Source organism: Vidua chalybeata, chromosome 2 (genome assembly GCF_026979565.1).
Source record: "Vidua chalybeata isolate OUT-0048 chromosome 2, bVidCha1 merged haplotype, whole genome shotgun sequence".
NCBI lineage: Eukaryota > Metazoa > Chordata > Aves > Passeriformes > Viduidae > Vidua > Vidua chalybeata.
The window spans coordinates 91,921,362-91,982,309 of NC_071531.1; the positions used below are offsets into that span (position 1 = coordinate 91,921,362).

At 45.3% G+C, this 60,948-nt stretch overlaps 2 protein-coding genes across 2 annotated transcripts; both read right to left on the bottom strand.

Annotated features, from left to right (window-relative positions):
- Window positions 1–16,429: 16,429 nt before the first annotated feature.
- CDX2 (caudal type homeobox 2) lies at window positions 16,430–19,760 on the bottom strand. Its single transcript, XM_053935926.1, has 3 exons — window positions 19,259–19,760; window positions 16,890–17,035; window positions 16,430–16,712 (listed from the first exon to the last, which is right to left on the bottom strand). The coding sequence occupies exons 1-3, from the start codon at window positions 19,758–19,760 to the stop codon at window positions 16,545–16,547; spliced, it is 816 nt and encodes a 271-aa protein (XP_053791901.1). The 3' UTR covers window positions 16,430–16,544.
- Window positions 19,761–29,882: 10,122 nt separating this feature from the next.
- On the bottom strand, window positions 29,883–60,640 carry FLT3 (fms related receptor tyrosine kinase 3). The gene is made up of 24 exons (XM_053934773.1): window positions 60,589–60,640; window positions 59,399–59,529; window positions 57,658–57,869; window positions 56,755–56,870; window positions 54,410–54,527; window positions 52,862–52,998; window positions 52,127–52,266; window positions 51,892–52,045; window positions 48,274–48,439; window positions 44,183–44,289; window positions 42,853–42,964; window positions 41,140–41,318; window positions 38,757–38,869; window positions 38,523–38,655; window positions 38,329–38,433; window positions 36,618–36,728; window positions 34,608–34,761; window positions 34,135–34,265; window positions 33,631–33,755; window positions 33,174–33,296; window positions 32,414–32,525; window positions 32,231–32,330; window positions 30,801–30,906; window positions 29,883–30,123 (listed from the first exon to the last, which is right to left on the bottom strand). The coding sequence occupies exons 1-24, from the start codon at window positions 60,638–60,640 to the stop codon at window positions 29,989–29,991; spliced, it is 3,072 nt and encodes a 1,023-aa protein (XP_053790748.1). The 3' UTR covers window positions 29,883–29,988.
- Between the last annotated feature and the right edge of the window lie 308 nt (window positions 60,641–60,948).

A 60,948-nucleotide genomic window follows, 5' to 3' on the forward strand; every position in this document is an offset into this window, starting at 1 on the left:
CATTGGGAACTATGGAGACATCAATTCTATCTATGGCTTCAGGGAAGATAGTGAGGCTGCTTGAAGAAAATCAAGAGAATCTTGATTGAGCTTTGCACAGGCAACACATTTGCTGCTCCTCCTTTGCTCAGATCCATCCCCCAATGCTGCAGGGAACGTGTTCTTGTCCTGCTTCTGCACTACTGAGACTGACTGCCATCCCATGAAAGACCACAAGGCAGGACCTCTCCTTCCCCCAGGCAGGGCTGAGCACCTGAGATGAATGGCACATGGCTGGGCAAACCCTGGCAGCAGCTCGGGGCTGCTGTCACGCCAGGCCAGAGTGTGCTGCCAACCCTGCCTTACCTCCCCCCCAGCAAGGCCATGTCCCACAGTCCTGCAGCAATGGCCATGTGAAAAGCAGGATTGCAAGACTATACTTGTCTCCTCTAGTACAAACCTATATTTTCATCTGAAAATCTCTCCATATATGGATAATTACACCCATAAACCAATACTGAAAGCAGCGATTTAACCTAAGGTGTGAAAGACTTTCCAGTCAGGCACTGAAGGTTGCTACCTCCTACTCTGAGATTGCTGCTGCTGACACAAACACAGCTGAAGAGAGATGTTGCAGGCTGAGAGATGAAATATTGCTCAGAAAGGCTTTGGTGCTTTGAAGTGCAACCAGGAATGTGATGCCAGCCCTGCAACCACCACCAAAGCAGGGCCTCGTGGCCTGGGCAGTGCACCTCATGGTCTGTCCTCCACACAGGGCAGAGGTGGCTGAGGGAAAAGTGTTTAGTTTCAATGCTTGTTTTGGGAGTAGAAAAAAATGCCATTGTGCTCCCTTCACTTGTTATAGTTTAGAGACACCTTTACACATTAGCATAGGCAAGCCATGCAAACACACATGGCTTCCAAAAAACTGTGACTCAGAAAGGCAATACCTTTTCTGCTTTCTTTTTCCCTGGATGGGGATAAGAATGGCCAGATCTTCAAGGATATTTTTTTATAGCAATCAGAAAGAAATCTAGGGAGGAAAATGAAATGAAATGAAATGAAATGAAATGAAATGAAATGAAATGAAATGGAGATGAAATGACAATGAAATGTGGAAACCCTGCAGTGTCTGTGTTAGTAATGAATGCTATCTACTTTCACCTACCCACTATTGACATTCATTTAACATTTATCATCACTGCTCCTGTCTCACTGGCTTCCAGCACCTTTTCCAGCACCTTTTCCATGCACTATGCCAGCACCAATGTGCCCCAGTAGTGCTTTTACTGCAAGTGCTAAAATCGGTGGAACAAAGGGGAAAGTGCTTGGAGGCAAGGTTTCTCCTAATCTTTGCCTTTCTACATCTCCTCTCCTCCCACCATTTAGTGTCCTGGTATGCAGCTCCTCTGTTCCCCAGCACTTTTGGGATCACAGTATATGCAGGAACAAATAAAATGCAGAGGAAATTAGCTGAGTGCCTCTCTCCCTAGCATGCCTCGGTGATGAATCAGGCCTGGCCAGCCTCATTCATGGAGTAGGAAACTCAAACACGTGGTTCCCCTACTATAAGGTCTGACGCACTTGCTGCCTCATATCAGGGCTTGTTCCAGAAATCATTTGCTTCCAGCAGCAGCACAACTCCTAGGGCTAGACTTGGTGGTGGATACTGGAAGAGTTGTCTTCAAGAGTGATTGGTAGCACTCTGGTGTTCTGGGCAGTGTGTGCCATTATATATTCAGCTGTGCCTGCTTTGGACATTCCCTGCAGACCTCAGAGCACTGAGCAGAGGCAGGCAGGGATTAGTGACTCCCTTGCTGTAAGAAGAAATCAGAAACAGGGCATGGAGCTCCCCTTGGAGAGAAGAGAGGGTACCCATAGCCTTTGCTGGCAGATCAAGCTATTTAGGACCAAGGTGGAGCCAGGGGAGGTATACCAGGTCCTGGACTGTGCAGAGACTTGTGTTTGAACACCACTTCCCTGGGCCCAAACCCTTCTCCAGAGAAAAGCAAACAGTTACCTATTGGGAGCCTCAGCTGGGTGCGGCATCGTAGGGCTCCAAGTCATGTTTTGAACCAAGCCCTCCAGGAGAGGAGTCTGAACCTCCCTGCAGCAAGCAGTAGCACAGCAGCCCCCTTGCATTCTGGCTTTTAACATTCCAGTGCAGCAGCTCAAGTCCCTCTGATTCAAACACAGGCCTCTCACTCCCTGCCAGGATCCCAGCCAGGAGAGCTGCTCTCTCATCTGGTATGCCCTCTCTCCTTTTCCGCTGCTAAGCCCTTGGTGGTGAGTCAGTATTTGGCTAAGGGTGAGACTGCATGAGGTGACATTGCTCAAGATAAGGTGGCAGAATAGCAAGTCCTGTTTTGGCATTATTTTATTTTTAATCCATTCTGTAAGCTGAATTTTTATCCAAAAAATGAAACCTGTCATAAAAGAGGGAGGAGGGGGAAATCCCTTTTACTTCAAAGGCATCAAATCCTTTACCCTGGAATGGATGTGATAGAACTTGCTGTTAAAGCCAGGCTGGTTCCTGGAGCTGTGATTGAAAACCTGCCCACAACTTCACCCTCTGCTGCCACATCACTGCTGGCTTTTTATATTTATCCCACATAGTTTAGTGAGACAGTTTCACTTCAAACAGAAAAATGTACATATAATGGCAGGTGTGCAAGAAAGCATTTCGAGCTGTGCATGAGATTAGGTAAAGGCAGAGGAAAGGGCCATAAAATGTAGAGCTGCATGACCTTTTCATGACAAAGAAGGGATTCCTTAGGAGCACCCCTGAAGGAGCAAAAATAGAACTGAAACTGGAACCACTGAGCATTCTACTCTGTTCTTCTGCCCAAAGTAAGATCACTTCAGACATGTTATTCTTTTCTGTTCACTAAGGGCTACAAAACTGCAGATTTCACAATCTTCTTTGTTCCAGTGCATCATTGCTCCCACCATGAGTGCATTTTCCTAGCATCCAGCCAATCTTACATACTGCAGTTAGAGCCTATGGTTTCTTGCCCTAATAGCAAGGAGAGGACAGTATACTTCTCTTTAAAACAGACTCCCAAGAAGCGAAAGGAAACATTTTGGTGAAGATAATTAATTTTCCAGGAAACTTCCACTTTATTAGAGACTTTTTAAAGAAATTACCAAGAGCTGATTCCCAGACCTCAAACGCAGAATCTGGGCAGGATGGGCCTACAAGGCAAGTAGAGGAATGGTACTCCAGAGAGTGATGGAAGGCAACACTGTCAGTGAGTGGACAGCCAGAAGGATGAGCTGGCATTGAAAACGGGAGAGGTCAGAAGAGAGGCAAATGAAGGCTGAAGCAGTTGGTTTGTTATGGGGAGAAGCCAGAGGGAGGCATTAATTAGAAGGGTGAAGAAAACAGTAACTGATGTAATGCCAAGACCTCAACAGCTACAGGATTATGACACCAATGAGGTCATTATCTGGGAATGCCATTTGGCTTCCAGGCATAAGTCATGATACAGAAACCAGGTGTTTTGTGTGTTTTACTTAGCTGTTAATTACAGCTTGCACCTTCCTTGTAGAAGCTTAATTCCCCCTTGTAATGTGATGGAGTTTTCTCACTTGTCTCCACATTCCTCCTGGTCCATACACTAAAGGAAGTTGTGATTCTGGCAGAGATTTCCATTTAATGCAGTTGCTCTGCAGAAGTGTTTATTCACTGTTACATGTAGGGTTTGTTCCAGCTGTCCCTGCTTATGACAAATCAGGTACTTAGAGTCCTGCTTATTCAGGGGTCTAAGTCAAGCTATGTCCTGGCAAAAAATCTTACAGACCTGCCTCACAGTTCCTGTGAAAAATAATCCAAATTCATTTAGATACAGGCACTGGAAATTGTCCGAAAATCTGCAGAGATGTGGGAGATAAAAATCCATTTAGGGTGGCAGATTTATGTCCTGCTCCAGCAAAGTTCCATTTATCCCTATGTTTCCTTTTATCCCATTCTCTCAGCTTGGCTCTGAAGAGTGAGGTCGGCCACACAGCAGCACTGCTCATGGAAGTTCTGGAATATCCCACCCTCACTGTGGTGTCCCAGCCTCTGGATTACAGAGGGCTGGGAGTAGTGATAGCTTGTTGGACAATCTCAGTGTCCATGCTTCTCCTCCACATGTGGTCCCTAGATAGGTCAGGCTTCATTCTTCACTGGTTATAGCTCTAGAAACACTTGGGAGAGTGTGGGGAGGGAGGCTCAGGGGAGACAGAGTTTTTACAGGTTGACATCAGGACCTTGGAAGAGACAAGCTGACACCTGCAGGCCGTGTCCACATGGAGCTGGGGGAGGCAGATCCAAGGAGATGCAGTGCTACTTCTGCACACCTCTGCAATGCCAGCCTGGCACCCTGTCTGCAGATGGGGCATGGAGTGGATGATGGAGATGCAGCAGGAACTAAAAAGCATCCAGGGAAGGGGTAACTAAAGAGACAGTGCTTCTCTCTATGCCATAGGGAAGGAATTGTAGCTGGGAGCCAGAAGAGTGCAGAGAGGAGGAGAATAGGAAGAATTTGCTTTCAAGCCTTCTCCCTCCTTCAGGTATACATGGAATAAAACATGGGGCAGAAAGCAATGATAGAGATGGAGGAACCATCAGGCAAGGGCAGAACTGGAGAGCAGCAATAGATGGGCAAGAGCCAGGAAGCTGTCACACCCCAGTCTGAGGGTGCACTGGCATTTAATTTCACATTAATCCGAAATCTTAGCACTCCCACTCTGCCTCCTGTTTCTGCAGCAAACAGAAGCTGGATGAGACAGCTCAACTCATCAATCCAACAAAATACTCATTATCCTGCAAAAATGGAAATGAAATATCTTTCATTTTGGAAACAGCTCGCTGCATACTTGCACCTGCGCTACCTGTGACACGAAGCAGGAGCACTTGCAGGATCTGGAGGCCAAAAAGAAGCAGGCAGGGAAGCAGAGGAGAGTTACCCATGGGGCCATGGATGCAGCATAGCTACTAGAAGAGTTTTCTTGCCTTGCTTGAGCTTCCTTTTGCAGCCTGACACATCTTGGCTGTTGGCCACCTTAATTTCCCTGCTGCCATTCCAGAAGATATCCCTCTTTGCCAGGAATCTCTCCATCTTCTGCCGTCTCTTAGATGGACTCTGCTTACATCCCAATGTGCTTTCTAAAGCCTTCACTTACTCAGTGTAGAGAGACATCCTGAAATAAGGGGGACTAAGGGAAATTTGATGAAAGGGAGCCTTCAAAGAGGCAGAGATTGCTCCAGCTGAGGGCTTGGAAGAGGCATAAAGCCAAGAGCCAGTAAAGGAGATGTAGGCCATGGTCCAAAGCTAACTGCAGTCAATGGGACTGATTTGAATGGGCTCTGGACTAGATTCTTGAACAGCAGCTGTAAAAGAGGATATCACGGGTATGATGAGTGTGGAGAACTGAGGATAGAAAAGTGAGGAGGAGGAGGGCCATTCAAACATAATTTATGTAGGACATGTAAAGGCTTTCTTTAGTGCCACCAGGGCTCTCCAGATGGTGCCACAGCCATTGGCAGGTTCTGCTCCGTGAGGTCGTGTTTTACATGGCAGCACTGGCTGATGTCTTGTATTGCAGTAGCAACAACTATCAGAAGAAAGGAAAAACATTGCAGAGGGAAGAAGACGAATGGAACTGTGCTCGATGCTGCTGTGATGCCTGCTGGGAAATGGATGCTGAGCCATTTCAAACCCTTTATATCGATCCCTCATGCCACAAGCCCAGGGAGGGGAGGAAGGACGTGCCAGACTCCTCTTGTGAGGTCAGATGAAGACAGTGACACGGCTTGGAAGCAGAAACGCATTTCACATCGCCGGAATCCCTGCGGAGCCCGGCGGGGCCGGAGGGCACGGAGCCGCCGCTACACCGCCACCTGCCGGCCACGCCGCGACACTGCAGCCTTCCTTCCTTCCTTCCTTCCTTCCTTCCTTCCTTCCTTCCTTCCTTCCTTCCTTCCTTCCTTCCTTCCTTCCTTCCTTCCTTCCTTCCTTCCTTCCTTCCTTCCTTCCCTTCCTTCCTTCCTTCCTTCCTTCCTTCCTTCCTTCCTTCCTTCCTTCCTTCCTTCCTTCCTTCCTTCCTTCCTTCCTTCCTTCCTTCCTTCCTTCCTTCCTTCCTTCCTTCCTTCCTTCCTTCCTTCCTTCCTTCCTTCCTTCCTTCCTTCCTTCCTTCCTTCCTTCCTTCCTTCCTTCCTTCCTTCCTTCCTTCCTTCCTTCCTTCCTTCCTTCCTTCCTTCCTTCCTTCCTTCCTTCCTTCCTTCCTTCCTTCCTTCCTTCCTTCCTTCCTTCCTTCCTTCCTTCCTTCCTTCCTTCCTTCCTTCCTTCCTTCCTTCCTTCCTTCCTTCCTTCCTTCCTTCCTTCCTTCCTTCCTTCCTTCCTTCCTTCCTTCCTTCCTTCCTTCCTTCCTTCCTTCCTTCCTTCCTTCCTTCCTTCCTTCCTTCCTTCCTTCCTTCCTTCCTTCCTTCCTTCCTTCCTTCCTTCCTTCCTTCCTTCCTTCCTTCCTTCCTTCCTTCCTTCCTTCCTTCCTTCCTTCCTTCCTTCCTTCCTTCCTTCCTTCCTTCCTTCCTTCCTTCCTTCCTTCCTTCCTTCCTTCCTTCCTTCCTTCCTTCCTTCCTTCCTTCCTTCCTTCCTTCCTTCCTTCCTTCCTTCCTTCCTTCCTTCCTTCCTTCCTTCCTTCCTTCCTTCCTTCCTTCCTTCCTTCCTTCCTTCCTTCCTTCCTTCCTTCCTTCCTTCCTTCCTTCCTTCCTTCCTTCCTTCCTTCCTTCCTTCCTTCCTTCCTTCCTTCCTTCCTTCCTTCCTTCCTTCCTTCCTTCCTTCCTTCCTTCCTTCCTTCCTTCCTTCCTTCCTTCCTTCCTTCCTTCCTTCCTTCCTTCCTTCCTTCCTTCCTTCCTTCCTTCCTTCCTTCCTTCCTTCCTTCCTTCCTTCCTTCCTTCCTTCCTTCCTTCCTTCCTTCCTTCCTTCCTTCCTTCCTTCCTTCCTTCCTTCCTTCCTTCCTTCCCTTCCTTCCTTCCTTCCTTCCTTCCTTCCTTCCTTCCTTCCTTCCTTCCTTCCTTCCTTCCTTCCTTCCTTCCTTCCTTCCTTCCTTCCTTCCTTCCTTCCTTCCTTCCTTCCTTCCTTCCTTCCTTCCTTCCTTCCTTCCTTCCTTCCCTCCCTCCCTCCCTCCCTCCCTCCCTCCCTCCTCCCTCCTCCCCTCCCCTCCCCTCCCCTCCCCTCCCCTCCCCTCCCCTCCCCTCCCCTCCCCTCCCCTCCCCTCCCCTCCCCTCCCCTCCCCTCCCCTCCCCTCCCCTCCCCTCCCCTCCCCTTCCCTCCCCTCCCCTTCCCTCCCCTTCCCTCCCCTTCCCTTCCCTTCCCTTCCCTTCCCTTCCCTTCCCTTCCCTTCCCTTCCCTTCCCTTCCCTTCCTTCCCTTCCCTTCCCTTCCCTTCCCTTCCCTTCCCTTCCCTTCCCTTCCCTTCCCTTCCCTTCCCTTCCCTTCCCTTCCCTTCCCTTCCCTTCCCTTCCCTTCCCTTCCCTTCCCTTCCCTTCCCTTCCCTTCCCTTCCCTTCCCTTCCCTTCCCTTCCCTTCCCTTCCCTTCCCTTCCCTTCCCTTCCCTTCCCCCCCCTTCCCCCCCCTTCCCCCCCCTTCCCCCCCCTTCCCCCTCCTTCCCCCCCCTTCCCCCTCCTTCCCCCCCCTTCCCCGAGCTGGTCTCTGCTCCTGATGCAATGAGCCCACTCCTGGGAGTGTGTCTCGACCCCATTCCAGCCCCACAACACAGAGATGCTGCAATGAGAACGATTTTGGCTGTGAGGAAGCTGGTGGCAGTTCCCTACTGAAAGCCAAAGGCTTGGGTTGCTTTGGGTCAGCGTGCCAGCAGGTTGGCAGATGCATGCTGGCAGCTGTCCTCATCCTGATGGTTCAGCTCTTCCAACTGCACAGGCACAATTCTTGGCAAGAGCATCAAGAATCAGTCCTGTGAGTCCAGCACAGGTGGAGCATCTACCCCAATCCTGGTGCTTTTGCCTTCCTGCTGAAGAAGCAAACAGAAAGGAGAGGATCTCCAGGGACATTTCACTAGGAGTCTTCAAGTGTCCAGGTATCCCTGTCTTCTTACAAAAAAACACAAGAAGCAATGCCTTTCTGGAACTGGCTCACATGGTTCAATGCCACTTAGGAATCTGAGTACACCCATAATTTGAGCATGCCTCAAGATCACTCCTCAGCGCTGAACCCAGCTGTCACCAAATGGTCACCACATGCAGATGACTTCTGTGTTACCCTCTAGAACAGATTGGCTGTACCTAAACCACATCCTGAAAACAGTCTATTGTTAGTCCTGACTCTAAATCTGCACCCAGAGAGAGCATCCTGCTTGCATCCTGAGCAAGCAAAAGCTGGCCCAAGCCAACTGCTGGCTGTGGACCACGCCAGCCATTTAGTAACCCATGACTGAGCTGCAGTGCCCAGGAATATTTTCTGGCACTTTTCAGTTTGTTAGGACAGATGTAGGAATTCATCAAATGGGCAGCTTGACTACAGCAAGGAAGATTTCTGTCACCCAAGCTGGTTCTGGATGACTTTAGTGAATTTCCAGGAGAGTTGATCTTGACTTTGTGAGACAAGTACTCTTCTCAAGGGGTTTGATACTGCAGGACGCCAGAGCAGTGAGGCTCTTGGAGCCAGGCTGAGAACCTCTGAGCCAGGGCTGAATGATTGAATTTGAAGAGCACTGATGAGGGCATCTGAGCACAAGCTGATTTGGGAGAAAGCAGCCTTGTGTCTTTCATAAAACAGCATATATAGAACAAGGGAAAAGCAGATTGAGTGAGGTTAAACATTTAAGTCAGATAAAAACACACTGCTGATTCCTTCAGCATGAATCATCGTTTTGTGCTGACTATGCTTCTAACACTTCATACTGGCCCTTGCTTTTTCCTGGACTGTCAGGGAGGGACCAGTGAGTTGAGCAGGTTGGGTGGACAGGGAAGGGAGTGGCACAGTGAGACATGGTGAGGAACCTGCCTGGAAAGCAGCAGTGGCTGCTGGGCTCTTACTCCTTCCTTACACATTTTTCATGGGCTCTGCCAGCTGCCGTGGTGCATTTACCTGTGTCCCTCTCAGCATGCTTTCCTTTTGCTCTGGACCTCAGAGCTCATCCCAGACCACAGGAACCTCACAGGGGCCTCACAGGCAGCTGCCAGGTCAGGGTGAGGGGCACTGCTGCCTGCAGTAGCTGTGCCTGGGCTCCCTCTCAGCAGGGCGGCAGCAGGTACCACTGAGGGCGTCCCCTGCCTCTAGGAGCACTTGGCACTGCAGCCCCAGCTCTTACCCTTACCACGGCAGAAGTAATCTCCTTATGTCTGAGACAGGAAAATTCCTTACTTTCTTTCTCGTGCTACACTTCAATTTTGCTGTCTCTTGCATAAGGTCTCAGCACCAGGGTATTTGTGTGACAGCAGCTCCCAGCCCACAGACCACACAGGAGCACTTTCCTACGAAGAGGGAAGGAGGCAAGTTTCCAGGTGTCCATGGCAGTATGCCTGGAAAGGGATGTGCATTGGAGGAGGCTGAATCCCCCCAGACTCTGGACCACCACAGACTCTGGTGGGCTGCTGGCCCCTCGCCATTCCAGCCCCATCTGCCCCTGCTTGAGCAGCTGCTTTCCTTGGGCCAGTGTCGATGTTTTCCTGCTCCAATTCAGGAACGCGTGCCCACAGGCAAAGAGATAACAAAGGGCACGTTTTACCGGCAGGAGCCGTCAGCAGAGACCAAGCCTCTGAGGATGGAAAACACCTTTGGAGCTACGATAGGAGATTGGTGAGGGAGTGACTGAGAATGAAAGAGGAGGTCCAAAGTGTTGCTCTGGCCTTGGAAGAGCAGGATGTCGTTACTGGGAACAGAAAAAGGATCATGTTTCTGGATTGAAGTCCTTGAGGAAGAAACACACTCCTGATAAGAGAAAGTCTCTTTTTCTTCTGAGTCACTACATTCCTAGAAACAGTTGCGCAAGATGTTTTCAGAGACCCCTTTTCAGATCTCCATGGTTAGCTCTATCTACACCTCTGTAGATACATATAAGCTTCTTGATGGGGAGGAAAGAAGATCTAAAAAATGAGCATAATTGCCAGAAAAACAGCGTAAACTTACACACTTAATATATATGAAAAATGAGTGGTTTGATTATTATTCAAATAGCACATTTGTATTTTAAACTGGAAAAAAAATTCTTTGGTATTATGGATAGGAAGGGATTCTCACTAATGTGAATTCCATCTCACCTGAAATTTTATAAGTAACAACAACAAAAAAAAAATCTCTAGATCAGATGAGGACTGGAATTTCCCTAAAACATAATCAAAAGCTTGAATTATCTTTAAAGATACCTCAGTAGTTAACTGTTGTACAGCTCTTTATATGACTTCCAACAATCTCCATGACAAAATTAGCTCATTTTCAAACTGTGGAAAAAGGAAGAAAAATCTTGGGTACTTATGCCTCTTGTTTTTTGCTTGATTTAGGAGTTTCAATGCCTTTGGAGGCTCAGAAGACCTCTTGGTGTCCATGTCTTGGCCATACTGCACTTGAGGTGCCGAAAAGCAGAATTGTGATCTTAAAAATCCTGAGACCCACCTGATTGTGGAGTGCCCTGAATCATGCACCTGGTTTCTTTTTGAGTTCTGTATCAAGATGTTCTCCAAGGACTTAATTACAAGCAAGCCTTTGTTGAAAGCCCTAACTGGTGACACTCAGGGAGGGAAGAGACCAAGCAAGCCTTGGTCTTGTAGCCCTAAGTGATCTTCCTGTTGGCATGGTCACACCATGGCATGGAAAAATTAGACCACAAGCAATCTCAGTTTCCAGGGCTGAAAGTTTTTCTTGAATGCCAGCAGAGGAAGGGACAGAGCAGTGAGGAGCATCCCTTTCCAAAGAATGCAGGAGATAAGGCAGCTTTTCTCTCACAGAGGTCTTTGGGTCTATGCAAGTTATCTGCAGGACAGGCTGTAACTCTGTGGAAGGCAGCAAGACGTGTCAGGGGAACAGGATCTGACTCAAAAGCAAAACTGCATGAGCTTGCGACAGCTGCCCAAAAAATACCTGGGTGACTAAGGGAAGAAGAATGCTGAAAGCAGGGAAGTTCCATGTGTTCTGTTTGGCTTGCTCTCTCCTTTTGGAATAGCACTAAAAGCAGTGTTTTTTCCCCCAGTCCTGCCTGTTGCAGCTGGGTGCAGGGGCGCTGAGGGGCAGATGTTGCATTTGGCATCTTTCCAATTTTCTTCTGTCCAGCTCAAGTGCTAGGAATCAGCAGGTTGAAATGAGCTGTCAGAAATTTAAACTAAAAGAGCCTGGATTTAGACTAGATATAAAGAAGAAATGTTTACAATGAGAGTGGTGAAACACTGGAACATGTTTCCCAGAGAGGGCATGAAGGACATGGATTGCCCAGGGAGGTGGGAGATGTCCCATCCCTGGAAACATTCAAGGTCAGGTTGGACGGGGCTCTGAGCAACCTGATCCATTTGAAGATGTTCACTGCAGGGCAGAAGGACCTAGGTGAGTTTAAAAGGTCCCTTCCAGCCCACACTATTACATGATTCTATGAAGCACACTTAAGAAAGGTAATGATGAACTTCCCTCACTTTGAAAAATTGAATCAAAACACCTGCCTGGACCAACAGGTTAGATATTACATGAAATAGATTATCTATAATACAGATTGCATTAGATATTAGCTCAGTTAGTGTTTTAATTGGAGGAAATTAGGAGCAATGAGAAAATTATTCATGTTATTTACCAGTGTTTAACTGGTCTGGAGTCTAACAAATGTCACAGATTTGTATCTAGACATCTGTGTGAATGTGTAATGAGAATCATCCATGAGTTTTCGTCCCCCCTTAGAAGCAGGGGGATCCAGTGGGTGTCATCCCAAAATAGGTGATACCTCAATTTAGAAATACAGGGCTTGAAAGGGATTCCTAAGTCCCTAATTCCAATCTCCTGGCAACAAACTGTTTGTTTTTGCGAATAGCTCGAATTTTTCCTGTTTCTTTGCAAGTGACTTTCTGTTGCCCTCTTTGGAGGGTAAGTTTGACTTCTGAAAGCATCAAAAACTGCAAATGGAACTGGGGGCATTGCAGGAGCTGTGACTTTAATTAGGAGAAACTGTCTGTGTTCACCTGAGTCACAGCGTGTCAGAACATGCAGGTGAGAAGGAAGCAGCCCTTCCTCATCAGCGAAGAGAACAGGAACATCCTGCTCCGTCAAAGAGCTATTCTGGAGCAAAGCCCAGAAGGCTGCTAAGGCTTCTGGGAGAGTTTGTTCCCATCTGTCCCCAGAGGTTTCTGACTCTTCCCTGCCATGGCTTTCTGACAGTAACCAGAGCTGTTTTGCTAGGGAGATTCCTAGCATGCACCTCCTTGGCACTGTACTCTGCTGCATCAGGCCACCCATCCCATGGCCTCTCACTCCAAGGTGGCCTTGTTCTCTTGCTGAGCTACTCCTACAGCCAGACTGCCCTCAACAGACTCGTGTCCTGCTGACTTTTGTTAACATTTACAAGCTGTTTGCTTCCTGGAAGGCCTCCAGTGCTGCTTCTCTGGCATCAATTCAAGGTTTGCTTTCAGCTCTAGCTGCTCTAAACTTCAGCACACAGTTCCATTACTTGTGTGGGACCGAGGGAAAGTATTTGGTCATGAATTTTGGCTATGACGCAGCAGAGCTGTGTCAAGAGAATTATAAGCTCCATGATTGCCTTTTCCACGCCAGCTACTAATGGAACTAATGGAATAGCAAGGAGAAACCTATGGCCCCACACAGTCCTCTGGAGCCATGATTTCTGTCAGCCATAGCACCCCCCTCAGTTTCTGAAGGATGGGCTCTGCCCTCTGTTAGGTGGCTGGGATATGTGCTTCTAACCCCTGCTTCATCCACAGATGGAAACAGCCTGGACAGAGGTCACTTGTGTGGGAAAAATGCTGGATGGACAATATGTCTCAAGTTGTTGCTTACTCCTAATGTAAGATCTTTATTTTTTTTTTCTTTTTATAAAAGCTTCCTGTCTTTATTCTGCATATCCAGAGTGCTCAGCCATCAGACTGAGGACACATAAAGTGCCCCTAAAAGATACTTCAGATCAGAGCAAGCAGACATTTGCTCTAGATACCATCCAAGGCCTCTAAGGACCTTACTCTTCTTCCTATGATGGGCTATGACACATGTTGTTGTCCCTTGCCCCAAACTCAAAGAGCTTTCTTGAGAAACTGGTATTTGCATAAGAGTTAATCCAAGAGAAGGAATATCTATTGCTTTGTTATTATACAGTGATGGGAGCAGGAAAATCTGACAAGAGAGGGGGAGCAGGGGACTTCCATCTTGTAACTTTGGGGCCAAACCTTCTGATTTCCTGGATTTTTCTTTTCATGGACTCCTGCTTCAGCCCCTGTCAGGCAAGCAAGGTGCAGCAGCTCTGACCTGTTGAGCCCCACCAGTCTGGGTTGGCTTGCTGCTTCAGGACTGCATGGAGCTCTGTGAGAATTTAAAACACTCATGGGTTGCTCAGGGGGGTCACCACAACCAGCTCACCTCTGACAAACAGAGCTTCTCGTTCAATGTCATAGTTCAGCTATGGACTGATCCAGGTGCCTGTAAAGAGCCACTCAAATAAACCAGATACCCAGTTTGTTCCTTTTTACACTCCTTTATGGTGCATAAGGAATATAAAGAATGGAAGCTTGATGGTTTGCTTTCTTGGGGATGGGAGAGGGAACGTATTTGAAATTGGAGTGGATATGATTTGCTTGGTTACTTGCTTCTTAGACACAGAAATCTGAGTTCTGTGTTGCCAGAGTAAAGAATTTGAAGAGAGCTCAGAAAATGAATGCTTGCTAATAGAGATCAAGAGATCTGGAATGGGGATGTTTAAAATGTGTCAAGTTTGTTGATGTATCTCTAATGAGCTTTTTGGAGAACAAAACTTCCGTGGACTTCCGTTCACCTCAATGAGGGCAACTGTCTTTCTCAAAAGTCCTACAGGCAAGAAAGAAATTTTCACACTTTCAGCATTAAAAAAACTCAACCCACAAAGCACATGACTGAGAGATTACAGGGCAACATTACAAATGTTGCCATGCCTGGGCTGGTCTAGAGGCAACTGTGTGCCACCACTGCAGTAAGGAGTCCTGGATTCTGCCAGTCCTGTGTTACCCCAGCCCCATGGGCATGGGTAAATGCCAGCAAAACCACAGCAAGCAACACCTCTTAAACTCTCACATCCTTTGTGATTAATTTACTTATTGATGGTCTTTCATAACTCTGTGGTCATCTTTTTTCTCACTGCCATTAATTATTCCTGGAAGCAAATAAAAGGGCCCACCGATATCTCTCCGTCCCACTCAGCACAGCCAGCTTTTCCTTAGGGAGAAAAAACTTGTGCTCATTTGCAGTGGGACAATGCCGACTTTTGAACCTCTAACCACTAAACAAACAAACCTTGCGCTCAGCTCCACAATCCAAACAGGGTTTATTGACAGGCGTATCGCAGCAACGCGCAGCAGCTCCGGCAGCAGCGGGCTGGGATCAATGCTGCGGGGGTGGCCCCGGGCGCCAGAGGACATCCTCGAAGGGGTGGCCTCGCCCAGGGCTGCTGCCGCCCGAGAGCCCGAGAGCCCTCGTGCCCGGGGACAGCACAGAGAGAGGAGTGGGACATGGTGCCTGCAAAACCCTTCTAGCTCGGAGAGCCCTGGTGCAACTGCTCTGCACTGGTTTAGGTCTGGTGCTGCAGAGCCAAGACCCTTTGTTTGGGTGCTGCTCAGCTTTGGTTGTCCCCAACAGCTCCTCCAGAATGATCCAAGGACCCTTTAGAGTCACAGAAGGATGAATCTGGCTCCTGCCTCCCTCTGATCAGGAGCAAACCATGGACATTGGACCCAGAAGGACGTGCTCTGTGTCAAGCCCGTGCGCAATGAACATTACTGCTTTGGGACTGCACCCATGTTTCCTGGCCAGGCCCACTTCAGAGACCACATATGCAGCAGGAAATCAAGCAGGTTCCCTGCACTGGAGCTGCTGCCTCCCACCACGGTCTTCTCCCAGGCACAGGAGCCCTGGATCATGTTTTCATGGCCACATGCCCGCTCTTGGACTGTCAGCCCCTGGCCCTGCAAGGCACGGAGCTACATGCAGACAAAATGCAGTGCAGAGGCTTTGGGGCTGGTGCTTTCCATTTCCCCAAGTTCCCTTAGGCAGAGAGAGCTGCCTTGTCAGTAGGGTCAGTCCCTGACCAGACCATTCTCCCCAGGCAGTTCTGTAGATGCTGCTAGCATTTGGCTTTGGCTTTTAGCAAAAAGATAAGAAAAGCTTCAACAAGGAAGAAACCAAAAGAAGGCAAATGAAATAACTTAAATAAATTTGATGACCAAAACTGAACAGCATGGAGCTAAATCCTGGGGAAGTCAATAATCCACATAACGTGTTTGGGGCTAGACAGTGCTCCCATCATCCCTGCTGGGCCCAGGCCCACATGAGCTGGCTCCACACCCAGCCAAGGGCACTAACTGCAGCGTGCCTGCTCCAGCCTGGCCTCACTTCTCAGCTGGACTTCTCCCATCCCTAAATAAGAAGTACATATGGCAAATGGCCAGGGTGATTTGGCCAAATCAGCTGGACTTCTCTAGTTTTCATGTCTGCCTGGGTCTTTTGGCATCTCTACCCTGATCCCCTCCATCTAGCCAGCATGTGGAAATGGGCCACAGCCTGTGCAAAGTAGGCTCTGACAGAGCACAGGGCTCTTCCAAGGATTTCTGCTTCTGATGGAGCTGTGATGAAGCCTACATAAAGGTGATAAAATCAAGGGAACTTTGGAAAATCAACTGAGACAGCCCCTCCCACCTCCCCCCCCCAGACAGAAATTGTAAAGATGTGAGAAACAGCACACAGTTTAACCAAAGGGACATTGCACATGCAAACAAGGCTCCTCACTTCAGCATGACAGGACACCTTTTTCAGAAAAGACTAAATTCTTTCAATTTCTCTGCACTGCAGCTAATAAATCTGGATGGATGATTATCTGCACTGGATTTATGGGCTCTTTTACAAGTGCCTAACATTAAGCAATTCACTTCTGAACGTTTAAACAGTGCCTTATCTTGTCTGCTCTGACCCTCAGGGCAGAATGAACATTTTGCATATTCATAGTTGCAAGAAGAAAATAAAATATAATATAAAATAAAAAAACATATGCTTTAATTTTTTTTTCCCTGCTAAAATTCATCATTAGCCCAACAACATTGCAAAGGTCTTTTGGACCGATCCCTGAGATATACTGGGGGCTGACTGGCAGGCAGCGCCCCCATTTTATCTAACAAATTCCAGGGTAAAAAAAAGCACCCAAACATAATAATAATATTAATAAAGTGATGGACACGCTTCCCCCGGACGACGAGACACATACACTGTACACCTGTACACACGGCCGGCCCCGCGGGGCGGTGTAGTGCATCGGGGGGGGCCACTGCCGCCGTGCCCCCGGCCCGGCCCGATCCGCTGCGTCCTCCAGCAGTCCCTGCGCCGCTGTCCCCGGCCGCTGTCACTGCGGGGCGGCGGGGCCCAGCCCGGCGGCGGCCGCCCCCGCCGCGGGACCCTGCAAGGAGGCGCTGGGGCTGAGGGGCTCCGCGCCGCCGGGCTGCGCCTGCTGCAGCTTCTTCTTGTTGATCTTCCTCTCCTTCGCCCGCCTATTCTGGAACCAGATTTTCACCTGCCAGGAGGTGGACAGTGGAGTGAGGGGGGACAGTCCGCCGGGGATCTATCCCCCTCTCAGGGGCTCTCACCGAGAGCGCTTCCCAACCCCACGCATTCCGCCCCCGCGCGTCCCTGCCCCCGCGCAGCCCGGCCACACGTGGCGTGCATAGGGAGAGCTACTTTTGGGACAGACCTGCCTCTCCGACAGCCCCAGGTTGGAGGCCAGCTCCGCTTTTCTCCTGATGGTGATATAGCGGCTGTAGTGAAACTCCTTCTCCAGCTCCAGCCGCTGGTGGTCGGTGTACACGACGCGGTACTTGTCTTTCGTCCTGGTTTTAACTGCGGAACACAAAGCCAGGGTTGAGTCAAAGCCAAAGGGCAGAGCTGAGCGCAGCCATTCTCTCTGCGGTGCAGAGCGATCAGGAGCAGTCCTATCCCCCCCTCCCAGGCTTGCTGCTCGCCTCCCCCCTGCCCTAAGCGCAGCAGAGGAGAAGAAACGTTCCACAGTTCCTTGGGGACATGAGACATCAATGCCGGGCATGCCGGCGGGCGCAGAGGCTTCCAGCCCCGGTTGCCAGCCCTGGCCCTACCGCACACCCCTGCCTTGCCCGGGGACACCTTCACTGTGCACTTGCTGGCTTTTGGTTTTGTTTTGCCTTCCCTAGCGACAACAAACTTTTTATAGAGAAAGAGGGAAAGGGAAAGAATGAAAAGGCCCGTTCAGGGCACGGTGATTTCGTTTCTAAACGAGAAATAGCCATCTAAGGGCGGAGAATAGGAAGTGGCAGCGGGGAACCACTCGTGAAGTGGCCAGCTCCCCCTTTTCTGATACGGCGTAGGGGCTAAAGGGATTTCTTGGGAAGCCTGGAAGTGTGACGTGCAACTTCAGAGCTAAAACAATCCCAACAACAACAACCCAAGCCAACAAACAAACAAACAAAAAAGCCCAAATGAAGCACCGAAAACCCAACAGAATCCGAAGGCGAAAGCCAGCTAGCAGCCGGTGAGTGTGCATCGCCGCAGCCGCTGACCTCCTTTTTCCCGAGGGTTTCTTGTTTAACTGGTTGTGTCCCCGGCCCTCCCGTTCCCCAGGGAGCCGAGGCGGGGAGTCTCTGCCCCCAAGGTGCTTAATGGCTAGCAGGCTGACTTTGTTCAGGTAAACTCTCTGCAAACCACAACAAAAGCACCCTGTAAAGATACAAGCCTGATCAGAGAAAACTCCCCAGAGTCAGTGAATAGGGAACACAATCCCAAACAATGCAGGACAAGGAGATCTTATCAAAGAAAAACCCTTCTCAAAGCCTTAATGACAGCCACATTCTGTTTGAATTACCACTACTGAACAAATGGCGGCAGGCGCTTTCATCCCCCCAGCTCTGCACATTAACATAAACACTGGCTCCAAAGGCAGAATTTGAATGGAGACAAGGGACCGGCCACCACCGCACAAGCCCAAACTGTGGGAACACCACGGGCTGCTGTGGGAAGCGCAGTGGGCCTGTAAGAGTTCCACCGCCACCGGCGCCCGGGACGTGGCTGTGCCAGCGCTCGGCACCGGGGCTCGTAGATTTTTTCCCCCGGGGCGCGGCGGCCACAGGCGTAGCCGGGACTCCCGCTCCGCTCCAACCGGGGTACCCCCGCCGGCCCTGCCGTCGGTCACGCAAGGCAGGGGATGAGAGGGGAATGCCATAAGTCATTATTCACTGCGAAAGTCGTCATCCTTTTTTTTTTTTTTTTCCGGCCACTATGTAGAAATATTTTAAAAATTGAAAAAAAAAAAAAAAAGGAAAGAAAAAAAAAAAGAAAGAAAAAAAAAAAGAAGAAAGAAAAAAAAAGGAAAAGAGGAGATAGTAGCCGTAGAAGGCGTATATCAAAGCGCGGAGCACGTCTGTCCCCTGGCAGATGCACGGTGGGAATGAAAAAGAGGGTCTGCGGGGGTATTAACATCACAAGGGAGCGCGGCGCCGGCTACGGCCTGACCAGGGAGGGCACGCCCTCGCACGGCCCGGCCCGGTCCGGCCGGGGGCACGGCCCGGCTCGCAGGGATCGGGCTGGCAAGTGGCCGCCGCTGTCGCTCGGGAGGCCTGGCCGCACGGAGACCTTAATAAAGGGCAGGCGCCCAGTGACTCAGAAACAAATGCGGAGCGACACCGGCCGATGATTTATATGACCATAATTGGTTATAAAAATCTTCTAAGTGGCTATAAGCAGGAGAGCGGAGCAGGAAGAGCGAGCGTTTCCTCGGGATCCAGACCATTCCATCCTCCTCCGCCGGAGCGCAGCCCCGGTCACTGAGCCTCCGGGGCCGGCAGCGGCTGCTCACCGGCCGAGCGCCGCTCCTGCCGCTGCCGGCCCGGCACTCAGCAGTGAGTGCGGACGGGCTGTCGGTAGAGCCTGGCAGCCCTGTTCACCCGAGGATCAGTCCTCGGAGGGGTTTGTTTCGGGGAGCTCTCACGGAAAAAAGGCTTTGTCGGGCTGCCCGGCTTAACGGGGAGCCTGTGGCGCCCCGGAGGAGTCGTCGGCGGGGCAGCCCCCGCCCGCCTGGCCCCGGCCCGCACTTACCCTGGCTGCTGAGCGGGGGCTGCGCCGGCTTCCTCATCCACTCGCAGAGGCCGCGGCGCTGCCCACCGGGGGAGAGCGGCTCGGGGGCGGCGCTGGCGGCGGCGCTGGCGGCGTTGAGGGGCTGCATGACCCCGGCGGAGCAGTGGGGCGCGGGGCCGGCGTGGTGGTGGGCGTGCGGGTGGTGGTGGTGGTGGTGGTAGTCGGCGGGGCTGTAGGCCATGGGGGCGGCGGGGGAGCCCCCGTTGAGGCCATGGACGGCGCCGGCGGCCGGCGGTGCCCCTTGGCCATAGGTGCCCCAGTCGTCGCGGAGCGGGGCGGCGTAGGGCGCGGGCCAGGCCGGCCCCGGGGACTGGGCGCCGTCGAGGTTCACATGGTACCCGCCGTAGTCCGCGTACTGCGGGGCACCAACGAAGTTCTGCGCCGCCAGGTTAAGCCCCCCCGAGTGCCGCACCGGGCCGGGGTACATGGGCCCGTCCTTCTCCAGGAGGTAGCTCACGTACATGCTGGCGGGGCCCCGGCGGCGGCTCTCCACATGCTGCTCGGGGCTCTCGCCGCGGCGCGCCTGCTGCTGCCTGGGGCCGGGCTGCCCGGGGCGGGGAGGGGGCAGGCGGAGGGGCCGCGGCCCCGCGCTGCGCTCCGCGCTCCTCCGCGCTCCCGGTCCGAATCCAATGGCCGGCAGTCCTTACATGATTAACGATTGTTTACAAGGCTCTATTAGTAATGGCCCAGACACACCAAAGGCAGGTGACGTGGAGAGGCGCTGGGTATATAGCTACTACCCCTAAAAGACGATTTGCATTTAAAAAGATAAGGAGAGGGCAGCGACCTGATCACAGCTAAATATTCAAGCCTTTATTGTTTAAGAGCTTCCTCCTTCCATTGCAACCTGGTGCACTTTAACCTCCAATCACAGGTTCAAAGGATGAAATCAAGAGACTTGCAAAAGACAGCGAGGGAGATCTAAGGGCGAGGGTGGGAATATGGGAGCCGTGTATCACGGCCGATCTGTAGGCAGCACTTTAGCCAGCTCTTCTCTGTGCTTTGGGATTGGGGGGTGGGCGGGGGGGGGGGGGGGAAGGGGCGGAAGAGGAGGGAGTTTTGATTAAAAATCCACAAAGCCATTTTGTCGTGGTTGTTTTGAGCAACAAACCCCATCGTGACGGCCTACTGCTTTTTGTAAAATGCTTCCCACCCGCTCCTGCTCCCGCTCGGTCATGGGCGATGAAGGCGAGGTAAGAGGAGAAATTCCCCCCTCCAAGGGCGCTGTCTCTGCGTGTGCCTGCAGAACTTCGAGGTCGGGCGCGCCCAGTAGGTCCGGGACAGGACGAGGACTGGGGGTGCCTTCGTCTAAAACACCCTCTGCCCTCAGACCCTCTGCTGGAGCGAAGCCGGGTAATCCTGCCGCCCGGGGAGGCCTTGGACTGAGGCAGGGGATGGTTCTCCTCAACGAGGGAACCATCAACCTCCTCCCGGAGCCTGTCACCTCATTGGGCGATTCCCTCGCTCTAGCGCGGCCGAGCCCGCGGGGAAGCCGACGACTTGTCCCTCCAGGCACACTCACTTCTTCCCTCCCCAGCTCCTTGGAAACCCTCTGGAAATGCTGGCTCTGGAAGGGCGTCTCCCAGGCAAGCGGCAGCCGGCTCCCCCAGCCCAGCCAGTCCCCTTTGAAGAGGCGACCCCCTCTCAGCTTCCCCCCGCCGCTTTTATGCTTTAACTTTTCACCCTGAGTGGGGACAATGCGAGACGACGTTTGCATATTCGCATCTTTTCCCATGACACAGCGAGGAAACCTTTCACCCGCCGAGAAAAAATGGATGGGGACGGGAATGTCCCCCCATTTTCCCAGCGCTTTTCGCCGGAGCAGCGCGGCACCGTCTCAGCCATTCTCACCGGCTTTCCCGGTCTCTTGGGGCGTCTGCGGCTCGGTCCTACCCGGGCTCCCCAGACGGGCCCCGCGCTGTCCCGGACCCTTATGTCCCGGGTATTACATACGGAGATCCACGTGGTCGTGTCCCAAGGGTGCTTTTCCTTCCACGTGGGTGGCTGTTCTGCACACCGAGGAGTGTCACTAAGATGGGGTGTCTTGCAGCTGAGGGCAGATTTCAGCTCTGCAAAGGCAGATATCCCGAACGCACTCTCTGAAAACCTCCCTCTCCTTCCCCCCATTCTATCGTTCCTTTGGTGCTGAGCGTGTTGCTGACGCGGAGCCATGCTTTAACGCCAGTGCGGGTAATTCAGTGACCTCTATCAAAATGTCCCAAGGGATCCAGTGTCAGTGGCCCTGGGAGAATGGGACGCTCAGGCAGGAAAAGATGGAGCATCTTTCCTTGGGAAGAGGCCACAGACGGCCCCCTCGGAGTCGCTGCGGACGTCTTGGATGCGAGAAAAAGGGTATCCCCACCCTGCACATAGCCGGGAATGCTTTTGCCCACACGGTCACTTGTTCGCAGGCTGTCGCAGGCGGCCGCGGTTGCGACCCTACGATAACAGCAGCACAACAGCAGGGATGCAGAGGTGCCTGTCGGACGCTTTCTCGGGAGGGAATTTCTCTCTGTGTTGCCTATTCCCACCGTGATACTTTCCCCCCCTCCCCCGCCCCGACGGTGGGCTAACAAGGAGAAGGGAGTGGGGCTTGGAGCTCCCAGCGCTGTCTGAGGAGGAGACTGAAATGTCACTCTGGAAAGGAAATGCTGTGTCCCTTCAATGTAATCGCCTCCCCCGATAAGCGCCGACAGAGCCGATCTATGCAGATGTGAATTTGATGATGCCATAAACGGAGAAAGGGGCCATTAAAACGACAAAACTCTGGACATATTGTAATAAAACGCACTACAACCCCGATCAACCCCGAAACAGCCCGATTCAATGTCTAAGGCTCCATCAGTGTATCCCTAGCGGCCAGGTGGCAGCTTTTTGGGGTGAGACCCCACGCCAGTCCGAGCTGACAGGGCTGGGGGCCGTTGGCTGCGGGATCAAATGAGAGTCTCGCGGCTCCGGTGAAGGAACAGGATAAGGCTCCGAGGCAGCTCCTCGACTACCTAGAATGGCAACCAGAGCGCTGCTCCGCTACTTTGCCATTCTGACAGTGATCCCAGTTGTCCCCCAGTACGGGGAGAACTTAGGAAGACCGGGCTCCACCAGCCGTACCCTAACTGGGGTCGGCGGCGAGATGGGGACGAGTCCCGCTTCCTCCGCGGATAAATGCTTCGAAGCATCCTCCGCCGCGCATCTGCTCCCCGGGCGCGACCCATGGCAGCTGCTGGGGATGGGGACACGCTGCCCCGGGCCACTCTTGTCTTAAAATAAGAGGGATCGCCATCCACTCCTAGATGCCTTTGCGGCTCTTCGGGCTTCTTTCAGTTGTGACTGCCACAGGATTTGTCCCCTCTCTGGCCCTACCCAGCTATCGGGGCTTCTCAAGGAGGTTGGGGAGAGAGGATATCTCTCTCGGCCGGTTTTCACCCCTTTTCTCCCCTCCGTTCTGGCTGCTCCCTCTCCTGTTTCGTCTCGGGTTTTCCCGTCAGCTCCGGCCCAGAGCTGCAGATCCGGGAGAGAAGTAGGGACGACACCCCCACATGGGAGCCTGGGCGAAGGCCTGACCTCGCCCTCCTCGCTTCCTCCGTTTTTTTTCTTATTTCCTTAGATTCTGAGCGAGGAATTGCGACCCAACGCCTCTCAAGCTGACAAGTGCCTGATGGGGGACACTGTTCGCAAGGAAATATCTTCCCCCTCCCGTTCACGTTGACTTCGATATTCTCCCCGTAGGGCTTTTTCACCCAGGGCTGCCTCCTGGGCAGACGCTGGGCTCCCAGTCCTCCTCCTTCAACCTCAACCTTACTTCTTGATCTGAAAAAAAAAAAAAAATTCCGACGTTTTTTCCGGGGGTAGCCAGGGCATCGGCATGGCCGCGGGGAGGTGCCGGGGACAGGGCGCTGCTGCCCGCTGCCGGCTGCCGGCTGCCGGGCCCTCGGACCCCGGGCAGGCGGTGCTCGGAACCCGAGCGGACACCGCGCTTCGGGGCCCACGCTCATCGTCACCTCGGGCTACGGGGCTGGCGCGGGCTGGAGGATAATGGGTTGAGCAGCACAGCCCGAGGACTCCCATCCCAGGTCAGAGACATCCCCTAAGTCCCGGGAAAGGCCGAGCGCTGAGCAGCACCCGCGATCCCTCCTCCACAGACTGCTCCCACTCGGCAGCACCCCTGTGGGGACGCGGATTCACTGTCTTTATTTCTGCTTGCATTGTGGTATAGCTCCTTTTTCTGTGATTTAGGAGAATCTCAGGGTGGGGTGGGGGGAATCTTTCTGTCTCCCTCCACCTTAACGACACGGAACCGGGAGCGTTGTTTACAAGGTAAAGAAAAAAAAAAAAAAGCCCGCTTGAAAGCCCTTTGGCGGCCATGGAGAGAGAAGGGAAGGAGGAATCGTGTGTTAGTCAGTCCGACCTGTGGAATTTATGACTCCCCCTAAGCACAGACATGATAAGGACTTAGAAAACATCTTGGATCTTTTCAAGCCGGCAGCCCTCGAGGCTTTGATGTAGATTACATTGCAGAATAACCCAATACTTTTATCGTGGGGTTGATACTCGTCTTGTTTAAGCACATGCCTCTAGGAGGGGGTTAGCTGCTGAACGTTCGCTCCCCAGCGGATTCGCGTTGCTGGGAAGAAAGCAGACGGGGAGGGAAGGTAGCACCTGGTGCCTGGCCAGGGCACAGCCGCCCCGTACCAGCACCGCCACGGGCCGGCCCTGCCTCTTCGCACAGGTGCTGTCAGGCCTGAGTTCTCATGGCCCTGTTCTCCTTCAGGAAACAGGAACGTAAACAGAGAAGAAGGAAAAAAAAAATGTGGTATGATACACCAGAGGCCTCTGCAGCCAGAGGCTGGTGAGGGTGTTCCCAGCCTCTCAGATCCAGTGGCTGGCATACCTGTGCTGACGAAGGAAATAGCCTTGGTTGGATTTTATTCTATTAATTTGCTTTACCTGACTTTACTTTACTTTGTTATCTTTTTTAAATGTCACAGATGAAGAAGGCCGCACCAGGGCTCCCCGCTGTCCGCAGAGCGCTTGTGCCCGGCCCCCGCTGGCATGTCCCTCCTGGGACGCCCGGGGCCCGATCCGGTCACGGGAGCCGTGAGTCGCCGGCAGCGCGCACCCGCAGCACGGCCCCAACGGCGCGGCCGGGCGGGGGCGGGGGCGCTCCCTCTCACAGCGGGGGAAGCCCAGGTCTCGACTGTTGTCGCCCCTGCCCACCAAGGACACCCCCCGCCCACCCACAGACGCTTCCCGCAGCACGCAGGGCCTCTGTTGTCTTCCCCGGGCCCGGCAGCGCCCGGCACGGGATGCAGCGGGAGCGCGGTGCTCCCCAGCCTCACGCTCTCGGCTTTGCGGCGAGGCACGGCCGGCACCGGAGACCCTGGCAGAGGCTGCCCCCGGTCTCCCAGCCCTCGCCCAGAGCCACGTCGTTCCCCGGGAAACCGCAAGTCCCGGCCCAGCTGGTGGGATGGAGCCACTAATACGAGTGTCGTCTCCCGTGCCAAGCAAAACACCGAATTTGAGCTGTAAAATGGTTTGCACACATTTGCCAGCAGTGTGCCTGCCCCCGTGCTATCTCCCTCTCCCAAGGGCAATCTGAAGGCTGACACCCTCACTGCTTTCTTCACTGATTAATCTACATTTCCCAGCTCTGAAACCATAGCAGGGAGGTGATGCATGCCCCTTGGGTGTGTTGTCCCCATCTCCACAACACATGCTAGTCTTGCCGATTTTTCTCCAGCATTCCCTCTGCTCCAAGCCCTTCCATGGCAAGACACTATGGGCTGGTTTCCCCATGCCACTGTCTCCCTCAGCCTTGTGTCCCACGGCAAGCCTAATCCTACAAACTCATTGAGTGAGCAGAGGCACAGGGTGTTGCTGACCCATGTAGATGGTTTGCTATTTGCAAGATCATAATTGTACACATCCCTGAAGGGCCATGGTGCTTTGTGGATAATATTTAGTGCTAGCAAATGTAGAAGCCCAAAGCAAAGAAGTGCCAAGTGCTTCTTTGGCCTGGCAGGGAGCAGGCCAAGGCTCCCACATGTGACCTTTCCTTACGATGGGGCTGTAGGAAGGCAGAAGACTCATCTTTCTCCCTGGACAAACTTTTACCCTCCAACCCAAAACTTTAGTCCTTCTGGCTCCAAGGAGAAATTGGTACCTCACTGCTCTCCATCATCTCACATTTGCTCCCAGCTACTTTATTCTAGTTCCTGAGAGGGAAAAGGAGTCACACTACTTTTTGTTTCTGGTCTGAAAAGAAGCCCCAAAAGGAGGTGAAGGTAGGGCCAGGTAGACTCAAAACCAGCTTCCCAGCTGAGGCCCACACTCCCCTGCCCCAGGCTCTCCTCCATGACTCAGCTTCCAAGGACCAGCCCAGCCTTCCTCAGTTTAGCTTCACCGCCCCTCCTCACCCAGGCCAACCCTGCACACAGGAGGCTTTTCAAAGGAGAACCCAGTATGCATCACGTAGTTACTTCTTCAAGTATTTTGGAAACTTGAGCTAGGCATCTCTTTCTTTTTATGATCTGAAACCTCTAAGCCTCCTCTGAAGATGGGACAGTCATGGCACTGGTGGGACTGGAGGGCTGTCATTAGAAGTAACTTCTAGGTTTTCTTCAGACGGTGGATGCATAGAGCAAGGAGAGAGAGGAACCCTAGTGTACTTGGAAAGAGGCAGCCAAAACTAAGTGTCAAAGCTTGGCTGTGGGGCAAAGGATTATGAGTAGGTGTAGGCAATACATGATGGCAGGAGTAGGTCACTGTCAGGATCTCCTGTCTGCTTTCATCCCAGCTAAGCAGTGTTTAAATGAACTGGATCCCATACCAGTCTTTCTGTGCCACTGTGGAGGCAACCACAGGAGCACCACCACTTTTCCACATCTGTCCACAAACAGGTCTTCAGAATTCCTTCTCAGCTGAGATCTGAACCTGATTGTGACTCAGGGCACCCACAGATCTTCAAGGAGTGTTACTTTATAAGTTTTCTGGCACAGCCTTAAACACATAAATTTTAATCTGTCGGTGACCTATGAGGCAGGATCCCTGCCCTAAGCAGCTGCACTATTTATCTCATTACAAAGCACTTCAGGAAGCATGAATCTAGCCCAGGTCTCAGACAACTTGCCTGGAAGGACTCCTGCTGGGCCATTCCATAGTGCTAGGATGCTCACCAAGGGTGAGAAGGAGCTGGGCTCTGGTTCCATTTCTTTCTGAAGCCATTTGAGGCCTTCTCAACCACAGATCTGGGTGGGTCTTTTCGTGCTTTTTTTTTTAAAGGTGTTTTTCTTGCATGGTCTAATTAATTAGCCATTTATGCAGGAGGGAAGCCTGAGCCCTGAGCCACTGAGCACTTGATCTGATTCTGTGTCTGGGAGAAGGGTGCTGAGATTTGATGTATCCAGCTCTATGAGATCCACTCATCTTCAGTATACTTTGATTTTTTGCCCCTGAAATAATTTCCAGCAGAAGTTCTGACTCTTAAAATAAAACCTGTCTGCAAATAGCTCTGGAGCAGCTATGACCCTGAATTTCTTCATCGCCTTTCACAGTGCCCTCCATGACTATGTGAACTGAAAGTTACTGCTAGCATGAATGACAGGGTCACTTCTGCTCTTCTCTTGTGGTTTAAGACATGGTTAGTTCCAGTTTCTCTCATAAGGACCCCACAGAGCCCATCCCAGGTATCCCAAACCCAAAAGCATGACATGTTGGAGAAGCACCTCCAGTTTTGATCGGGACAGATAAGGGTTTCTTACCTTTTTGGTCCCTGCTGCCTGTGGCACAGGGACATGGTTGTTTGTGAAAACGCTCTGAGGGGGGTGGGGAGGCGGTGTGGTTTGTGCTGGTACTGGGTTTGTCCCATCGGTGCTACGAGGTTTTGGCTGTGGAGTCCTTTTGACCGACATCCTCAGCCCTACTTTCCAGATCTCTGTAGCTCTGGTCCAGACACCGAGGCTGGCCCGAGTCCCTGCGCTGAGCATCAGCCCTGCTCCCTGTCCTCCGTCCGGCGTCCCTCGGCACTGTCCGCCCCGCAGCCGCGGTCGCGGAGCTCCACCTAGTGCCGGCTGCGGCGCAGAACGGGGCCGCGTGTGCCCGGGCATCCCGCGGGGAGAGCTCCTCGGGACAGGGCCGCCGGCTCCGAGGCGCGCTCTTACAAGTAGAGGGGAAAGAAAATTTGGGCAGATTCCCCAGCGCCATCCTGTCTTTCAGTTTGGGCTGTCAAATTATCTTTCTTCTTATTTCTGTTACTGTTGCGAGGGAGAGCTCAAATGTCCTTTGCCCTTCAGTGCTTTTAATTGACCTTAACCCTCCTATTGCTCTTCTTCCCGGATTAATGATTACTGAATCTTTGTCAGTCTGTGCTGAATTTAAGGCATCCACCTTAGGCTAAACTCGTCTGTGCTGGAGGTCTTCAAACAAGCTTAATTCTCTCCATTCACTGCAGGGGGCAATTCATCACTTTCTCCTGACAACGTGCTTCTGGAGGCACAGATTAGGGGTCTGGATTCTAATGAGAGAAATGTGGGCATTTCCCTTCAGAAATCACGAAACTGATCCCTAACCAGCACTGTCTATGGCTCTGTGCAGGCCTCAGGAATGGACCACCAATTTGCTAAGTTGTGTTGGAAGCATCCTGGAAAGAAAAATGTCCTAAAAGAAATTATTTTTCACTCAGTACCTCCTGTAGCTTTGTTCCATTCATCTCTTCTGTGTGGAGAAGCAGATGCACAATTTCCCAGACGTTCAGCCCATACAGGAGGGTTTTTCTCCTGATTGCTCTTCCTCATGGAATGCTGTGTTGCCTGAGCTGCTTTTCATGCATGAATCACGAGAAGTTGTACTTGCTCCGAGGTTCTCTATTTGCCTTTATATTCCCAAGTCTCAGCTCAGTAGTGATGCTGGGGCCAGATGAGCTATGTCCAGTTCTTTTCAAGTCTTGTGGATAAACATGTGACACAACTCCCTGGCTTGTTTTTAAGTACATGGGATTCCCATCTGCTCCTCTTTGAGCCAAGTTCACATCTGCTTAGTTTCTAAGGCCAACCAGGCTTGGAAGTGACCAGTTCAGCATTAGGTTTCTATACATTTGAAGGCTGAAAACTCCTGTCTTCACAAGATGCTCAGCTCCTACTGTCCAGCCACTGCAGTGGCTATCAGTGTGCTATCAGTGCTAAACAGTGACATCTTGCAGAGGAACACTTTCAAACCATTATGGGTATGTTAAAAATAATATACATTTTCCAGAGAATGTGACGTTAAAATTAATTTCTATCTAAATATCTCCAAATTGCTCTTCAGTGGTTTGTATCTGATTAAAAAAATGATGATTCATTGATAATTGTTAATAACATTAACAAAAATATACAAATCATAATCACTGTATTACAACATTATTTATTTTCAGTGTTAGTAAAGAGCAGCTCAATTTCTGTAATAGCATATTATATGCAAGTTATTATTTTATAAGACCTGCCTCTGAAAAATCCTAATTTAGCACCTTGTAAAATGTAAAAGAGAAAAAAACTATTAACCAATATATTCTCTTCTTGATCCACTGTGATGTAGACAAATGTATCCTATTAGTCATGATGAAAGTTGCATTTACAAATTCCTAAACCTCATAGTGAAAATAGCTGTCTTTTTAAGTATAGTGAAAATGCATCAAGCCTCTGGGTATTTTCCCGGGAGTCTGTGAGAAAGTTAAAGAGGCATACCTTCATTTTAGTGCAGCAGTGTTCATACACCCAGGCTGAATTCTGTGGATTTGGAGTGATGATAGTACATTCCTAAATTATAGAATGCAATTTCTTCAAAATTAAATATTTTTTTATTTGCTATTAAAACACACAAAGCCCCACGAATGGAATTAGCTGTAACTCAGCTGAAGTGAGACTTCCAGCTGGAGACTGCCACCTGGATTTTCCAAACCAGGGAGGTAGAAGGTTATCTCCGAATATCACTCCTCCTGGTTACTTTTGATGCTTATTTTAGGTAGAAAGGAATCCCTCATGTGAGTGCCTATCTCTGATCAGTAGTTGCAGAATGTAGCCTGGCTGAGTAGAGGCCACATGAGTAACTAAATTGTGATAAAATGAACTCAGCTGAACTGAACACCCACCACCCATACTTCACAAGCACAGAGATGTCCAAGGTAAGACAGTTACACTCAATCAAATTAAGAGCTCCTTGTAAAACAAGACTGATGGAACTGTAAAATTTGGACATCCAGAATTGGTGACTACTGTGGACTTTTTTCCTCAACACTCCCTGACATCTGGAGATGAAGATGTGAATAGCACTTCTGGAAATCATACCAGCTCTCTTTAGCTGCATAGTTGATGCTTGTAAACATTGACTTAAAAAAAAGTGGATTCTCTCATGTTTGCTTGCAATGTGGCAAGAACAATATGAATTCAATACATTGATTGGGCACTATTTACATAACACCAGGAAAAGAGGTACTCAGTTGGAGGGAGGTAGCAAAAAACCCTGTCTTGCTATAGATGTGTTTTCTGAATTCAAACAAATGAATGACACCTTCTTCTCAAAAAGTCACATAAATACTGACTGGCCCACAAGAAATACAAACAGTGCAGCAGTTGGCAACAATTTCTTTTCTCAGAGCTGGTATAAAACACTTATCTTACACAGAATGTATGACAATACTGAGACCAAATCCACAACCCAGATTATTTTTCAACTTGAGGGTCTTCATGCTGGAGCACAACTGAGGGCAGCAAAGATTCCTCATTCCTGCTTACACAAGGTTTAGCTTTGATGCTGGAATGGTGTGTAGCAAGGCTTTTCTTTGTATTACGGTAAACCTAGAATTGGGAAGAGGAAATAAAAGATACCTTCTGTTATTATTTATTGTATTTGGAAAACTGCTTTTCTCCCCATGAAGCAGGCATTGAGAAATAGTGTGTTTAGTCCAGAGTGGATACCCAAGTAGCAATTGGTAATTTGGAAAGGAATTGTTTATCCTCCCTGAAGAGGAGATGATCATCTGGTATGGATAGAACAGGACTTCCTCAGATCATCTTTATTATTTTGACCTTTGAGAATGACATACAAAATTCTGTCTGTGAGGACATGGCATGGTGATCCCTCATGAGACCCTGACCCCTGGCACAGTCTCAGCTCCCCTCCCATGGGAGATCAGCATCACCAAAGCTGACTGCACTGGCTGCTGCACAAGGGAAGCCCATTCCCTCAGCACAGGCTGAGAGACTTCAGCTTTCCAGAGTCCCAGTGCAGGCAGTGGGAGGAAGAAAGTCCTCATCAGGAAGGTCAGGGTTCTTTCTGATGGCAGAAAAATATGCCCCAAGCTCTTAAATGGATCCATGGGCAATGTATCCATAATAGAGTTGTGCACTTCAATAGAAAGCAGGAGGCTATCCCCTCAGTTCATCGTGATCTGTGGAGCTACATATAAACCCCACAAAAACCCAAACCTAAACCCAGACATTGTTCACATGTTCATCTCACTGTATTTACTTACTGCTCCTTCTGCCTCAGCCAGCTGACAGGCCAGAGAGGAAACCAGGTAAGAAAAAGAGGGTCTTTTCTTGGAGTCAAGAGCCCAACAGGACTGCATCATGCAATAGCTGCAGTAGAAAAGACACAACACAGAAAACATGTTAGCTCTTGGACTCTCTGCAAGTGACTATATGGAATTGCAGAACTTGAATGGGGAATCATGGGAATCAGAATGATTTTATAGAAAGAGGCCAGAATTACAGTGTTGCATCAGAGGAAAAGAAGCAGAAAGATAAGGATAAAGGGTGAAATGATCTTACAGTGACTTAATCAGAGTCCTTAGTAAAATCTTCATTGTGGTATGTCACATAATAGCATAATATTTGTTTTCCAGCTTCCATAGAAAAAAAGTTAGGAAAACAATGCCTGTCTGTCATAGGGACTAAACCTGCTCCTTGTGGACAATGTAATCTTAAGTAAACTTTTCACACACCAAATCTTCTAATGTAATTTGACATCACAAAAATCTTTCTGAAATTTAAACATCACATTAGAAATATTGCAGCTTCGTCAGGCATCAGAGCAGTACCTGACTGCTAAAGTCCCTTGCAAAGGTACTGGGACAATAGGCTCTCTGATATTTAACCCAACCCCCCCAGCAATCTTTCATGGATTAATCTGTTGGATTCCCCAGTACTTTTGATACCATTACAGCCTTTATGTGGTGAGGATAAGAACAGTGCAGAGTCATAGCAAGGCACCTGTCCCTAGAGCATCTATGAAATGTCTGCCAGAGGAGCTCAGACAACTCAAAGTGCTTCCCTTTCCTCCATGTTCCAGACCTCATAATTCTCTGTCACCTTCTCTTCTCTTGTTTCCTGGGGCCCACCTCTAGGCAGAGTCCACCTAGGCACAGAGGCACAGGCTGAAAATTATGTGCTGAGAGCACAGAATTAGCTTCCCCCCCAACTCTTCCTTAGCAGGGTTTTTATCTAAGTTCTTGCCACCTGGAAATGAAACAAACCTGGTAAAGCTTGATTAAATAATAGAGCTTAGGAAAGAACCCACCAAAAATTTAGTCAATATGGAAAACATAGCTTTTGGGGGGAAAAATAAAATGAAAGAAAAGAAAAAAAGAGAAAATAAAAAGGAAAAAAAAGGGGGAAAAAAAATCTGTGGTCGGAGAATAAGAAGTTCCCTGGGGAAAGAAGGCCCAACTAAATAAATATAATAAATTAGTTATGTCAAATACACATAACTTATAGTGTTGATCACTTCTGCTTTAGAACAAAACCTGCAGGATCAGGCAGCCTTTGTTAGATTTAGAGGCATATCTCATGTTTTGCAACTAATTTTGTGTAAGATATAGTGTATAATACATAAAAGGTCATTCAAACAGTGACCTAGTAAGTATAAATTTTCATGCTGTGTATCACTTGGAAATACACTTACACATCTTTTGTAGCATAATACGGTTGGTCCATTTTAAATCCACTTTGTATTAATTTGTAGAAATTTGTGTCAACCTGAATACCAGGGTAAGGATTTACACCTGTGGAAATTATTGGAGAATATGTGTTAATTCAGAAACTGCCAAAACCAAACACTGCTCTTTTGTCCCACTGCAAAACATACCCAAGGAGAATATTTCCCACAGCAGTATTCCATACGACCAGACATCACTCTTCATGGTGTACGTCCTCTCGAACAAGCTTTCGGGAGCCATCCATTTGACTGGCAGTCGAGCCTGTGCAGACAGAGGGATGGAGGCCAGGTCATGCTGTGACACAGGCTGTGACACAGGCTTTCTAGGTGACTCACTGTGCTTCTCACTGCCAGCATGATCGATTCATGTTCACTGTGTGCAAAGCTGTGTCTCTGTCAGCAGTCCCTGGACATTCCAATTGCAGAGAGAAATAGACACTCCTAAAGAGCCATAGAGTTCATCTCATCCATTTTAGATGACTATTTATGGAAGAGATGAGTTCAGTCCTGGAAGAGCCACCTTCCTTCCTCTGACTTCAAGCGTAGAGTGGCCCAGATGGAGATGTCCACATTGTACTTCTTCATAAAGCCAGAGGATCTGGCACATCCCCACACACATGCTGTTGTCCTACACTGTTACTGCCCACAACAGTAAACAACTCCCAGTGCTTCCATCAATGGGTGCTTTAGAAAGAGTATGGGTACCATCTCATTTACAGAACCAGCTTGATTATTTTAATTATAATCTAAGAATTTGCTTTTGCCAAGGGCAGGAAAAACTGAGATTTCTGCATTGTCCATACAGATATGCACAAAGCTAACAAGGAATTAAAAAAAATTAAACTTTTCTTTCTTAGTTCCTTATAATTCTTACAATGCTGTGAAAACCAGAGAGCCCTCATGAACTTACATTGCCCCTGACGATGTAGTTGGAGTCGTTCATTACATCTCTGGCAAGGCCAAAGTCACATATTTTCACCACTTTCCCATGGGTCACCAGTATGTTCCGGGCAGCGAGGTCTCTGTGAATGCACTTAGAAGGAAAGGAAGGATTAACACTCCACTGTGTTTGGCATCAGCGGTGGACAATTCTCCGCCCTCTGAGTTGGCACCTCCTTCCACTTCAGCAGTTTGGTGAATGGCCAAGCTGGACACTCCCTGGCTGCTGGTGCCAAGCAGACAGGGCCAGAGAGGGCACAAATGTGCCGTGCAGTTGCTTCTTAGGGTGATGCCTAAAACTGCAACCCAGTCTTTGCTGTTAAACCAGGGAAGGAGGTATAGTTCAAGCTTGCCACTGAGTGGCTCTGTTCCTCAACCTGCCTCTTATAAGCTGACCTATCTGAAAAATTTGCTACCTTTCACCATACCGATTTGGACTCAAGAAATTCCATTCCTTTGGCAACTTGATAAGAGAAGCAAAGAAGGTCTTCAAAAGTGAGCACATTAAAATCCTCTTCTTCATCCATCGGTGTGCTTGCATCCTTAATTTTATCTGTAAAGAATAATAAAAAATATGAGTTTTCCAAGGACTTCCTCACTCTGATTAATTCCACTGACTGTTGTTAAGGATTTTCACATGCTCCTATGAAAAGCAACATCACAGAGTATCTTTCTTTTTTATCCTTTACTCAGATACAAAATAAAGGTATTTTTGTATTCAAATACTATGCTTTTAGCATGAGCAGAAATATAAGCCCTCTGATCTCAACTGTTGTTGAATCCTCCTCCAGCAAAATTCTTGCCAGGACTGAAGAGAAACTTATGATAGAAAGAGGCCTCTTTTGTAATGGAATCTAGTCTGGTCATATCAATAATACAAAAAAATACAATACTAACAGCATTCCTGAAGATATAATCAATTAATCTCTTACCTTCCTCAGAAAACAGCACAATCCCATTTGATCCCAGTGTCACATTTATGTTTTGGCTTCTTTGCATGGTTTCAAATTCATCCTCTCTGCACAGAGTTGTGTTCACACCATACTTCAGGTGAGTCCCTGTCCTGGAGTGGGCAACACATTTTCAAAGGTTTCACACAGTGCATCACATAATCTTCTACACATAAACTCTTTTGCAGTGAAAAACATGAACAGTTACTACCACTAAAAATCTGGACACAGACATGACTCTTAAAACCAGGAAGAGAAACAAGAGGTTGTTTGTCTTTTGCAGTCTCTATAAGGAGAATCAAATCTCAGTTCCTCCCAAGGCACTGCTTATTAAAGTATGTGAAGGCACATTCTCAAGAATTCAATAATTTCACCAGTGTACAGCATAGGTGAGAATGCAGCTTAAAAAGCAATAGCAGTTTTTAAAAGTATCAAACTGGTACTAAATTCTTTACCTAGAGTTTTGGTCCTGATGGATATTGTGGTAAAAGCTGAAGTTTTGCTGTTTAAAAATATCTGTCAGTGTCCAGTGAAACTTTTCTCTCTTGCTCCTTAAGTAGTTCAGAAGGTCACCATAGCAACAGTATTCAAATATCAAGTAGATTGGTCCTGAAATAGTTGGAAATGTAAATGCCTGCTGCTAATTATAGCACCCTCCCCATTAAAGCCCTAATGCTGCTTCATTTTCTCTCAGGATTAATCTGTATTAAAACATCCCAAGCATCTTCCATGCCCAGGTAGATAAGCTGTACTGATAGTGACATAATGAGAATTTGTTTGCTGACTATAACGTCCCTTATAGTCTGTGTGACTTTGTCCTTATGGTGCATCTCTCAAACTGTATTGAAAACCCCTTGTAGAAACAAAAATCCTTGCCCATTCCAATGGCAATGGGGAGGACAGTAGAGGCTATAAGGATGCAGCATATTTTCTAAACCATGCAGGGTTCAAGCAAAAGATGACTCCTGCTAATTATCTGGATAGTGTGCATTTGTATCCTTTGACGTACATCCTTTCATCTATCTCTGCAACCTTCATGCTCTGGAAAGATCCTTTTTATTTTTCCCCACGAAGACCACCTGAAACCCAAGAGTACTTGCTGAGAGGACCTTAATGAGGGATACCCCTTGCAAGGGGAGGTGTCTAAGTCATTGGTCAGGACACTTTCTCAAGAAATCAAAAATCCTGACCAATTCCTGACCCAGGTAGGCTTGGATAAAAACCATGACCAGCCAGCAGGAACTCAGAGTGGTCACACATCACCCTGCAAAGCCTCACACTGCCACCACCACTTCTGGCCCAGAAAGACTGACTGTGAATCTGTGGATATTTCTGTCAGAAGGCCACTGTCAAGCAAAGTAAGGAACCAAGGAAAAGCTGTAAAGTCTCTCAGAGGATGGATGGGAAAATCTTGAGAACCATTCTCTGAAAATGGCACTTGGATAAGGCTGGAAGTGTTCCTGCCCTACCAGACTAAGCAGGTCTTCCTGCAGCTCTCCTGCCTACACCATCACATCCTGCCCACTGTTCCAGAAGGCAGTGGCAGTATTTTTAAATCATCTAAAGCTACTAAGAACGATCTATTTTTCTGCTTTCCTCTTACTTCTCATGTCTGTGCCTGACAGTATTGTTGCTGATGTGAACTGAGGAAACAAAAGTTAACTGTTCTGCTTGGTCTTTCTGACTAAATAAATAACCATGATGGAAAATCTGACAAGCTTTTCAGTGTCAGGTGTTACAGTTCATGATACAGACCTACACTGGGTGAAACCCTGGCATTCCCCCAAACTGATCTGTTCTTTACCATCTCTTCACCCACTGTTGTTCACCACTGAACTGGCCAGAGAAGCAGTTCTTTGGACAAGAATAGCTGTGTAAATTACCTCAATGATGACATGAGCCACACAATAATTAATCAGTGATAATATCTCACTACTTTCATATTAGCCTACCTTTGCTTATTTTTTTCATTCTTCAGTTTTGTTTTTACATGTAGTTGTTTAAAAGGTTGTCCCTATTTCCATTATTTACTTCTCCCATTTCTGTTTTTTATGTCCCTTCTACCCCTGTTATTTTTCAATTTCTTTTGTTTCCTGTCTATCTTTTAGCTATTTTTATCCATTCATTGGTGAGCCACATGAACTAAAAAAAAAAAAAAAAATTCTTATGTGAACATACTCATGTGTATACAGAAGTCCCTTGCACCAGTTAAGTTTTTCCTTTTCACTTAATAAACTGGCTTATACCAGTGCCATCACCACCATAACAGAAAATTTTATTCTGCAGAAGGACTGTTGTATCACTTCTCACAAGTACAGTCAGAAACTACCCTTTTCTGTACACGTGCATGGCCTTAAATTTGCTTTCAATTCATCTTCATCTTATTTTGGGCCACACAGAACAGCAAAATTAGTCCTAATTATTCTGGTGGTTTTAATTGGTGCTTTTCCACAATTTCAATTTACCTGACAGAGTACAAGCTCCTAGTAGGTTCACAATATTTTCATGGCTTCCGATATGAGTCATCATTTTCAGCTCAGACATTAGAGCATCTTTTTCGGCAGCATCAGGTTTTTCTGTGAAAGTAATAACACAGATTTGGAAATCTCCGGCAAAGAAATGAAAATTTAAATGCTTGTGATGCTTTGTCATGTGCAGATCTTCATTTCAAATTAATTGGACTGACAGTACATTTGGGAACATCCTAAAAAAAAACCCTTTCCAAAGTATAAAAAGATTCAGTCAAGGTGGAAACTAAATTTGAGTGTGAGTGCAGATCATTTCAAAGCTTGGGAAAGCAGTCATTAAATGTCAACATTTGTCATTCTTGGGTTGGCAAGGAAATATATTAAAGTGTTCCCAAGCACAGAAAAAATGGCAGACAAACCTTTTGCAGAGAAATGTTAAGGGAGGAAAATGGCAGCCATATGGCACACAACCAGCTGCAATCCAGCAGCCGAGAAGGCCACGCTGTGTTTCAGTAACAGCTTTAGTCTTGTTTTCAGTGAGCTTTGGTGCTCATGATTTCAGTGAATTGGGTATGTAAACCAAAATGATCAAGTCGAGCTTCCACAAAGACAACCGCAAAGGAGTGGACCAAGGAAGTGTAAAACTGGTGCTATGTGGAAATGGGGGATGAAAACCTGAATGGCAGTGCTGGCAGGAAGGGGCTGTGTGGGCACACAGGTGGGCAGGGTGCTGGTATCAGTGTGAAGCTCATTCCAATATATATAAAAAGGAGGGTGAGGTGGATACTGGTCTCTTTTCCCAGGTAACAAGTCAAAGGAGAAGCATTTCTTCAAGGAGAGGAAATGCTTCAGTTTGTGCCAGGGGAGGATTAGATTGGATATTCAGAAAAATGTCTTCACCAAAAGGGTTGTCAAGCACTGGAGCAGGCTGCCCAGGGAAGTGGTTGAGTCACCTTCCCTGAATATATTTAAAAGATGTGTCACTGAGGGACATGGTGTAGTGGTGGACTTGACAGTGATGGTTAACAGTTGGACTCCGTGGTCCTAGAGATCTTTTCCAGTGCAAAGTACTCCAACATGCTGTGAACAGGGCTGTGGTCAGTTGGGACACAGTGAGGCAGCCCTCCTCTGCTCGCTGCCAGGGAGGCTCGCTCCTGGACACTGCTTTTGTGAGGAGTCAAGACAGCTTGGAGAGAGGCCAGATCATAGCAGGAAGGAGTATTCGAGGTTTAATATCCTTATTCATAAGGAGGGATGGAAATAAACTGTTTTGTGTCATCATCAAGAAAAAAGACTACAGGAAATTGTGCTGGAAGTTTTGGAAACAAGCTAGCTCAGACACAGCAGGCAGAGGGCTTGGCACAGCTAGGCAGCATTACAAGAAAAAGAGGCCTTACACCAAAGGTCATATCACCAGTATAACCAGTAGGATAATCTGCACTGGGGGTTTGCATTTATCCTCTTTAGAAGCTCCATACAGACCTTCTGTAGTGTGTGGGGCAAAATGCAACGGGCTGCAGGAACTTCAGCAATACCTTTCCAAACTGAAACAGGGTTTTGAAAGCACTTTGAAAGGATTTTGAAGCCAAGCATTTGTGAGGTGTAACTGCTGAAAGTTTTCTGTATAAGGGGGATTTCTAATGCCTCTTCTACTTTGGAGATACTAGAATACATCACTGCTTGTGGAAAGCACCAGAGTGTATCATACCTTTTAGCATTTTGACTGCGACCTGGACTGAATCTTCTGCATTGTTAATTCCATAAGCTGTTGCAGTCACTACTTTCCCAAAGGCCCCAGAACCAAGAACCTGTCCTACAAGACACAAAATGCCAGTATTATTTGCTGCTGGTACAGCACAGACTACTGCTCCAGTATTGAGGTTTACCTTATGGATTGCTCACCAAATTCCAGATTTTCCCTGGGAAATTCCCATTTTATATCATATTCAAATTCTCTGAAGTCGATATAGATGTATTCATTATCTGATGGCCCTATCATCTGTATCATTTGCCACTGGCTTTCATATTTGAATTGCTTTGGAAGAAAAAAAAAACACAGAATAAAATAAGTTTTACAGAAGAAACAGCCTGGTAGGAACAAAAAAAGGATGATCAGGTATTTATGTTTGCTTTTACCTTTTTGTATTTAAGAAAAATGAATACAAGCACAAAAGCGATCAAGAGGAGAAAAAATCCAACGGAGACATAGAATGCAGCATTGTCCAGGGGGGAAGAAACAGCTCCTGCAACTTTAAAAGGCACATATTACTACCCTCTGAAACAGAGTTTGTGTGTACAGGTGAAAAAGCAAGAAGAGCCCACGGTCAATTCTGGCAGTCTGCAGCCCTCTCACACCTGAGCCTCCTCTGCATGGGGAGTGAGATGCAGCCATATGCAAAGCAAGATGGGCAGTAGGCATTAAGTTCTAGGTAATTCTGACATCTGTTTTCATTTAAAAAAATTAAAAGATAAAAAAAAGAGCTAAATCCATTAATAAACTGGAATGCATGGAGGTGTTGCTGTGGTCCTTGGATTGAGCTTAGTGAGCATAAACAGGAATAAGGTGTTGATTGGTAGATGAGCATCCGAACATGAGACCTACCTTCATATTTTGGTTGTTTCTAAAAGCATAAGTATTATGATTACTTTCTATTCTACTTTAAATATAAATGCTCAAATTCTGACAGTGGTCACAGCTTCTGTCCACTGTAGTCAAAAGCACCAAACTGCTTGTTCATCATGACAAAGGAAATCCCTGTACTGCAAATACCTGGGCGTTTCAAAGCAATTCCTGGTGCCACAGCATGTTCCCTCTAACTGAAATATTTTTCTCTATGGAATACATACGGTGTCACAAGTACAAGGTGCAAATAACCATACTGACTTTCTGGTTCAATGAGGAAACAATCTGTGATTCCCTTGACAAAAAGAGAGACTACTTAACCAGGATTTAACCTTCAGTCACCTGCCTATAGCAGTTTAAGGTCTCTTTCACAGTACGCCTGCTTTCCAGACAGGGTTTGACCCTTCAGTGGGTCTGCTGGCTCAGCCATGATCTTGCTTGGGTGTGCAATGACCTCCATGGGATGAGGAGAGCTCCCATGGGCATTTCTGGCAACACCACAGGGACCTACAGGAAAGCAGCAAGGGATAGCACATGCCACCAGCTACCAAAGTGCCTTTAGCTCTTGTCAAAGATGATTCTTCCAGATTTCATGTAGGGATGACAAAAGCAAAATAAGAAATCAGCCTCAAATATTGCCATGGCTGCATCCTGCACTTCCTATTTTTTTTTTCTGTTTATTTTAATGAGGGAGGCCTCTTCTTTGGGCCTAGAGGAAAGAAAGTTTTGTCTCCCATTCACCCACCATTTCTGATACTATGTACATAGAGAGCTTGTGTTTTATCTGCAATGACATTGCACAGTCAGCCATTGTAGTGCTTTTGATTTGTTAATTTCAGATTTTAAAATTTTAACTTTTTTTTTTTACTAATGCATTAATGAATATGGTGGGTTTTAGTGTAGGTTAATTACTAATGTACTTATTTTTTGTTGTGAGATAGGATTAGGAGAAAGGTAAAGTAGGTTTCAGACTTTAAAAAGGTATAAAGAAAGTTTTATTAAAGGTAACTAAAAGAAAAAGAGGGGGGAAAAAACCAAAACAAACTCTTTAGAATACTCTTTTTTCCTTACAATTTTTTCTTTTTTACAGACAATGTAAAGAAAAAAAGTTTAACATTTTTAGTCAGTTTATTACTTCTGAAATATTTCTTTTAGTTTATTTAGGGAGAGAAGTTTTTTTTTTGGGTTTTTTTTTTTTTTTTGTTAAGGTTATGGAGACTCTTCTACAAGAGGAAAAAACAGTTTTTTTGTGGTTTTTAGTTTTTTTATGAATAATGGCTCTTTGGGGAATTTTGCTATTTTGAATTTTTTTTATTTATACAAGTTTTTTTACAGCTTGTTGATGGGTTATGTTGACTTATGGGGTATTGTTTTAAAGATGAGTTGTTTAAAAGCAAACATTCTTATTATTTATTTTTAAGATTATCTTCATCTCTGGGAACGGAGTTTTTTTTTTTTTAAGTATAGGATTACTCTTTTTTCTTCTTCTGCTTAAACTTTTTATGGGATCATAGCTACTTTAACATTTGCTTACTTTAATATGGAGGTTTTTACTCGAAATTAATTTTAATACTTTTATTTTTTTATAGTTTTATGGGTTATAAGGAAAAAGAGTCTTTTAAAATAGCTTATGAGTATTTCAGCTCTAAAAACAAGGTATCTCCTCCTCCCTCTTATCTGGGACTTAACTTTCTCTTTACTGACTTTGATGTTTTTATGTTGTTTTTTCACATGTTTGTATTTTGTTCTTTTCTTTTACTTGAGGGAGGATTGAGGCACTGAAAGGGTTAACATGTTAAAACAATGACAGCCATTTAGCCAAATAAAAAGTATTGTAGGTTCTACCATGCCAGCTTTAGTTGAGAAAACCCGTGCTAAAACACTGGCTTGTGGTACCTGCCAGGTTAACGAAACTCTTTTCACAGGCTGAACCAGCTGAATTGTTTGCACAGCACTCCACCGAGAAGGTTGTTGCTGTCTCCTTTACATGTAAAGTACTGCTTGAAATCCACGACCCCAGGGATCTCCTCTCTGGCAAGAAGTTCTGAATCCCCTCTGTGATTTCCTCTGTGCAGCTGAAAAAGGAAGCAGACCGGTTTTGATTTTTAGCTCACAGTGATGTTTGCCAGGGGAGAAGGTGGGAAGTTTCAAAACATGTCTTATGTCTGTGTTGGAAGAGAAGAACAGAAGGGGCTTGGGTTTTGTCAGCAAGAGTGAGACTTCTGGTCACTTACCAGTCTCATTTTTGGTGATGGACGTGGCAGGGTTAGCAGGGACTGAGCTACCTCCTACACTGGGCTCACTGCCACTCTCCACTGCTGCCTTGGCAGAGTACTTGCACCTCCTGAACTCTGGAACCTCCATCGATTTCACAGCTGACACAATCCCCCTGCACCTCATCTATTCCCACTGGTTTCATATTTGCCTCAAAACATTCAACCCCCCGAGCAGCTGCAAATGAGCCACTGCTAAAACTATAAATGTAATATGAACCCAGAGTTGAAGTTCTAGCTCCTTTCCCTGAAGGCATGTTGCTTCACCCATGAAGTTTCTCTCACTCATGATGGAGAGCCTCCATCCACGCAGATGGAGAGCATTAATGACTTATTTAAGGCCTGATATGTAGAAAGAGGGAACTTGATGCTTGAGGGAAAGGTGGTCCACATAGATAATTTTGACTTCTAGCTTTTCTATCCTTCATCAACTTACTGTCTAATTTACTCTCCACATAAATAAATTAGGAGATAAGAAAGAAATTTATTCAGCTCTACTCATAGCACTAGCTTCTACATTTGAAAGTTCCTCAGAAAAGATATGTCACAGCATTTTCTTCCCAGAAAGATGATTTAAGGAGTATTTTAAACCCACTCTCTGCATGGTTTATTTCCTCTTCCATTTCTGCACAGATTGATATAAGGAAGCCTTTTAAGAGGTATGGATAAGAAAATTGTCTAGGTATTTTTTTATGTCTAGCTAAAAGAAATACTTTACAGTTTATTCACAAGCTTACAAAGGAAAATTTGACTTAGTATTCTTCTGCACCATGGGATTATTAGTTTCTTGGCATATCTAAAATAAAAATTGCAGAGTTCACAAATCAGGTCAAAGCTGTTTCAGGATTTTTTGAAATTTTAGAGCCTGACTAATTCCCCTTAATAAATAGAGGAAATGGAGACACTAACTTTACTGGAAATACGCTCACTAACTTCACTGGGAACACTCACTGACTTTAGTGGTTTTGGTAACAGGTCACCATAGCAGGTCTTTTAACCAAAGCTTAACCAATTAATCAAGCCTGTATTAACCAATGCATTCCCTGAATCCCTGTAACTTTGATAGGCTAAGAGAAAAACTTAGATTGGACTTTGTTACCACTTAACTGTTGATATAAACCCAGTCTGGTTTATTTTGGTGTTAAGAGCCCAAGATACACATCTTTATAGGCTTCTAATTTTGTTGATCTGGTTCCTCTGGAGTAGGAGGCAGTTAAACCAGTTAAATGCATGCAGTTAAGTGTGCATTTTACATTTAATTTGTTATGGGCTGGTCTTCATTTAAACAAAGCTCAGCTAGTCTTTGCAATGAATAAAAAGAAAGAAAGTTGTTTACTTGGATGAGTTCAGTTCAAGACAGTTCCTCCAAACCCAGGATGAGGCAGGGTAACCTTCAGCAACACAGGAGATCTGCTTGAACAACAACTGCATCCTTATTTCAGGCTTTCCTGCAGTAAGACAACACAAGGCTTAAGGACATGGCTTCGTGGTATATTTGGGAGTGCTGGGTTAATGGTTGGATTCTATGTTCTCAAAGATATTTTTCAACCTAAACAATTCTGTGATTCTGTAAGACAATTTCTGTCAGCACTTCAAGTGACAAAAACCTGTACACTTACGTGGCAATGTTATATCTGTTGAGGCCAAGGTCTGCTTCTGTTTTCAAAATAAAAAACTGCATGTCACAGTGAGAACTGAGTGTAACTCACAGTCCTCCTCCTTCCTTGGTTTTGTGGATGGCAGTGTGGCAAGGCAAGGGGAGCAGCCACTTCTCTGTATGGGCACAGCCAACCAAAACAATGGCAGAGCCAAAATTAGAAGTCTTGACTTCTGCTTTTCTGACCCAGACTAAGCAGCTGGCCCTAGGACTGCCATGGCACTGAGGTTCTGGGTGGCCAACTTGTACAAAATGTGCACAGAAGACCCTTGTATAAATTAGATATCACAAATAAAGGCCCCAGACCTGGAGCAAGGAAGAGATGCTGCAGTCATGTGGCAGAACTGAGATAACTGAGAGCATTGGTAAAGACTGTGCATGTGTGTGAATTGTGGGCAGGGGTGTATGAGGCACTGCAGCCCAGCCATTCAAGTTACACACCAGGGGGTGTCCACACCAACTACATTAACTCATAAATGCCATTAGGGAAAAAAAAATGACATAAATATGGCATAGAAAGCTAATTCCTAACGGGGATAAGGGTTTCCTCCCAACTGTGTATCTCCTGTGGTTTCTGCAGCAATCACATATGTTCCAGCTTTTTAGAGATAGAATAGAGTTACTGTATTTTACTGAGTTCCTAGGCTTGTAATTTTCTTAAGAAGCATTAATTTTTCTCAGTATGCAACTGATTCCTCATATTCTGTTAATGGTAGACTAAAGGGAAGAAAAAAATGAATAACTTTCTCCTCCTTTCTCTGTTCTCCATCCCTAACTGACACAAGAAATACAACCCACAAGCATCCAGCGTCTTTCTCTGACCCAGTGCCTGGATTTCAGCAGTGTGACGCAGTGTGAACAGAATCAAGTTTTTGCCTTTTGATCTTCCATTTTAAACAATAGATCTATGTAAATGAAATAGGGAATACCAATGAAGAAAACCATCAATTTATACCAGTGACAAAATCCCAGACTTTGCCAAATCATCAGCATTAGTTTTGTCACTTACTTCTCACATACAGAGTGAATTTTTTTGTTACAACTGTATCCTCATTTTCAGCATAAAATACATATATCCCAGACTGGTGCTGATGGTTGCAGAACTTCGATGAAATGCTGTGGAACAAAGTCAAAAAAGGGAAAAGGACAAAATATTGACTTGAAAAATATTTCAAATGCAGTCAAGACTCATATATAAGTTTGAAACAATTCTGTATCTTTTAATGAAGCATACAAAGGAAATTATTTTTGCTTAGAAAACATAAATCCCAGAATCTAACTGTGCTGCTGAGAAGATATTTTTTCCCCTACAGTATTGATTTAATTCTGCATTTTTTCTCTCACTCTTCCTGGAGTGCACGCAGGCTGTCAAGCTGATTTTGCTACTAATTAATTGGACAACAAGACACACCCAGGTATATCTGCTAAGACCAGCAAAGGATCAAACTTTCTTCTCTCCAAGGAACTTTGATGGGAGTTTCTAGCTGATGTGATAGATTGTGTTAGGAAACAACAATGACAGGGAGGAACATAAGAGACAAACATCTCTAAATGGAAAGATCTCACATTAGCTCAGGAAAGCGATCATCACCGTAAGTTCATTGTCAATGAGATGAAACACCAACTCTCAAGGTCGTTCTGCAGGAAAAAAACACCCTTTTACTAATCCCTATGGCCTTTGAGCCAGTGGATGGCAGAAAACCAAGACCAAAATCATGCAGGAATCAGCTCATGACAATGGAGATGGCCAGGAGGGGCTCTAACAAGTCTCTGGGCAGAAACTACAAAGACCTGCAGAGACTTAAAGATTCATGCCTGACTGTCTTGTTGTGCTACTGGTTTATGGGACATGGTAGGAGGCAGGGAGAAGGGAATATGCCATTTTACAGTGATGGTATTCTATTTTTGTGTTTTCAACTAGGTTATTGCTGTCAGGACAATTGTCAGCGTTGAATAGCAGATAATGCAGTTCATGAGCATTAGAAGAGCAACCTAAGAAAATCTCTCCTATGTGTAGTTGCTGACACTTTGGGGTTAGATACTTTTGCTGACAACTCAATGGTGACCATGTTTTAGGTCCCCAACTCTATTTTAGTGATAAAGGCAAGGAGGAGCATCAGAGAGTTTGAAGAGAGAAGAAAACAAAAAAACAGATAGCCCATATCAGCAATATGCAAAGCAGGAGAAAGCAATAATGAGATCAGCCTAGAGAACTGAAATTGGGATATTTCTCCTTAAGCAAGATACAAACAAAAGCACCAAGTATCACCTTCAAATTCTAAACCAGGAAAACTGCCCTTGAAGCCCCTGGCAATTTTGTCTTTTAACTAAGGCCACACTTTCATATAGCTATTGACTTTTGAATGTCTTCATCTGAAATAGCCTTAACAATGTCTTCGAACTCATGGATTTTTTAAAGTCAGAACCCTTTTAAGCTGCCTCAAAAAAGATACTGAAGACAGGAAAAAAAAAAAAAAAAAAGGACCAAACAAAAAATAATTAGTTGCTTTTGAAATCCCAGGTTGGAAGGATTATATCCTAATGAAGTAATCAGAAAAAAAAATACAGTATCTTCAATACCTGAAAATATAAGAGGGTGTGAGCTAAGTACTATAAATTTAACAGAGGACATTGTTTGTATGAAAAGTCATTAGCTCTTAGGGGGGAAGTGAAAATCAGCAGTGTGCTGAAACAGAGAGTTCACAAAAGCAAATAGAAAATGGAAATTCTGAAGAATGTCTGAAAATATACTGTAAGCATAGTGACAGGAGAGATGGATAACTGGCTTTTGAAATGAAAAGCTGAAGAAAAATACAGAGTTAATTATTAAAATTTAATATGATCTTTAATCTGAAGGACTAGTTTTACAAGAGACTGGTAGAAATTAAAAGAATAAAAACAGGAAATGAAAAAGGATATGAAAAGAACAAAGTAGAAGTGCTGGGATACAGGATTACACAGAAATCAACTAGAACAGGCAAAGCGAGACTCACAACGTGTTTAGATATGTGATGACCTTTTTTGTGTTGCTTTGAGAAAATTTCTGCCTTAAAATCACATTGAAATCTGCAAGGCTACAGCTTGCAGAATCTCCTGGCCTCCCTACCCCTTGCTGCTTCTGAGTGCTTCAAACGGAATGAAATATGTACCCCTACTCTTTGTCCTCAGGTGAGACTTGTCTATCCAATGCTTGTATTCAGACAAAATTGGATCGTTGTGAGGGATGTCTGTACAAAAGAATGTACTTGTCAGATGAAATAATCAGCAAATTCAAGTGTTTTTCCCTCTATTTTATTTTTCCATGGAATAAATAGGATGCAAATAAATGCAAAGAATAACTTGCCCAAAATAAACATAATAAACATAAAAAAATCCTATTTGTCCAACAGTACTGTCAGACAAATGGCCGAGTTATCTGTTTGAAGAAGCCACAAGGCCATGCCCCAGCAATGCTTGGTGACTGTGGCTTGTGCCTGTGGCTGAGCCACTCCGGACACACGGCTCCAGGGACACAAGCTGTCCTTTCCCCCATCCGGCAGGGGGTGATCAGCACTCAGCAACTGCTGCTTTTTGCTGCGGTGCCTCTGAAGTGACTCATAAATCCCAAGCCAGCAGTTGCACCTTACTAACTAATGACAGCTGTCTAAACTATTTCAAAAGTTCTCGATATAATTATTGTTGGCACAGCCTGTAGCACCTAATTCTTATCGGGATTGAATTTACACCCACTGTCAATCATCCAAGCAAAACTGAGTCCTGCTGGTACAAGCAGTGAGGAGGAGTGTGTATCAGCTGCAAAGCAAATCAACTCGGTGTTATCAGCTGGAGGGAGGTTCCTATTGGACAAGGATGAGCAAATGCTCGTGGCTGTCCCCTGAGACTTCATTTCCAAAATCAGTCTTGTCACAAGGCACAGTTCTGCCAAGCCCATGTCAGGCATTGCAGATTAGTCACCAACACCCACCCAGTGCTATCAAAGTTTGTTGACAGCCCTCACTTTATCAGCAGGGACAGAGTTCCTGTGGCCATTGCCAGGAGATGACAATTTGCTAACCTGAACTGAGCTGTCTCTGAACTTCACTGAGGTCTGACTCCAATACACAATCTGATGCAGATGAAAAGGCTAGTCTGTTGCAAAGATCACTTGTCAAGCTAGTGGATAAAATCAAAGGTACCAAAATACTATGGAAAGAAATAATAAAGTGTAATCAAGGCTTTGACACAGCTTTATGCAGATGATGACAGAGGTTTTAAGAATATGAGAAGGAATCAGAATATTTAAGAATATCAGAAGGAATCAGCATTAGCTCCTGCCTACAACCTTCTCACTTTTAATGTAAAAACTTGAAAAGAGTGGCTTGGCTTTACTTTCATTGAGGTGAGTAAAAGCTGTTACCTGCAAAGCCATGGGACTACTCTGAAAGAAACCCTGAAGGAAATTAGATAATGTTATCAAGAAATTGGAGAGCCTAGGGAATGGAGAAAACATTAGCCTTAAACAGGATTCATGCCAGAAGTCCATTGTAGGAAATAACAGAAAAGGTAGATAACCAACAGGTTTATTCAAAACATGTTTTGCTGCAGCAGCGGAAGAATCCATGACCTGGGTAACGAGCAGAACGGCATGTTTCTGTGACACAGGCACAGGCCAGCAGACCTAGCAGAGGCCTGGGAACTACAGCACCCTGGACTTGGTCTGAGCTGTTTGAAAGACACTGGGAACATCATCAACAACAGGATGAGTAAATGGGAACATGCAGAACTTGTGATCCAGAATGAAAACTGCAACAGATCTGTAACTCAGAACTTATGTTAGAGAGAAGGGGAATGGCAAAATGCATATAGACTAAAGGGTTGCTGGATGCCTAACTTAGCAAAGGGTTCATTATAAGCAGAGAATAAAGTGATTCTACAAGTTGTTGGTGTGAACTGTTGTTCAAAGCCAAAATTATGTTTGAGTGCCTTTTGTTAACAGTCTCACCATGTGGCCCATTCATATTTTAAAAACCAAAGAGAGTACAAAACATTGACAGTAAACCATCCAAATGAGATATAAAGAAGAAACATTATTGTATTAAAATATATAAAATATTCAAATACCTGTGTCCATCCACACTGTAACTTTGTATACATGGAAATGTTTTATTGGAATATAGCCACATGCATCTAACTGGAGGATATGCTGTAAAGTTGACTTCAAAGCAAAACTCTTCCTCACCAATTTCAAAATCTTCTTTAGAGTCAGTTATATTTATAAATCCCTTTTCTGGAGAAAAAAAATGAAAGAAAAGATGTCTTAAAAAGGCTGGACTTTAATGAAGACATTTTAACATCTGTATGTTTTTCATTTTGGTTATCATAAGCAAAAACCATGTTACATCACAAAAGGTATCCTGTTAATCAAAATAAGATAATGCTTCAAAATAGTACTGAAATATTGTCACCGTGTTCTGTTGCAGAGAAATTATTTGAGCCTGATGAAGTAGGATATTTGGTCAGATCAGAGCACTTCCAAAATGGTCTGACATTTCTCTTCATTCTAACCTACAGAGTCACAGGGCCAATAATATAATTATTTAGTTTGGCTTGTGTGTGTATTCCAGGTGTTAAGAGCTGCAATTCCTGGCTTTCTTTCTACAGGAACAAAACCGGGTGGCACCACCACCATAATCAGTAGTTCTTTCTCCTTCTTTGAAATAAGCTGAAGATTTTGTAAATGAGTCCTGTAGCTGTTCTTTTATTTCTCCATTTAAATTAAACATATTTAATGCAAGATGACAGCAACATGGAAAAATGTTTTGAAGAGGTCCATGAACCATGTGCTGCTGGTATTTGCCCTGCTAGGGTGGGATTTGTTTCACATAGTGGAGATGTCAAAAGCTCTGTGATCCACCTAAGCTACGTGTTTGGATGTCTGATAAACTCAGTGGAGTGAAAAAGGCATATTCAGATGTATCCCATCCTAAAGCAGAAGATGACAATGATATACTGCACTGCTTCTGGAAATACTGTTTCTTGGCACTGACTGATGAAGGAACCAAAGTTGTTGCTGGGGCTGGATGTCTCATGGCTTGGAATGAATCCTGCCCAAAGAAACTGAGGGAGCAGACATGTGTGGGAGGAGGCTGTCCTAAAGACACCAGCGGTGCTAGGATCTACTCTGTGAAGATCACAGAACCATATACACTGGAAGAGATATGTAGTTAAACTCCTGACCAGGGCAGCTAGATGAGGTTGCTCAGAGCCATGTCCTGTTTGGTTTGGGTATCTCCAAGGACTGTACAACCTCTGGAAAACTTGTGGTGATGTTTAATCAGCTACATGGTGAAAAACTACACCATAAAAATATTGCTGGACCTGTTTTTTCCTTTTGAGTGTTTTCCTTCTGATTGCAATCCTATATTCTGCTTGGCATGTTTTATCTGTCTTAGCCTACTTACTGCCTAGAAACTCCCATAAAACCACAAACATTTCAGTATTTCAAAACAAGAAACTATTGCTTTCATGACTACTCTCCTATTTTTTGATATTAAAGGCTTATTGATTTTATACATAGAGCCTTCATCTTTTGGTCCTCATCCTTCCACGCAGAATATCATCTTTGAGTGTACTGTTAACAACACAACCAACCAAGAGTAAAGGCTTTCTCCAGAGAGCATATAAGGACCTTGGAGCAGTGTATGCCATTTCTCTGGAAAACAACTGAGAAAAAAAAATTGTTTCTTTATCGGAGGAGACAGAAAATGGCACATTGTTGATTGGTTTATTATTTTTTGGCAGGCTTAAGTGTATTTTTGACTATTTACACTTAGCAATGACAAAGAGGTGAGATGAGACTCTTGAGACTGAATAAAAGCCTGTGTTCCTCATATTTCTGTACTTTTTGCTTTTAATATAATGTGCTGCAAAATAACTGAACACTGAACTAAGATTGTGTAGTGCAATAAATTCTTTATTTAATGGTGGTGGAAACTGAACATAAGACCTGCAGTAACAAAGAGCCTTGCAGTTGCAGCTGTTGGCATGATCTCTGTTGTGCTTTGAAGTGGCCTAACCACCTTGCCTGACCTGACAGACGCACAAAATGGGATAAATTGGTGAGGTATCAATTACTAAAGAGCAAATCAAAGCAGTCTGGCTTCAAGGCATTATTAGAGATTCAAAGAACACCCATCCATACAGATATGATAGCCAGGTGCTCCCCAGGCAATGGAGTGTGTGCCAACCAAATCAATTTTCTCTTGGATAAGTTTCACCATGACGATTCCCAGTGAAGCTACAGGTGCTGAATCCTGCGCAGTAATGGTTTAAAGATTGTTTCAGAAACTGCTACCCTAACACGTGGGCAACTGAGTGAAATCTGTATCTGTATCACTGCTGAAATGGAATCTGCATTGTTCGCATAAATTCACACCCACAGTGATTGTCATTAACACATTAGGCTAAATGATGGGATGGATCAGAAGCACAGGATATTCCTGTAGAACCTTGGAGAGAGAAGCACAGCTGGTATGACAACATCACCCACTTTAATCCACCATGTAAGTAAACAAATAGATTTTTTCACCAGCAAAGAAAATGAACCCTCAGAAGTTTTGTTGGGATGAAGGGGTATTAAGGAGGGCACAGACAATCAATATAGGTTGGTGCATTGCAGTGAAAAAAACACCCTGCTCAGAAATACAGCCTTCCAGGGACAGCAACACAAATATCCTCTCTGACTGTCACCCATGCTCACACTTGATACTTCACAGATCCCAGAAGCCACTATTTCTGACCTATGCACAGCTACTGATGAAAAAGAGGATCTTGCTCTATTTCTACAGTACCCTCACCCCTATGTTCCTGTTTACCAAGGAGATGTGTGGAGAAAAAATGCCCAGGTATCATACTCAGTTATGGTAAATGACGAGAGGACTTCCCGCTCAGTGGTAGGCAGAAGCTGAAAAGAGGATATTGCACTGGGAAAGTCATTTCTGAAGAGACTGGGGTAAGGGTTCTCGCTTCCTACCATACCTAGCCTAGGTATCATAAATCCTGAAAGCAACTGCATCTAAGGTCAAACATATGGTGACTGCTTCAGAGAGTCTTGTTTTCAGGGCTAGAGGCTCCAACTCCAAGCACACCAGCCATTAAATTGTACCCCCGTTCCTACTCCAGCAGTGTGGTTCTACCTACAGCTTTCCTTTTTATGCCTTATTTCCAGACCTAGGCCTATTTATATATTATTTCCATCTGAGGAACAAAGTTTGCAGTTGAGTCTGCTCTCAACTAAATTCAACACCACTGGCTTTCAAATCAGCATGTTGCTTAAGTAGAATGAGATTTTTTTTTAATTACAGCTCTGTGGCACACTGGCTGAGAGTCACCAACATGTGAGATGAATTCCAGCCTGTGTTTCTAGAAGACCCCATTGAAACAGTCATACAGGCTGCATCTCTAAACAGTGCCATTTCATTTCTCCTCTAAAAGCACTGTCTTTTAAAGGGAATTATTTGAAAAGCAATATAAAGAAAAGGTTAATCGTATTCAGGTACCAGAATGACTCAGTTTAGATTAATCTCTTGGTTCTCCTGGATTGATTGTAAGTGCAAACAGACTTTTTCCTTAGCAAGGAAACTACAAACATACACTGCATATCTGCAAGTAAAGAACAGACACATGGAAAACAAAGCAAAACAGCTGAGAGACAAAAGGAACACCAGGGATTGGAATTACCTAGAACTGTGATCAAAGCAGTTTGATTTGGATGAGCAGTAGAAGAACAGGTGTAATGTCCACTGTAATTTTTTTCTGCTGCTGAAACAAACACATACTGGACCCGAATTGCTGAGAAGTTTTCTTGATATTCTAATCCTTCAAAGTAGCAACCCTGGTTTTCAACAGAGATTCACATTTAATCCGTTGATAGTGACCGTTACAACTTTTTTTAAAATATGTCCTGTCTTTTTACCTGCTCAACTTCTCTGTTTTCAAAAGCCAGATGTATTCTGAATTTATAATTATGGTGAACAGCTCTGCATCTGATCAGCAATGGTTCACCAGCCTTAAGTAGCAGTTCATGTAAAGGTGCTGCTTGTCTTTCATTTAAATCTACAAAACCAAAACATAGACACTGAAACAACCATCACTTTGCCTGGAAAATGCTCAGTTAGATCAACATTTTTTCTGCTAATGCTGTATAGATATTAATTTTTACATTGTAATGATAATTACCATAATCACGAAATTAGTAACCTTTATAGATTTTTGTCTCAAAACAAATTTTGTCATGATTCACAAGACACCTCTAGGGCACAGTGCAGCATAGAGCTTAGCTCAGGTTAGGTTTATTTAAAAAAAACAGGCGAGTAAATCTGAGTGCGTATATTAATTATAAATTAAATGTAAACATATATGTTTGAGAACACTTTGGAGAGCTTTTCTACGCACACAGTCCTAAAAGCATGAGCAAAAAGTCAATACAAGTATAGCAAATATAGAAGGCAAGAGGCTTTTTACAGAGACCAGAAAGAGCTACTGGAATTAGGTTTTAAACACGTGACAGAGCAATCATATTCATTGTTAGCTTTATTCCAGGGATTACAAACAAGTAGCTTAGACCAGAAATCATGCTCAGATGGGTAGTGCAACTAACTTCAGCAGCAGGATTGAGCTCACATGCAAGTAAACCTTAGAGAGAAGTTACCTATTGTAAAGAGGCTGGTGCATTCTCTGCCCAGGACATTAACTGCACAGCACCATATGTAAGTTTGAAATAATTCATGTTGCACCATCTGTTTGCCATGTATTTCTCCAGTTTCTTCATGCCTTTTATAAGGGCAACTACAATTACAAGCATAATTATTCATTGACTCATTTGGTTAACCGCAAGCAAATAAATCTGATAAATCTCTAAGCCATGAGATTATGCAAACAATAGTGGGAAAACTGGATTTCACATATTGAATAAAAAGGAACTAGGAAAGGTGAAGATAAGAAAGTAAAAATGTCACCGTCTGGGCAGAAATGTGAGCTGAAATGACCTGAATATGCTCAAACTGGCTCTTAGACAGGTAATGATGTGATTAAAATCCAGACAAGAGTAAAATCATAGAGGCTGAGCTTTCACACCACATCTCTGATTTCCTGGTGGTGGGAGGTGCTGCAAATCCAGTGGCATTATGAGACCCAGACCCCGAACTGCCATGCTGCAGAGAAAAGTATTTTTACCCCTGTTAATAGAATAAACTTTATATATTAATAGAATGAACTTTATATATTAATAGAATGGGAAAGATTATTTAGCTCACAAAATCACGACCCCTTGTCTTCTCAGCTCTGATACTCCTGGTGAAGCCCCCAGTGACTGGAAAAAGGGAAACATTGCATCATTTTAAAAAAAGTTAGAAAGGAAGACCATGGGAACTGCCAAGCTGTCACCCTCACCTCTGTGCCTGGGAAGGTCACAGAACAGAGACTCCTAGAAGCTCTGCTAAGGCATAGGGAGGTGATTTGAAACCATCAAATAATCTCGTGGAAGATGTACCTATGCATATTGCAGTGCATACTTAGATGCTAAAGGTGAGCTTTTAAGGTCCTTTCCGATCTAAAGTGTTCTATGATTGTAAGAGTCAAATTTAAAAACAACGTGAAAAACTAGGGGGAAACCAGATGCCTTTGATTTGCCCTTGTGACATCAAAATATGAATCTGGAATAACATTTCTAAAGCCAAGAGCTGGCAGTTTCCAAAAGAGCACAATAGTAAAAATTTTTAGGAAAAATGTGTTGCAGCACTCCAAAAGTGGATCACATGGACATAGATTTTCAACTAGCCCATGAGTGTGCCAAAGAGCAGAGCCCATCTCCAAAACTTCAGGCTCTTCTCAGTTATCTCCCCAGCTGTGTAGGCACACTAAGCAGTGTAGAATCATAGAATCATTAAGATTGGAGAAGACCTCTAAGATTATTGAGTCCAACCATCAAATTAACTCTGCCATGTTCACCACTAAACCAGGTCTCCAAGTGCCACATTACATGTTTTTTGAACACTTCCAGGGATGGTGATTCAATTGCTTATTAGGCAGCCTAATAAGTGCTTAGCAACCCTATAAGTGAAGAAATTTTTCCTAATATACAATCTGATACCACCCTCAGCACATCTTGAGGTCATTTCTTCTCACCCTGTCACTTGTTCTTCAGAAGATGGCAAACTTTCAGTCTAGAGATTCAACATGCATATAAACATACACATACCTCTTTTCTGGTGTTTTGCAGAATATCCATTCCACAGAGGGCTGGGGGTAGCTCTCCGATATGCACTCAATAGAATCTGATTTTTCCCTTTTTCTGAAATAGGGTTTGGCTGGTTTTTCTGATAAAAATCATGCAAATGTTTAAGAAAGCTGAAATAATTTTGAAACAGTGTTTTGCTTATTTTGTAGTACATAAAGTTACAGAGCTGTGATTTGTTTCAGGAGTTTTAACACTGAGGGAACAGAAAACAATTTAGCCTTAGGTGGGTGGGTTGGTCTCATGAGCTTTTCAGCCTTGATTGCTAAATACACAGCTTCTCTGTACCAAAGGCCTGCCTCTATATGCCAGGGGATAATCCTGAGGCTGTTACTGGAAGGTGTTAATGTGCTGTGGTTGCTATTCATTTCACTGGGCAGGAGCAATTGCGATTTTGAAATCATATCCTAAACCCGTCCTTTGGTGGAGTATCTGTTGAGTCTAAAAAATCTGTACACAAAATGGGGTTTGCTCAGTCAGATCAGATACATGATGGAGACAGAAGGGATGATAATTACTTCTGATAACCAGCAAACTTCTCTACCCTGCATCTGTAACCCAGAGGGAAATGATTCCTAGACAATTCCCAGTACCCTGAACCTCTCAGGCACAGACCTGGACTAGGAACAAAAAATTTAATGTATTGAAACTGCTAAAGGTTTGACTCAAAATGAAAAGCACTGTGTCCAGTTTTAAGTCATCTTTCAATGAAATCGCAGCTGCCACATGTAAAAGTGACATTTTCCTCAGTCATATTTTCATTGTGGGCAAGGTGATGCACTAAGGTGAAAGTAATACTCATGGCTTTGTAATTTCTTTCCTCATTTATGTCTTATAGGATAAGCCTAAGAGGTTTTTTTTTACCTACAGAGATTCATATCCAAGTTGAAGGATTCACATCTAGCCTGAAGGGTTTTATAAGAGATTATGATATTAAATTCACAGAAGCAAAGAGAAAGCAATCCAAGCAATTGATAGGGAAAGGACCTTTACCGACATTGTTTTAAACTATTCTTGCTTGCACATGTAATAACACTTTTTACCTCTAAAGCCTAATTATATAGAGATGGCAATTCTTAATGAAAGATTTAATACTTTGTCCCCTCAATGAAGCTGTTAAAATTATAATTGAGGCATGCAATAAGCTTTCAAATTAAACAAGGAGAGATTAGAGGTGACTTTTCTGAACCAGAGAGAGAAAAAAAAGTTAAATAGAAGAAATACTTTAAAAACAACTAAAGAGAGAAAAACAAATGCTGATTAGTCACAGTTTATTAAAATCAAGGCAAGTAATAGCACTTGTTAAACATGTAGTGTTCACTAGTCTTTAGCTGTTTGGATTGAGGTTTTGCCTTTAAAATTTCTTTTTGCTGTTTTAAATTTTATCTTTAAATTCATCCATTTCCAGACAAAATAATATAATCTTTCTATTCTGTTAAAAAATCATGTGACCATGTGTCTTTATGGGTTTTTTTGAGATGTTTTTGGACACCCCTAGTTAGAAACAGAAGCTTGCACTTTGTTGCAGCTGTTGCCTTTGCATCAGAGATATCTCTTGTGTGAGCCTTGAGAAAACTCAATCAAATGCACTCCCACTGGGAGCCTTTCAAAAAGTTGCACCTCACAGGTGCTCTGTCATGAGCATTTAACAGCAGCTAAAACCTCAGCTTTTCGGGCACACTTGTGCTGAGCAGCTGCAGAACTGACGTGTTTTGGTTTAAAAGACAATGAACAAGTCAAAGCTGCTGCTGAGAAGAGGGACTGTTTCTTCCCCCTTTCCTCAGTGTACCTCTTGCCACCCACAGATTTGTAAAAGGAAAAGCAGCGAGAGAAGTGAGAGACCCAGCAGCAGGCACAAGTGGAAAAGTGGCAGCAGGTTAAAGTGTGACCAGAATATAAAAGGGAAATCCTGATCTGGTCCAGATTACAACCCAGTTAGCAACACCAACAATAAACAGGTTAAAATGAGAGCAAACAAATCAAGCCCACGACACTTAAAAGCACAAAAAAAAAAAGCCACAATCAGTTTGTCCCTTTTGACACAGAGAGGAATTTTTCACAGGGGAGAAGAAAGCTTCTACACATTTACATCTTTATTTGTTCATTTACATGGTTTATTGACTAGAGAAAGCTGACTGTCACACAGTTTGTGCTTCTGACTTCAGCCTCCGAAGACAGCTCCAAGTGCTATGCTAATCTAGGAAGATGCTTGAAGTGCAGCACATGAAAGCTTCATTGCTTTGACTGAACTTGAGCCTCTGCCCTTGAACCTATTGATGGAATGACCCCTTTCATGTAGACATACTTACTTCGGATGAGAACAGGCACAACTACTGTGTAATTGCCAGATTTACTTGTGACCAAGAGGGTGTATTTTCCAGCTTGTCCTTCTTTCATTTGGGAAATAGCCAAAGATGTTATATAGCTATAAAACAGAAAGTAAAGTTGCATTTGTCAGTCTAATATGAAGAAGGTAATGCACAGCACACACAATTAAATGTTAGCTCTTCAGCGCTTGCAAAAACCCTTCAAAGGTTGTAAATAATGGTATTCATTATTTACATAGTGCCCTGCAACCTGAAATACTTCCTTCATGTGTCTTCCTACACAAGCAGCACATGGGAACTTACAGCCACAGTACCACATGCTGAATGCTGAGCATTGGCAAGGATGGCCTTCCTGAGCTTGAGGCAGTTCAGGAGCTCCACAGGCAAATGCTTTACCTACAGTCTCATTCTACAAGTTTTGCATGAGGAGGCAATTATGGAGTCTCAGGTTCCAATCCAGGTTTGGCTGTGAGAGAATGCTGTCGCTGTTGTTCTTGATGTGCACTGTGATCCTAAAAGTCACATAACTCTTCATGCCTCTGTTTTTTTTTGACTATAAAATCACAATTTTTCCTCACGAGCATGGCAAAGCTCAAATCCATCAATGTCAGAGAGTGCCTGGAGACCCCTATGCAGGATGCTATACAAATTAAAAGAACAAGCTTATTTTAAAATGTTCTTGGTTTTAGGATTCATATGTGTACATTGATCTAAATGACAATCAGTAATGTGCTGCTGAGTGACAACAATTAAGGATTAAGAGATTGAAAAAGATAATGCACACATGAAATCAAACACAGGCACAGTCAGAGAAAACACTCGATTTGCATTCTAAAAGAAAAGATCTCTTAAAGGATCTTTGATCCAGTACATCCCTTGACTTACCGATTCTCTGAGTCAAAAGAAAGTTTACAGGCTTTACTCTTTTTAAAGAACCAGAAGCATGAAATGATATTTGAAATGCTCATTGTTATTCTTAATTCAATATCTTCAAATACATTGACTTCCACATTTTTAATTGTTTGGTAGATTCTGTTTTGGTTCTCTGTTCCTTGAGAATTCAAGTAACACCCAAGGTCTTCCAAAATATTAGGAACCTGCAATGCAGGAGGACAGACTGTTAGGTATTTATTAGCAGTTATCTTTATTTGCGTGTTTTTTTTTTTTTAAATTTTTTTTTAAAATTCAGATGTTTTTAAAGGATGCTCTTTTTTGATATCTACAATCCAACCTATTAATAAATATGTTGAATTCTACTGCATGAGGAAACTCTATAGGGTTCCTGTTGAATTAGTAAATTCTGTTCTCTAGACAAACACCACAGAACAATCTTAGCCAGAGTCATGATAATTTCTGTTAGTGATATGGGTTATTCTTTACACTTGATTTCATTTCCTTTTATTTAGAACCATAGGGAGACACAGAACTATAATAAAACCTTTCTGTTTGCAACTTGGATGCAAAGGCAGGGTCAGATTGTTTGGTTTATTTTAGCATCTCATTGCTTGTCACTGTATCATCTGACTAGACTACTCCTCAACTCCTTAGGGGCTTTACTGGTAAGGAACACTTGGGCTGGACCCTGTCATATTTTTCATTTCCTCACCCCTGCGTACAACTAAAGGAGAATTGCAAACAGAAACAGAATCTTCCACAGTCATTCTGAAAGCCACCAATGGATTAGTGTGTCTCTAAGATTAGCTGCAGCAAAAGGTGGCAAGTAAGTAGCTCCGTCAGAAGAGGAGCCCTAAATATCTCCATTGCTTTGTTGGATGAATTTTATCCAGTGTAAGTTTATGAAAGGACAGAGTTCATTGCATCCTCATTTTGCTTGTTTGGTTGGTTCTTCTCATGACTCTCTCCTTTCTCCTTTCTCTTGATATGAGAAGTACCCAGAAGTAACAGCCATGTTCTGCTTTGTCACATACCAGGACAGCACAGCTTTGGCTGCTATACATTCATTTATTATTTGAATTACTGATTCAGTTGTTCAGGAATGAAAAAGATTTCATAAGACTTCCTTGAAACAAGAATCCTCAGGAAACATTTTAACTGCAGGTCTCAGCTGATTTATAATTCGGTTACACATCACCTCCACCTGGTTTTATACCATTTTGAGTCAGAAGAGAAAAAAATAACATTGTATTTGATTAATTGTCCACCTTTGGTGTTGAAGTCAAAGTTTGGACCTGGCAGGGATTTATGGGCTTTGGTGGTGGGAATAGAGGGCAGTACAGCTTTCTGTCAGTCCCAGCAACTATGGCATACACACACCATGGCCTTGGCAGTCTCCCCTTAAGGGCATATATTTTCATATACATTTTTACACTGATACATTGCCAACAACATCCAGCAATATTCAGGCATGCTGATATAAGATAACATCATGATGTTAATAAAAAAGTCAGTTTTAGAGAAAACTGGTACTTAACTATTCACCGTTTCAGAGTCTGACTATTCAGATATTTATCCCTCTAACCTTCTGGAGCCATATTTGGCATAACCCTAGCAACTTTGTCTGTGATGTCCTCACATTCTAAAGGTTTAGGGTGTTGTAAGTTCCTGGGAAGGTATTCCTGGAACAGACAGGAACATTTTATAAGCAATTTGTTCTCTGTTGTATCACCTTAGGAGCTACTGATGTCTGTGGTGCTTCTGAACCTTCATCCTTCTGGCTGATAAACCCACACATTATCTCAGATGTATTTTGAGTCATTGTAGAAGTGAAAGCAACTGCTGTCATAACAAAAACTGCAAAACAGAAATAGAAAACACATGCAATAAAGTCTGGATCTCTGCTATGGGATAGTAATTTTAGTTAAAATACAACAAAACTGTAGAAAGATTACATATTAAAAAAAAAGACAAACAATATGCAGACATACTGTATGAATTTGCTAACTCTGCATTTGTGTATTGAAGCTGAGTGGAAGCTCTGTTGGGAGAACCTTTCAAAAGCACAGGCACATCATGCTTTACAAGTATCTCCTGTAATACTGCAGAGAAAGTCTAAAGACAAAAGACAATATGTGTTATATAGAAGCTCCTTTAGAAACAGGATTACCAAACACAGATGCTCTCTTGCACATCCCTTTTGCATCCTTGTGCTGGAAAGCACCAAAACCAGCAGCACCAAATTCTGCAGCACAGGTCAGTGTTTGCCCACTGTGAGATGGAGGATGATCATGCACCTTCCTTCCATGAGAAGGCAAAGGCAAGAACTGGGAAAATGAAGAACCACCTGCTGTAAGAGATCAGGTTTGAAAACATCTAAGGAACCTGAAGGTGAACAAATTCATGGGACCTGATGAGATGCATCTGAGTATCCTGAGAGAACTGACAGTGGAAGTGGGTAAGCTCCTATCCATCATATTTGAGAATCACTGTCAGTCCTGTGAAATTCCCACTGATAGGAACAGGGAAAACGTAAGTCCCCTTTTCAAAGGGAAAATAAAAAGACCTGGGGAACTACAGGACAGGCAGTCTCAATGTCTGTTGAAATTATGGAGCAGATTCCCCTAGAAACTATTAGAAGGCACATGGAAAATAAGGAGGTGACTGGTGACAGCCAACATGACTTCATTAAGGGCAAATGGCACCTGGCAAATCTGGTGGCCTTCTATGATGGGGTTACAGCTTTGGTGTGTGAGGGAAGAGTGACTGACATAATTTACCTGGACTCATGCAAAGAATTGGCCACTGTCCTTCATGAAACTTTGTGTCTAAACTGGACAGACATGAATTTGACAGAGAGATCGATCAATGGATAAGGAATTCACTGGATGGTCCGTGGCTTGATGTCCAAGCAGAGAGCAGTGACAAATGGTATTCCTGAGGGGTTAGAACTGGGACCAATACGTTTTAACATCTTTATCAATGAGATGGACAGTGGGATCAAGTGCATCCTCAGCAAGTTTGCTGATGACAACAAGCTGTGTGCTGCAGTCAACACACTGGATAGAAGGGATGCCATCCAGAGGGACCTGGGTTGGTTTGAGGGGTGAACCTGTAAGAACCTCATGACGTTCAATAAGGCCAAATGGAGGGTGCTGCACCTGGCTCAGGGCAATCCTAAGCACAAACACAGGCTGAGTGGAACATTGATTGAGAGCAGCCCTGGGCAGAAGGACTCAGGAATGTTGGTGGATGAGAAGCTCAACATGAGCTGGCAGTGTA

Excerpts from the sequence above, each read along its gene's own strand:
- CDX2 (XM_053935926.1), bottom strand. The coding sequence starts at position 19,760 with ATGTACGTGAGCTACCTCCTGGAGAAGGACGGGCCCATGTACCCCGGC. Across the intron at positions 17,036-19,258 it reads GCCCCCGCTCAGCAGCCAGG|TTAAAACCAGGACGAAAGAC; the intron begins GTAAGTGCGGGC and ends TGTGTTCCGCAG. Across the intron at positions 16,713-16,889 it reads TGGGGCTGTCGGAGAGGCAG|GTGAAAATCTGGTTCCAGAA; the intron begins GTCTGTCCCAAA and ends ACCTCCTGGCAG.
- FLT3 (XM_053934773.1), bottom strand. The coding sequence starts at position 60,640 with ATGTTAAAACGTATTGGTCCCAGTTCTAACCCCTCAGGAATACCATTT. Across the intron at positions 52,999-54,409 it reads TGCAAAACACCAGAAAAGAG|TTGCCCTTATAAAAGGCATG; the intron begins GTATGTGTATGT and ends TTGTAATTGTAG. Across the intron at positions 30,907-32,230 it reads TATTATGCTACAAAAGATGT|CTATTGCATGATGCAGTCCT; the intron begins GTAAGTGTATTT and ends TTTCTACTGCAG.